This window comes from Equus przewalskii, chromosome 27 (assembly GCF_037783145.1).
Source record: "Equus przewalskii isolate Varuska chromosome 27, EquPr2, whole genome shotgun sequence".
NCBI lineage: Eukaryota > Metazoa > Chordata > Mammalia > Perissodactyla > Equidae > Equus > Equus przewalskii.
Window position 1 is genome coordinate 27307498 of NC_091857.1, and position 72089 is coordinate 27379586.

The following is a 72089-nucleotide window of genomic DNA, read 5'->3' on the forward strand; positions in this document are numbered from 1 at the left end:
TCCAGCCCCTGCCAGAGGTCCTGCTACCACCCAAGGACCTCCAGTCTCTGCAGTCCCTACGGGTCAACTTATATTTGGTATCTGGGCTGTAGGTCCAGTGACAGTTGTTGCCCAGGCTATGGATCTAGAAGTTCCTATTCACTGGGCTGTGGATCCAGTGGCTTCAGACCACTGCGTTATGGAATCTGTGGCTTCCCTTCCTTGAGCTCTGGATCCAGATTCTGCCATCCAACCTATTTTCGTTTTTGGAATCTCCAGCCATCTTGCTACCGGCCGATCTGTGGATCTGACTTCTACAGATTCACTTGTTGAGTGTCCAGATCATTCTGCAGAATCTCAACTATTTTATTCTCACAAGCAACAACTCTCTTCACGGTTTTCCAAAACTAACTGCTCACCCTTTCTTGGGCCACCCAGCTTAGCTTACAAGTTCGTTCTTTCAGAATGTAGAACTAAGTAACGAAGTTGAGTTTTAAATCATATCGTTGCCTTGGTGATAGAATTCATCCACTCATTAGACATTGTTCAAAAATTAAGAAAAATCTAATCATCTTAATTAAATAAACACATTTATTCTTGCATCCATATATGTTGTTGTTATCATTATTTGTTACTTATTTATTAACCAGGAATTTCTTTTACTATTTATTGGGTTTATATATGTAAAAGATGAATTTATTTGCTAAAGCAAGATTTGGAATCAGAGAGGCTGGGGGATTTGAATTAAAATTTTTGCTTTTTAGGGTTTTTTTGCCTCTTTATATAAACTTGGGATAAACAAAATTCTTGAGAGCTTTGAAAGCCTAATCCTTTAAATCACGTGACTCCTTGTATCTCTCTTCAAAGGAGAAAGGCATGTAAGTTAGTGGGTATGTATGGACTGCAGCGAGAAAGAATAAAATTTAGTTACACTGCCAGATCTGTACATGAAATAAAAATTAAACATCAATATGACTTGTGGTTGTACATTTAACAAAATTACTAAATATAAAACGTGAATAACTTCCATTAAGTTTCTCTGATGTAGGTTGGTACAATTGACCAAATCAATGAATCCCAGTGAATACTTCTCCACGGAATTCATTTCTTTACAGTGTATAAGGTGGAAGCCAATTATTCTTGGTGTAAAGGCTTTTGATTCAAGGTGTTTGAGTTTTTACCTCTATGCTTTCTAATGGCTCAAACTTCTTTTGGCTGAGAATCACAAACTTTTATGTCAGCAAAAAAAATGGAGATCTTTTGTTTTTATTTTTTATAATTACATGCTAATATTTTATAGGCCATTTATTCCAGAAAACTGTACATTGCTATGTCATACACTGTTTGAGCAGAAGACAAATTTCATAATAGAAAGACCTTGTCTTTGTGTTGAGCTAAATAAATATTTAAAGAGATTTTCAAGTCATTATTTTTTCAGAATTTTAAACAGCACTCAGAGGAAAATAAATTTTATGTGCACCATTAAGTACATTTCTTTGTCTTCTTTTTATTTTGCTGAGGAAGATTGGCCCTGAGCTAACATTTGTTGCCAATCTCCTCTACTTTTCTATGTGGGTCACTGCCATAGCATGGCTGATGAGTAGTGTATGTCAGCCAAGATCCAAACCCACAATCCCAGGCCACCAAAGTGGAACGAACTCAACTTAATCACTACACCATGGGGTTTGCCCCTGTACATTTCTTTTAAACATGAGGCAATGGAAAATCAGTGAGTCATGGTCTGGCTCAATATTGCAGTCCTACAGAGAAATCGCTATTCACAATTTTGTGAAAAAAACAGAAGTTGTATAGAGTGTAGTATAGAATGGAATAGAGGAAGTTTGGGAAGATACAAAGAAATAAACAAAGCAGAGAAGTAGAAAGGTCCCTGGTATGTTTTGGGAAAGGTTGGACAGTTAATGTACAATGGAGGATGTATTTGGTACATGGGGCTAAGCATTTGTAATGGGTGCATCCTACTTTATCATTTTAAATTCTGACTTTCAAATGAAAATAATCATAGTTTTCATATCTACCTATCAATTTTACTGGACAGATTTCTAGGGATAATCCTCACTGTAGATTTCTTGTCTATTGTACACCATTTTTAATATATCGCAAAATGAACATTTTTACCAGCCACCCTTATAGAGAGAAATTTAGCATGATGTTATTTACCAAATACAACTTTTGGCAGCAGCAGACTGGGTAGTTCAAATCACTCCTACCAATAAGAACCTTAGTAAAATTGGGTAAAATGATCTTTGCATGAACACTGAAGCACTATCAGTTTGAGAACTGCAAGATCAAAATTAAGAGAGGTTTTAAGTCAAAATAAATGTTGATAATTGGGCTGGTTTCTTCCCAGCATTTCTACTGACTCCAAAGATGCTAATGGGTTCATGATGTGAATGAGTGGAATCAGAATCCAGGGTTTCTAAGAAGCTGAGAATACAGGTAAACATTCTAGCCTTTTGAAGACTAGGTTTTTGAGACATTCTAGGCTTTTAAAGACTCTCCTAGAATTTTAAGGGTAAGCAAACATAGAATATGCTTCATAGAAACTGAAGCCTTGGTGGCCAGCCCGGTGGCACAGCGGTTAAGTGTGCACATTCCTCTTCTCAGTGGCCTGGGGTTCACTAGTTCAGATCCCAGATGTGGACATGGCACTGCTTGGCAAAAGCCATGCTGTGGTAGGTGTCCCACATATAAAGTAGAGGAAGATGGGCATGGATGTTAGCTCAGCGCCAGTCTTCCTCAGCAAAAAGAGGAGGATTGGCAGTAGTTAACTCAAGGCTAATCTCCTTCAAAAAAAGAAGAAAGAAAGAAACTGAAGCCAACCTTTGAATTGCATCAACATTGATGTTATGGGATTATGCATAATCTTACCCCAGGTTGCTACATCCAAAGTAAATTTCTCTGCAAATAGTCACCTTCAGAGCCTCAACCTTTCTATTGTGATTGATTAAAAATTACCAAGTTTAGAAAAAGGCAAGAAAAGAGCAAACCAAGAGACAACACAGCATTCAAACAAACCTACAGTAGGTCTGGATAATGGACATATTAGAAACGCACATAAAAATTATTGTGGCTATTAATCTTAATAAATTAAAGACAACTTTAAGAATTTTGACAGAGTACTCGAATATACAAACATGAACGTAAAAATGTTAAAACTATAAAGTACAATAACTCAAACAAACAAAACTCGAATTCAAAGGCAAACTAAAACCATCAGAAACTATGGACCAACCTCCCGCCAGCTGACAGGTAGAATATAATACTGTGCTGAGATCAGAAAGCGGCAGCATATCCGGTGGAGTATAGGCAAACTGGAGGTGCAGTCAAGCTGATAAAAGTTGGGGACTGTGCTTGGCTAACTCAACTCTTTGAGGAATCTCACTGATAAGCCCTGTACCTTTCTAACATGCAAAAGAAAAGACTTACATTCTCTGGACAAGAAGTAATTTATTTGCATATGTATATTTGTGTGTATATATGTATCAATCATACTTATATGATTGTATGACCATATAATCACAAATGTATATAAATACAATCATATGTGTATGTAGATATAAATATATCTACTCTGGAATCCATGGTTCTTTTATATACAATGTCTGTAATGCAATAAAACAAAGAATTTCAAAGAGCATTTAAATATTACCACAACCAAAAGAAAAACAATCAATAGAAACAAATCCACATTTTACAGAAATATTAGAGTTAGTTGGCACAGACTTTAAAATGACTATGATGAATAATTTAAGATAAAGATGGCTATAATTGACAAACATATGGGGAATTTTAAGAAATGTGGAAGTAATAATAGTAATAAAAATAACAATAAAAAACGTGGATATCTTCAACCAGAAAATCAACTATTTAAAGCAAAAGTAGGATTAAAAGAATATTTGACAAAACAGAAGTAAGTATAAGTGGAACTTAAAGATGGATTTTTAAATAAAATATTATCCAATCCAAGCTACACAGAGATTAAGGATTGACAGAAAAGACAGAGTAAGGATTTGGAAACTTGTTGAAAAATATCAAGCAATCCAAAAACTATATAACAACAGTCTCAGAAAAAAATATTAGGAAGAAAAAAATAGAAAAACTATAGTAAAAATCTTTATATATTTGACAAAGAATAAGCCAACAATAGCAAAGAAACCAAAAAAAATTTCCAATGCACAAATCCAAGAATCTTAGGATACCTGAATCAGAATAAATAAAAAGAAATCCAGATCCAGTCACATCATAGTTAACTGGTAAAAAGAAAAGATAATAAAATCGTTAAAGTAGCCAGAGGAAAAAACAAACATTACATATGCAGGAATAGTAATAAGAAATATAGCTAATTGTCTTAGAAGAAAATGGAATGAAATCTTTAAAAGACTGAAAAGAAAAAACAACAGTCTACCTGGAATTTTATATCAGTTCAAAATAGCCTTAACAAATGAAAAGAAAAATGTAAAAATATTCAAAAAGTTTGTATCCTCAAAAATTACCTGTAAAATAATTCATTTGACCCTGTCTGATTTGATCAACAATTTCTAGAAGTGGGTGCAATTGAAACAGTAGTTACTATAATATATGGATAACACTCCTTAGATCAGAAACAATTGGATCCAGATTGGGGGCTGGCCCCCAGGTGACTTAGTGGTTAAGTTTGGGAGCTCTGCTTTGGTGGCCCAGGGTTCAACGGTTCGGATCCTGGGTGCAGACATACACACCACTCATCAAGCCATCCTGTGGTGGCGTCCCACATAGAAGTGCTAGAAGGACGTACAACTAGGGTGTACAACAATGTACTGGGGCTTTGGGGAGGAAAAAAAAAAAGAGGAAGATTGGCAGCCAAGGTTAGTTCGGGGCCAATCTTCCTCACCAAAAAAAACCCAATAAAACAAAAGGGAGTTGAGTAAAAAAAAAAAGAAAATGGTTCAATGTCTTAGGAATGCTGACCCACAAACAAAAAAATTGCAAGTCAATATTTCCACAGGAAAGAACATACATATTTTGAAATTGTCCATTTGTATAATGTTCACACATAATTCACTTTTTAAAAAAAAAAAAGTACCCCTGAAAGTCTACATTGTATAGAACTAATCAATACAAGGTTAGGACTGGACTGACCAGGATGTGAGTGCATGGAAAGTCTCCTTCAACTGATACCCCCATCGTTTACTGTCATACAAATGTAGAATTAGAGATGAAAATAAACTGGAAGAGAATGAGGTTCCAAGCCTCGCTGATTGGTGCAGAGGATCTTACTAGGACTCTCAACTCTTTGAAAACAAATTTATTAACTTTCCACTTTTGCCTAGAGTAGTTTTGCTCCTTACTCATTCTGTGGTTACTCTTAAGTTTGCTGTCAAGGCTATTGTGAAGATGTGTTGGAAAACAAGAAGAATGAGGAAAGTTGAGACACTCACCTTACTATCTGGATGAAATGAAGGAAAAATTAATTCTGCTGAAGAATACAAAAAAATGTTTTTTTCCAAATAATTACGTAGATTTTGTATAGCTATTGGTCCCTTCTTTTCTTACATGGTTTCTTTTAAAAATTGAAATAATTGATTTTCACAAAATCTAAATTTTGACCTTACTAGTTTTCTCTGCTTTATGTTTGACTTCTATTTCATTGATTTCAGTTCTTATCTTTATAATTACTATTTTAAAATTTCTTTTGGTTTAAATTGCTATTCTTTTATCTAGCTTCCTCATGTAGAGTACTAAAAATTTGATTTCAAGCTTTCTCGTATTTTCATATATACATTAAAATCTAAAATTTTCTTCTAAGCAGCTGTTATCTGTCAAATTTTACTGAGTTGTCTGATTATTATCATGCATTTCAAAATATTTCTCAATTTCCATTGTGTTTTTTTATTTGATGTTTGGACCTTTATGAACAATATACATTAATTTACAATCATATGAGATTCTTTTAAGTTAAAAACTTGTAATTCATTTCTATCTTAAATCTACTGATTTTTCACTTTTTAAAAATGTGCTGCCAGCACTAAACTGAACAATAACTCAAATTTAAAGTCTAATATCATCATTTGTGATAGAATTTATTTCAAAAGATTTCCTCCTCAAAATAAAATTCACGTGATTCAAATGTAATAAACTCCTTAAGGTAAAAATAATATGATGGTTTGTTATCTGTGTATTTTCTAATTTTGTTTTGTTGTGTATTTGTGGGATTAATAAAAGATCAATACTTCCCTATGAATAGGCTTTGAAAGTCTGAGTGTATGCAAAGTCCTAACTAGTATTTCTAGTGTTTTAACTCTCTTGAAGTGGTAATTTCCTGGAAGTTGATAGTTTGAAGGTGCAACTTTCTCTAACTGTAAATCTCCGGAGCAGAGGAGAGCCAAACCAACACAATGACCAACTGACCATGTGTGTGTGCTGGCAGAACAGGAAATTAAGAAGTTGACACGTACACCAGAAATATAGAGAGCAAGGAAATAATTCAGTTATATGGTTTGGTCCATAGGATAAAAAACAAGTAAATAGAAGACTAGTATATGTTTATAAAATCAAGAAAAGAACACCTATGAGCTTTCAGCACCTAGAATTGAATTCACTCCATTTGGGTTGGCAAAACTGTCTGAATTTTGCAGTCCAACAGCCACGTTCCTGTCTGATTCATTTCTCTAAGTGTCTGGTGTGCAGGGACATTATCACTGAACCTAGGTGGTGAGGGTGTAGGTTGAGAAGGAATGGCTTCCATCTTGGTGCTTTCCCAAAGCCCAAACTCAACACAGCTGAAAATGAGCTTCTAAAGAAAGCCATAGGTCTGTTTCAGTTGTATCTCACCATGAAATTGGATACTCTTTGATTTTTTTATAGTTACTTTCCAAGCTTTTATAAATATAGTATTTTAGGAAATAATAAGTTGCTAAAGATATGGCTTGTTGTAAATAAGCCAAATATAACAAAATGATATCTTTGTGTAGAGCCAAGAAATCTTTAACTAAATTTCCTATTCATTATCTCATTATACCCTACAGCAGACCTGTGAGGGATTCATCTATTATATTCTAAGGTCCTTTTAGCATATGAGAAAAATGGAGGCTCAAAGAGAATCACAGACTTCTTGAAGGTGCCATTTCTTTAAGGAATTGAAAATGTCCCACCTTCTTCTTAAATACACTAAATATGAGAGACATAAGTAACTATATAGATCACCAAGTTAAACTTACTTACTGTATAGATTTGGAACTTGAGACCTAGGGGAGTCAGTTTCTAGGTCATACAGCAAATTAATGGTAAGGATAAGAATAGAACCCCGGGTTCCAAAGTTTCATTTTAATGTGATTTCAACTGTGCCATGAGATCTCATCGCTCCCCTCCTGTCATTCCTCTTCTTTCTTCTCTTCCTCTGCATTATCACCACCGTTGTAATCACCCCCAGATTGCTTGGGATATAACTATGGTTTCTAGAATGTTACCAGGAGATTGAAGGTGATTGAAATAATGAGAGAAAATATACAAAATTCCACTTGGCTTTCTCTGACAGATAATGAAACAGCAACATTGTGTGCTCCCCTGTGAACTCAATCTTATTTTGTTTATAACTAACATGATTTTCAAAAATATAATAATCCAAGTTATCTTCACTTGCAAATTCCCACTTGGGGGCCACGGTCATTTTAGAGATCCAGAATGTAGACAAAATTGCATTAGTGTGGAGAAATACTTTTTGGCTAAATTGGGGCTGTCCTTGGTAATTAAAAATTATCTGCATATTTCAGATGTGAAAGTGGTTCTCCGTTCCCTGTAAATACTAGAGTTAAAAAGCAAACTTTGTTTTAAAGATAAATCAGCAATAGATTCAACAGTAATTCCACAGCCATATAATGAAGTACTCACACACAATCAGTACTTACAATGTTGGAGATAGTAAATTTGTAATATCACAACTAGAGCTGAAGTTAAACATAATAATGTCTCATTTAAGGATATAACCATCAAAATATAAAATCTTTATTATATCTCAAGGAACTGTCCCAATTCCATACAAAAGCTGCTCAGAAACAGCCAGCTCATACCCCTAAGGCTTTTGCGGCATTCTGAATTACCAGGATCAAGATAAAGTTCTCCCTATACGCCAGCAACTTAACAGAAGTGGTTCTGGGTCTCCAGTTCCCTACAAAGACACCTCCACTCTCTACCAGTTTCCCGTTAGATCTCTCACAGGTCCTATCCTACCAGACTTCCAGTTTCCTACTGCTATGTTCCCTGCCCATCTATTACAGTCACTGGCTCTGTGAATTTTGAATTCAATGGTTCGAATCCCAAGCAACTCTATTTCCAGGAATTGCCAGGCATCTTTTCACCCGCCAGCATGCGGTTCTGACTTCTAGGGATTAATATATTCAGTTTCCCGGGAAACTCATCATGAATCATTTCTATGCAATTGATTTCACCAATTTCTATTTATTTATTCTTGTCACATTAGTGATTACAGATAACAGCTTTGTCCCCCACCCCAACCTTAACTCCCATATTTTTTATTAGTCATGCCTCAGTAGTGCAATGTCAAACATCTTGTCAGTACCAGTCAGTTCCCAAAATAATATTCATTCTGTTCTGCTCCATTCTGCTCTGCTCTTAGAGAATGCATGAAGAACAAATGTTCTATTTTTTTCTGAGGAGAATGAATTCATTCAAATGCTGCTCTATAATGAGAAAATTTAAAAACAATTTTTAAAAGTGTGGTTTCTTTTTCTCCAAATTTACCATCTAGCAAGGTTAACAAAATAACTATTTAATTACAATTGTGATTCAAGTTGTAAATAAGCAGTACCTCAACATATAAGTATGTTTATCAATGAGATCTTAACTATCTTAGAAGTCGATAAAGCTTCCCAGAGAAAGCATTTTACAAGCTGAATCTGGAGAATGAGTAAAAGTAGCTTGATTAGGGTAGAAACTGGAGTAAGGATATTGAATTAAAATATGAGTGCACTAACTTGAGTGAGAACGATAAAATCAGTAATTAATGATGTCCAAAAATCAGAATATCCACACGTACCCATCCTATATTGCTATCTCTGTCTCCCATTTTTACATACACCCTCCTTTTCCTGTAAACCAACTTAGCATCAATTCTTTCCTGAACAAAATTGTGTTTTTCCTCTCTGCTTTGGTCATTCGACTTATCTTCTTATTCTTCCCCTTATCAGTTCTCATAGCTCTTGTGTTTTTGATATTTAAGATAGTCCCAACTTTTAGAGTTATTTTTAAGTACCATTTTCTTTATAATACTTCCATCACCAAGTAAAAGTTTTCTTTCAGTCTTCTGAAATTGGGGCTAAGGTGAATTACAGTGAAATGTAAAAAGCAAGGTGATAGGGATTGGATGGCATAGTGACTATGGCAATCTTGAATTAGAAGGAATTCAATTAGTAAATTGCAATGTGTAAAGATCCCATTGCCTGAGCTGAGGAGAATTTGAAAATGAGTTCCCAGGCTCACTGGGGATGAAAGAATTGGGATTTTATTGCAGTTGCCTTCTCAGTGAGCTAGATTAATAATATCAATCAAATTTCAACCCACATCCCTGGTCAGATATAATTTGATACTGTAAATAACAGGTTCTCAAAACTAAAAAGATACATATTTAGTTGTTGTGAGCAGAGGAGGTAACACACTACACACTCATATGAACACACACAAAATCAGCCACATTAACAACATTTCTAGTCATCACCGTGCTATAAGTCTTAGCCACATCAATAAGGCAAGAAAAACAAATAAAAAGTATAAATAAGAGCAAAGGAATGAGAAGACTTTCTATATTCACAGTTAGGATGATTGTTTGAATTAAGAAATTCCTGAGGAATCTACAAAATTACTCTAAGAATGTATTTTATTTTAATATAAAACCAAAAATATGTAAAAAATTGTCTAAAATATGTTATAATAACAACAAAACATATTATCAAAAAAATACACTTCAAGATCTAACATTTCCACACTTAATACTATAAAATATTACAGAAAAAAACCAAATAAAACCCAAATAAATTGAGAGACATGTCATAGATTGAGAGATATTCATTATCCCTAGTTTATAGATTCAATACATTCTGAACAAAATTGCCAGTAGGTGTTTTTATAAAAATTTGAAAACTGACTCTACGATTTCTATAATGCAAGGGGGCAAGAATAGGGAAAATAATCTTGAAACAGAAATAAAGCTGGAAGACTTTTGCTATCTCATTTCAGGACTTAACATAAAGATATATTGAGGTATCACGCTACTGGAATAAGTATAGATAATTAATCAAGGAACAGAATAGAGTTCTGAAATAGACTCATATATATGTTGTAAATACTTTTTTTAAGTGTCAAATCAATTCAAATGGTGGAAAATGTCTTCAACAAATGGTATTAGAATTACTGGGTACATGTAAAGAACTAAAAAAATAGGAAAGGAAATGTGTTGATGTGTATCATACACCTATATATAAAAGCTGAAATTTTAGGGGCTGGCCCCGTGGCCGAGTGGTGAAGTTCGCGCGCTCCGCTGCAGGCGGCCCAGTGTTTCGTTGGCTCCAATCCTGGGCGCAGACATGGCACTGCTCATCAAACCACGCTGAGGCAGCGTCCCACATGCCACAACTAGAAGGACCCACAACGAAGAATATACAACTATGTACCGGGGGGCTTTGAGGAGAAAAAGGAAAAAATAAAATCTTTTAAAAAAAACTGAAATTTTAAAGCCTTTAGCTAAAAAAAAAAAATAAGAGAGTATCTTTCTAACCTGATGATAGACAAAATTTCTTAGAGAATATGAACAAGTGCTATAAAAGAAAACTAATTGATCAATTTTATTTCATCAAAATAGAAGTTTTTGCTTGTCAAAAGTCACTGTTAGAAGACGAGGAGACAAGTCACTAATAGGAAATTATCAGTAATACACAAATCTAACAATGGGCTTATTTCCAGAGTAGGTAAATAATTCCAACATATTAATGAAAAGAAAACCTATTTATAAAAGTGTGGAAAAACATGCATAAACACCACACAAAAGAAGACATGGGTATGATCAATAAGCACAAGAAAAGGTGCTCAAAATCATTATTCACCAAGTAAATGCAACTTAAAATCACAATGGCATACCACTGTCATCCACCAAATGGCTAAAAGAAAGATGGCAACGTCCAATGCTGATGAAGATGTGGAGCTCCTAGAACTCTGGGGCATTGTTGGTTGGAGAGTAAAATGATAAAACTAACCTTGGACAACTGTTTGCCAATCTCTAATGAAGTTAAACATACACTCACTATGGCCCAGAAATTCCATTTAGGGTTTTTTTCTCCAAGAAAAACTAAAACCATATGTTCAAGAGAAGACTGGAACAATCAGTGTTCATTGCAGCTTTATTGATTTAAAAAATTTTTTAACTCTTGAAACAATTCAGTACCTGTCAACACATAAAGGAACAAACACATTATGATATATTTACACAAGGGTACACCACAGAGAAATAAAATGAATCAAACATAAGCAACATGGGGAAATCTCAAAAACATTATTTTGAGTGAAAAATGCTGGATACATATGAGAACATATTATATGACCTAATTTTTATGAAGTTTTAGAATAGACAAAATTATTCTATGGTGAAAGAAATCATCACAGTAGTTGGATGTTGGGGCAGGACTTGATTAAAAAGGAACATGAGGATACTTTCTGGGATGGGGGAATGTTCTAGAACCTGATCAGGTAGTTGTAACATAGGTGTATATATTTGTCAAAAGCATCAATCTCTATCTTTAAAATTTGTTCATTTCATTGTATGTAAATACTAATTGAATAAAAAAGATTTAAAAACGAACAAATCAGACAACCTTATACCTCTGCTTAAAGCCATTCAATGGCTCTTGTTGCTTTTAGAAGAAAGTACCATACTGAATCAGACCACTAAGGACCTACAGAGAATGGCCTCAAAATATTTTTGGCCTACTTTCAAGTCTTTCTTTCCTTTTCCCTCAATGATCAGCCAAAATGGCCTTCTGTTTTATAATGCACATCTCAAGACTTTGGTCCTAAAAACACATCTTCTCCAGCTCCCACCTATATGTTCTCTACTTATTCTTCAGATTTATTTCAAATGCTATTCCTCTGGGAAATTCGCCTTGACCTCTAACAAGTTGAAATTCCCTGGATGTATAAATCATATTCTTAGCATCAAGAATGCATTCAAGCTCATTATTATTGTAATTAAATAATTATTTATTTAGCATTTGCCTTCTCTGTTCAACTTTCAGTTCCGTTAGAACGGAGACCACACATTTTCTTAATTTGCTTTTCATTATGGTGTAGTACACAAGTGCAATCTCTTTTAAAAAAAATATATTGAGCCGTATATTTGCATAGCATAGGTTCTGGCTCATGGTAAAGTCTCAAAGAAAATTTTGTGAAAAATAATGATACTGAAAAAATGTTTGACAATGTGTTCTGAGGCGTGACTAAGTAAAAAACACCCAGGAGGACAAGGAGTTGGGGGGGATAAAACTGTTCTCGGTAATCACTAATGAGATAAATATTAATGAAAAAGAAATTGTTGAAATAAAATGCCTAGAAGTGATTCATGAGAGAATTTCCTGGGAAACTGTGTACATTTATTCTCGGAAATCAGCCCTGGAAACTGGCTGGTAGACAGACGATCTGCAGCTTCTGGAACTTTAGCTGTGTGGGCAGCAGAAGCTTGGAACCTAAACTCCTGGGTTTACAGTCCATGGTGTTATTCATCTGTCAGAGAATGCAACAGGAGGAAGCTGAAAGACTAGAAGCAACTAGACGTAAGCCAGATAAGTGCCAGCTGGTCTCCCATTAATTGTGTAGAGTGGATTAACTTGGTGAAACCTGGACTACCACAATTCACCATACTACAGTTAATTCTTGAAATATAGAAAGAATAAAATCTGTACTCAGGGAAATTTAGAATGTGCCAGAGACTTGATTGGAGGAGGATGCCGTTCCCTGAGTGGTAATGGCAAGACATTGACTCAGGAGTTATGAGTGTCTTGTAAAATAATACAGTCTTCTTATCCTGACTGTCAACCTGAAATGGGATAATATATATCACTTCAGGTGTAATTGTGGGGTTACAAGTTTGTTGTTCCCACCCATGAGTTCTACTGGTTGTTTGTAAGCAATACATCATACTGCTGATTATTTACAGTCAATTGATCTTTGACTTGTTTTGATAAGTTTGCTTGTTTACTACTTTTGGAAGGCAGAATAATAGCCCCTCAAAGATAACTATATCGTAAGTCCTGGGACTTGTGAATATGTTTCCTTACGTGGCAGGGGTATTTAAGGTAGCAGATGAAATTAAAGTTGCTAATCAGTTGACCTTAAAATAGAGAGATTACCAAGTGGACCCAACATAATCACAAGCGTCCTTAAAAACAACAGAGAGAGGGAGAGGAGTAGTTCAGAGTGATGCACTGTAAGAATGATTTGACTCACCATTGCTAGATTTGAATATGGAGAAGGGGGACATGGACTAAGGAAGGTAGGTGACCTCTAGAAAACTAAAAAAAGGCAAACAGATAGATTTTCCCCTAGAGCCTCTGGAAAGGAATGCAGCCCTGCCAGCACCTTGATTTTAGCCCGGAGAGACTCTATCTCACTTTTGACCTACAGAATTGTAACATAATAAATTTGTATTGTTTAAGCCACTAAATTTGATATAATTTGTCATAGCAATATAGAAAACTAAGACTCTAGGATATTCTTGAAAGTCAGAAAACTTTCCTCTCTTGCATCTGAAATCTGGAGACATTAACACGGGAAGCCTCAGTTTGGCCAAAACACTATTGCTGTTCCCCATGAGTGCTCTGCCATTGCTTGCATTTGGGGGTCTGACATTTTTTTGTTTCTCTTGGTTGGAGATTATGAGCATGAGACCAACTAGGATTTTTAAACTTCACCAGCATTGCTGCTTACAGAGGAGTGTGCTATTTACCATTTTCAATTTTATAAAGCAATGGCTGATTTAATTTTTTCCCAAAGTTTTCTGTCATTATTTCTTTTTTTCGCTAATTATATAAGCTCCATAGCTATTTCCTATACATGGTGGAGGAGAGGGCGGTGGGAGAGGAAGATGAGGAAGAGAAGGAGCACATGATGGAAGAAAGAACATAGGAGAGAATGGTACAGTTGGCTGGAATAAAGTGGAACTACACATAACTCTACAATAACTTGCTGTGCAACCTTGTAAACCTCTTTTGAACTCTTCCATGTTTCAATCTTCACCTCTGTAGATTAAATAAGTTGAATATGATGAACTCTACAGATCCTTTTATGTTTCATCTTTTATTACATTGGCAATAAGGGAGGAAGTAAAGAGAGCATGATGAGGAGACTGAGATATACCTATAAGACTGAGTTTTTTGCCAAGGCTCACTACTCTGCATTCAACTTCCTAATTTCAGGGATGTTTGAGGATCTTATAAAATAAAGAATAGCAAAAGTATTTGAACATCACTTGTTCTATATAAAGATTATTTCTCCAATTGTTGTCATACTATCTATCTTAGTACCTTACTTTTTATAATACCTGGATGTAAGAGAGAAGAAGGGTATAAATAAAGGATTTGCAATTTTATTTCAATATACAGCTGAAACAGTTATTTTTGATGATATTAAATATGTCTTGTTTGCAGCCAGATTCAGTTTATTTGTTGGAAAAGAACCAAGGTGCGACTTCACACCTGCTGAGCCTAGTTCCTTCCCATCTAAGTTTGTTGCCTGCCTTCTTATACAAATGGACATAATTTGAGCAGATTGAAAATTATAATTGGGGTACAGAGAGTTAGCCAATTAAAAAAATATGAGATGTTTCCTGCGCTGTGATTGTCTAAATCTCATAAGTGCTCTCTTTCTAAAGATGTACACCCGCACTCTAGTCTTCCATTTGAATACCCTTCATGCACAGCCCTCGTCATATAAATCTAAACTTTGTTCCTATACTCTTCAAGCCTCTCTGATGCATAATGTCTTTAGAGATGCACAGTCCATATTCATTGTGTGAACAATATAGTCAAATCTCTTGAGATTTTCATTCAAGGTGGCACCTAGAAACTGTGGGCATCCAGAGAATTCCTGCTTAAAGAGGGGGAAATATCTAAGCCCAACCAAAATTAGTGCACAGCCCCTATAATCTGAGTTTTCCAAAGTGCATTAACAGAAGCAATGACAACACAAATCCTAGTTGACATGTAACTAATAAATAACAACATTAACAGCATATTTGGACAGAATGAAGTGTTTATTAAGATAAAATTACTTGACTTCTCATCTGTTTTGGGGAGAAATGCAAAACCAGAAATTGTATCATCAGTGCAATTTGAATTGCTCATTAATTTTTCAGTTTGACAGAGTTCATCTATCAGCCAGTGTTAAGGGCTGGAGAGGTAAAGAACTGCTGGTGGTCAGGGAATATTAGAATACTTTTCAATGGAGGAAAACAAGATAATAGATAATCTCAGTACAGAATCGGCATTTCTCAAATGGGTTTGGCTTTTCTACAAATCAATCAGTAGAAGCCAGATCTACAGAGTGGCTAGTAACAAGGTGAATGGAAACTCCTGGAAGGAAAGTAGATTGGGTAGCAGACACTGGATCCATAGCTCAGGGAAGGGAAGCCACAGACTCCATAACCCAGGGGTCTGAAGCCACCGGATCCACAGCCCAGTGAGTAGCAGCTTCTAGATCCATAGCTCAGGGAGCAGCAGCTGCTGGACCCAGAGACCAGTGACCTGGCATAAGTTGACCGGCAGGGACTGCAGACTGGGGAGATCCTTGGACGGTAGCAGGACCTCTGGCAGGGGCTGGACACCACACAGGACGTCTGGTATCTGGTGGGCTCCCAGTAAGTCTTCTGACAGCCACCGCAGAGAGAGGAGCCCAGCTGGCAGGTGCTGGGAGAGCAGAGATCAGTGCTGTAGACCAGGTTGCTGGGGTAGGAAGAGCCACAGGAGGAGCCTGGGTAGCGCAGGTAGCTCCCAAGGGAGCAGGAGGAGAATTTTCCAGAGCAGCAGCTGTAGGACATGTTGACAGGAGAGGTGAGTTCAGCTGAGTTACAGTGGGAATATTCTGAGTTTTAATTTTGCCTTCTGGAGTGGGGCATTTATATACTCTCAGCACTAGGTGTGGTAACCTACAGGGTCATCCTTTAGATATTTGTGCTCTCTCATTTACATAGGTGTAATTCAGTAATCTTCTCTGTAATTGCAAATGAATAGTTTTTCACACATAATATTTATGGGTACTATAACTCTGGTGTTATAGCCAAAGCCAATGAACCACTCCCTTGTCAGAAATGCCATGACTGTTTCACACAAACACTTATCCCATCGCAGCCAGGAAAGCCTCTCTTTTTCCTCTTGTCATAATCTTTATGTGTCTTGTTTCTGGCAATAATGGGAAAATACTCTTCTCAAATGGTGGGAAATGAGATAAAATGACCTTTCTTCTTTGTCCATGTGTCAGAGGCACAACTTTGGCCTTAAGAGGAACCTACTAAGGACTGACCTTACTTGTCACCACGTTTTCTTGTTCTCCAAAATTATCATCCATCTATTAAACAGTGTGTCTCCAATCCAGGGGAGAGAAAAAAATACGAGCCAAGACAAATTGATCATTGATGGCTAGAACCAGAGAGAAACCTAAGCATTTATTTGGAGACATGGTGACAGTGAGGGACCAGAACCAAGACACAGTCACAAGCAGAGACCAATTTAAAACACTTGCACACATGCAAAAACCAGGATGATTTCGCCTTCTACAGAGAAGAGTTACTCATATGTCTGGCGGGCTGCTAGGGTAAGGACACCAGTATAATAGATCATTTAAATCCCATCAGAAATTAAGATAATTCAAACCAGGGTTTCAGTCCCTGTAAGAAGCTATTAGCAATTCAATTTTACTTCTAAACATTGGCTCTCCACTGTTTGGGATATCTCCGGTGGTCTCAACTCTTTGCTAGGCCCTGAATACCAATTTTGTTTTTCTAGCCCTATGACTTTGTGGAAATTCTCTTGGCCTTCTAGTCACTGCTTTCAAACTCAGCACAGAATTCTAAGGGAATAGCGACTTCAGGTGCAGGCTCATTTCTTTGGACTTCCTCTCTGGCCCATACAGATCTCTGTGTTTCTGGAATGTTTTGGTATTTCTCTGAAGTTTTCAAACAGAGGAGTTTTTTCCTTAATTTTTTTCAGCTTTTCTATTCTCATTGAGAGGAATGGTTCAATATTTTAAGCAATGTTAACTTGCTAATTTTATGTAATTTAGAAAGATTTATTTATTTTCAAAATACATGAGAGCGATTCGAATAAGTGAGGAGCTACGGTGAAGGCGACCATTTAAAAGCTCATTATTATAGTTTAAATGATAGTAAATGACATCTACCAAAATTTAGGAAATTCAAATACTGCACATGCCCCTGAGGAGAGGGCGCCAGCCAGCTTCTGCCTCTGAGTGGCCGCAACATGATAAAGTGGATTTTGTGCTGGTTCAAAAAAGAAAAAAAAGAGATATAAATGAATGACAGGTTATGAAAACAGGCTCAACATCACTGATCATCAGGGGAAAACAATACTTCAGTTGTGGGTCTCCAGCCTTTCTCTCTAGCCCTGTCTTCCATTTCCATACCACATACACGTGCCTTACACTGTTACAATATGGCCTAAACTCACCGAGTGTCTTCACACCTTTCTGCTTGTCTCATCCCATTTTATCCTTACAGATCTTATCTCATTCATTTGCATATTTATTGTATCTATGCTTTTCTAAGTGATGCCCCATCCCCAACAGAAGCTGTCAATGCCCTGCCTATATCCCCTAGGTAATCATCTGTACAGTGAAGACTGATAACTGGGGCCATCTGAAGAACTCTACCTGAGGACATTTTCACTTGATAGGACATGCTGAGCCCCTGTGCAGGGAATTCTCCACTAGACTCGAGCTCCAGTTGTTTACAGTGGCACCTGGCTTCATAATGCACCTTCTATTGCCTTCCTTGCATTCCATGTCATATTTTCTCACTCTCCTACAGTTATTTACTGAGATCACCTCCCAAATAAACAACTCACCTTGGAATCCATGTTCTCACCCATTGTTTCTGGATAACTTATAGAAAAACACACACTTGGATTCCTCATTAACATGTTTATTGAGAAATCTTCATTGTTTCTTACCTTGTAAAATTTTAATAAAAGGATCCTGAGGGAAAAATATTACACACAAACACATATTACAGAGAGAAATGTGCATTAGTGTTGCATGTAGTGCATTTAACAAAAGCAACCATGATACCTTTGTCCAATGAATATATTTTCGAAAGTACAGAATTCAAAGTCTTCTAATCTAAGTTGGATAATAATAGAGTATGTATTTTGTGGCTAATAGTTAGTAATACATAGTGATTAAAGAGAATCTTAACATAAGAATTATTGGCTCTTGTTTATTGAGCTTCTAACCTAGATGATTAGGAAAAGAAAGATCCCCAGCCTGCAGTGACAAGTTGACCGGTAATTTGGAGAAGAGCAGTAGGTGGATGTCAAGGTTGTAACTTTCTATGAATGAGATTCTGTTGGTAACACATCACGAATATCAAAACCATTTTGTTCCCAGTCAGTGATGGGACTCTGAAATCAAAAGATCAGAAGCCACTGGATGCACAGCTCAGAGTGATAGGTTTTATGCAAAATATTTCAGTGTTGAATTGTCGACAACTCAGTAAAAAAGAAAAAGCAATGGTGGAGGGCTATGATATATGGAACAAACGATGTGATCCTTGAGGTTAATTTAGTCCAAGGTTACGAGTTTACAAATTCTTCTTAAATTTATATTAACTTAACGTAGATGAAGGTTTAGAGATTTAGAAGGAAAGTAAAGAGAAAAATACCTCTTGTCAGAGAACGATCTGTGAATAAGGAGACTGGAGTAACAGAAGACAAATTCACTAAATTTTCCAGTTTGGGCTGATAAATCTAAGCTCCCCAATTTAACTCCTGAGTTTTACCTTCAAGATTATTTTGTATTTTCCAGCTTTATGAAAGTGTAAGTGACAAATAAAAGTTGTATATGTTTAAAGTGTGCAACGTGATGTTTTGATACAGTATACATTGTGAAATGATTACCAAAATCAAACTAATTAACATATCCATCATTTCACATGGTTGCAATTTTTCGTGTGTGGTGAGAACACTTAAAATACCTCATTTAGCAAAGTTCAAGATATGAAATAGTATTAATAGTATTATTAGCTATAGTGATCGTGCTGTACACTAGATCTCCAGAACTTATTCATCCTGCACAACTGAAATCTTGTACGTTTGACCAACATCAAGATAATTTAGAATTGTGTTAGAAAACAGAAAATATAGAGAAGGAATAGTGTCTGCAGTATTGTATCAATAGGACACTTTCCTTACTTGCTCAGGCATAAAGCAAGGAGAAATGACCTCTGCTCTAGAAGAACAGAAAATAAAGGACTCACCAAGTAGCTGTTAGAATTGGGTGCATTTACTTTTTTCTTCAGTCCTCTTCCTTCTAGAAGGTCTACATTATGTTACGTTTAAAATTGAAATAGATTTTATTGTGAAAGTTTGATACGCTCTAACATCATTGCTGTAAGTTTCTTACAGTGTTATTAGAAAATAAAATAAGAAAATATTGCCTTCAACCATGACTGGACGTTTCCCTGGATCGGGAAACTGGTTGTACTCTAACATCAGATATTTTGTGAAGGAACTTAGAAGGCAGATGGTTATGCTCTAAGACTATGATAAATCTACCAAACTTTTTTCTTTAACTTTGGAGCTATAGTTAAGCAGAGGCAAAAAATAAAATTAACAAAGGAAAACAAAAGAAGAAGTCAAATAAACAGGGAAAAAGCAGGAAAGAAAAATGGTGGGGGGACAGAGAGAGAGAAAAAACAAAAGAGAAAGAGAGAAAGAAATTGAGGGAAAGAAAGAAAGAAAAAAATAGGCACAGAAAGGGAGAGAGAAAGAGAAACATTCAGATAGCCTGCAGAAGAAAAGAGAACTGGAAAAGAAACTTCACTTTTAAGCAGGAAAATGCACAGTGGTCCGTGGCTCTGCAAGCGCCTAAGAGTTAGTCAAAGCCTGTGCAGTGAAAACCTAGAGACATCCTAAGGCCGTAGATGCCCTGGATATTTATAGATGTAGATGATATAAAGGATAATATATCAAAATTCATAAAATACACTAATTTTGAAAAGTTTTAATTTTAAAGATATTGGGATGAAACAGACCGTAATTTAAGAATGCAATAGAAAAAAGACTGAAATTCCTGAGCCTTCTCTGTGTTCCATTTTCGGTATTTCCACCCCTTATCACACTAGTGCTACCCTCTTGGCTGTGGAAAGTTGGGCCAGATTGATCTTCCCTGGGGCTGTTTCAATTGACCCCCTTTTTTGTCACCTTATCTTCAAATACATGGCAGAGTGTCTTTCAGTCTCTAGCCATCTCTCTCAGTCTCTTTGTTTTATCTATTTTTGGTCTGTCTTCAATGGTTGAGAGACACACTGCGTGTTATACAGTACTTGATATATTAGCATACTATAGTACTTGGTGTATTGTTTTTCTATTGCTGCCTTAACAAATTACCATCAAGTAATTTTGGAGAATGGAGATGAATAGTGACAAGATGGATCATTCCAGGAAGGCATCCACCCAGATGGAAACGGAGCCTTTGATCCATTGTTCCAGGAGAAAATTGGTGTTATCTCATTCCTCACTCTCAAGAGAAAAGCATCTACCAGCAAAACCAGATGTGGATGCTTAGGAAGCAGATACAGGTAGCATAAACCAGAGGAAAAGCTTTCCTGGCCATGACGGCATGTGCATTAATGTAAAACAGTCATAGCATTTCTGACATAGGAGTAGTTCATTGGCTTTGGCTGTAACAACAAAATTATGGCGCCCATAAATAGAATATGTGAAAAACAATTCAAATGAAACCGCATTACACAGAAGATTATTGAGTAACACATATGCGAAAGAGGAAATCCAGTGTAGGAACAGTGCCACACCCACTGCTGAGAGTATATAAATGCCCCAGTGCAGAAGGCAAAATTAAAACTCAGAATCTTCCCACTGTAACTCAGCTGAACTCACCTCTCCTGTCAACATGTCCTACAGCTGCTGCTCTGGAAACTTCTCCTCCCGCTCCCTTGGGGGCTACCTGCGCTACCCAGGCTCCTTCTGTGGCTCTTCCTACCCCAGCAACCTGGTCTACAGCACTGATCTCTGCTCTCCCAGCACCTGCCAGCTGGGCTCTTCTTTCTACAGTGGCTGTGGGGAGACCTGCTGGAAGCCCCCCAGATACCAGATGTCCTGTGTGGTGTCCAGCCCCTGCCAGAGGTCCTGCTACCGTCCAAGGATCTCCCCAGTCTGCAGTCCCTGCCGGTCAACTTATGCCAGGTCACTAGTCTCTGGGTCCAGCAGCTGCTGCTCCCTGAGCTATGGATCTAGAAGCTGCTACTCACTGGGCTGTGGATCCGGTGGCTTCAGACCCCTGGGTTATGGTGTCTGTGGCTTTCCTTCCCTGAGCTATGGATCCAGATTCTGCTATCCAACCTCCTCTGCCTCCAGGAGCTGCCAATCATCATGCTACAGGCCAGCCTGTAGATCCAATTTCTGTGGATCAACTTGTTGAGGGTTCAGATCCTTTTGAGTATTGAGGTCAAAGTCTCTACTCAGTATAGCCGTTGTTTTCATCTCACCTGTTACTACTATTCTTTTATTCTTAGATTATCAGTTTCTTGCTTTACCAACTTTTAGCAGACCCTGAATTTAATGAGTAGCCGAAAATTAAGTCCTAATATCTGTATAATTGATAGGACGTATACTATTGTATTTTCATCTCAAAGCAATTGGAAACGAAAATTTTACTCTAATAAATTTATGTAATCTGGCAGCCAAATATATTGTTCATCTTATTATTATTTGTCTATAGTAATTTTTTTTTGGAGGAAGATTAGCCTTGAGCTAACATCAACCACCAATCCTCCTCTTTGTTGCTGAGGAAGACTAATCCTGAGCTAATATCCATGCCCATCTTCCTCTACTTTATATGTGGGATGCCTTCCACAGCATGGCTTGGCAAGCAGTGCGTAAGTCCGCATCTAGGATCTGAACCAGCAGACCCCAGGCCACCAAAGCAGAACATGGGAACTTAAATGCTGCACCACCAGGCCGGCCCCTGTAGTATTTTTGTATTCAAGGATTTTGGAGGTTTAAATAAAGATCAGTATGACTCTGAAACTGGATTTGGGCACATATAATTTGATAGATTTAAGCAAATTTCTGTTGACATTGGATATGTGCCTTATTGAGAGCCGTCATTTCCTGGAGGTCCATATTTTGCATGTATCAATGTCAGTGACACCTGCCTGAGAATGGGGGACATGCATTCCTGCTGATAAAGGAAAACAATAAATTGGGACATAAACTAGAAATGCAGAACACAACAGTGTCTGAGTGTGGATTTTCAGCTAAGAGAAAAGATGAGCCTTAAGCAACTCCCAGGACAGATGCTTTGCTCTTTGCTGATTGGAGTAAGTGCCATGATCCCCACCTGCTATAGATGAGGTGTACCTGAGCCTCACCTGTAAACGTATGTAAGGAAATTCACAATGACCTTAGGTGGGGGGTAACTGGGATAAGGAAGTGTGGGACAACCTCCTGATGCTTCTCTAAGGCTCAGCCTGAATTAAGCTAAGAGCAATGCACCCGAGCAGTGTTGGACAACCATTTATATTCATTAGTTTTAGCCTGGATCCCCCTCTCCCACAAAGCAGAGCTGAAGTCAAGAACTTGGGTGCAGACAGTTTATTTGGCGTAAGACCCCAGGGAGCAGGTTTGGGAGACCAAGGAAGGTGAAAGAGTCAAAGAGGAAGATCTCATAACAGGGCATATTTTTCAGTTGATTTTACAGTGGGTAATGGGGACTCAATCCTTCACAGCGTTTTTTTCTTTCTGAGGAAGATAAGCTCTGAGCTAACATCTGCCACCAATCCTCCTCTTTTTGCTAAGGAAGATTGGCCCTGAGCTAACATCCGTGCCCATCTCCTACCGATCTTCCTCTACTTTTTATGTGGGATGCCTGCCATAGCAGTGCATAGCTCTGCACCCGGGATCCGAACTGGTGAACCCTGGGTGGCCAAAGCAGAACGTGAGAACTTAACTGCTGCACCACCGGGCCGGCCCCTTCAGGAGCCATTAAAATGACTCTCGGAATTGTCTACCGAGGATGTGATCAACAGGGAGAAGCATTTATCCATCACTCCTGTCTCCCATTGGTTGAACATTGTCCCAGATATAGTTAACTTCCTGAAACTTCACTAACAATGCAAAGGAAGCTTCATCTTGGGCTCCTTTTGTTTTCCGGTTGTGACCTCGGAGGGTAAAAGAAACATTGTATATGCTTGAGGAAGGATGTCTGTGCAAAGAGGGTTGAAGCCTGCATGAAATCGTTCACCATAGCTGTGCCTGGGATCACAAGTGAGAGATTGAGGATATAAGAGAGGTCACAAAGGACATCAGATACATCGCTTTCATTTAATGCTCAAACATCCCTATGAGAAAGACAAACATATCCTATAGACCTTTCCAGACACCAGGGAATGAAAACTCAAAAAGGATTAGAAGCTTGCCAAAGTCTATAAACCAAAGATCTGGTAGACTCTGATCCCTTCAATAAATCTTTTGTTGTTCTTTCCTGATTTTTTTTTTTTAAATATGCAACTCCTTGTTTAACCAAAGAGCCCTGAGTACTTTGGTATTACAGAAATTGCTTTATCTGAATATTCTTTAGCTCCTTTTGGATCTAGTTTCATTAGCCTCATGAGTAGTATCTATAATAAAGAGGAAAAATGAAAATAGATTTAGAGTTCAAGAGAAGAACATTAAGGAAGGGTGAGCTAATTTCTTTTGAAAACATTTGCCTTGACTATAATAGACTAAGAGAGAAATATTTGATTACCTCTTTGGAAGATATTCCTAGAAATCCTGCGTGTTATGACAAATCTTATATTATTCACTTTAATTATCACTATCAGTGTACGTCGTGATGTTTCCTTCCTCAAAACCTAGCATTATAAGCAAAAGTACTTTAAAAAAAACCCCACAAAACAAAAAAATTCTCACATCCGCACATACACAAATTCAATACCAGCAACCAAAAATTTGAGCATGATCTGCTTCTTGTTAAAAATCTAAAAATTAACAGGAAGGTAAAAATGATTCTTAGTAATTTGACAGATTTCTGTCTTTCTTTTCTTTTCTTTTTTTTTTTTTTTTTTGCTGAGGAAGCTTCTCCCTGAGCTAACATCTGTTATCAATTCTCCTCTTTTTACTTGAGAAAGATTTGCCCTGAGCTACATCTGTGCCAGTCTTCCTCTATTTTGCATGTGGGGTGCTGCCACAGCATGGCCACTGAGGAGTGGTATAGGTCCACTCCCAGGAACCGAACTCAGGCCACTAAAGCAGAGCATGCCAAACTCAACCACCAGGCCAAGGGGATAGCCCCGACAGATTTATCTTCCCTCCAAATTCTCTAACATAAACACAGTGTCATTCCTAGAAGCTTTTCTCTGAAAACAAAAAAAGTAAAATTGCCAAACTCTTGTGACATCTCGCTAGTACTGGAAACTGCATTCCCATTTTGGTGAGTCAGATTGAAGGAAAGTGGAGGTAATCAGGATAAAATCATGGGAAAATCCTTGAGTGTAGAAAAGTAGTATAGGATGCAGAAGTAACACAGAATGTGGGAGAAAGATGGAGAATCCAGCTTGCGAGAATGTATAACCCAAGCAAGAAAAGAGGAAAATTCCCTGTCTGTGGTTTGTAATGTAAAATAGGATACTAATGACCTAAAAATCAACACAAAGTCACAAAGATAATAACAATGCAACAGAGGTGGAAGGGGCGATTGATGAGGTAAGGAAAAATATTGATTGCCAAAATAACTTACTCTGGGTATATACAAAAATGTTGTTAAGGTTTTAAAACTACAGCTTCCACTTTTATTAACAGAATATTATAGCTTATTTGGATACAATTATGAGTTATGTGCTTACAACAATTACAGCTGTATTTCTTCGTAGTAACCTTATCTTGTTGTTTTTACCATGATGTTCTTCTTCACCAAAATTTATATTTTATATTATTACTGAGACAACGAATAATTTTATCTTCAGTGTTGAGCTTTTTAAATGACTCTACATTAGCATTGTCAAATAGAGCATTAGGAACTGTAAAAAGCCTTACTTAGATTCTTGGACTGGATGAAGAAACCGAAACATTATGGAAATTAATTCATTTTCTATTTGAAGCATTTGACAATACTGGCATAAAACTGGATTCATCTAATTCTTAGTGAAGTTTTTCTTCTGCTAGTGGAGAAGCACATCACCAGCTATTGCTGCTGCTTTTTTTTCTTTTTTTTACATGCACAAGAAACATGAGTGAAAATGATTTAGAATAGTGGTTTGACCTAAATGAAAATGTGTGCATCAGAGTAATGTATTAACACATCTTTTGCAACTTCTGATGATAAACAATCATCTTTGGAAGCAATCGTCTTAAAATTTCTACTATCTTTTGAAGTAGATACTCATGCTTCTTCAGCAAAGTGGTCTCTTTTACTTTTCTTGTGGTTAGCAATATCCCTGATCCCCATGGTAAATAGTAAATGTCATCAAATTGTTGGGCAAGTTATATATTCACCATCAGCTTGCTTTAGTAACAGAAATTCAGTATTCACTTTTATTATTATTATTATTGTTAAACATGAGCTTTTAGCTTTCATTCATTGTTCGTAAGAAGATTTTTTTGGCAAAGTTTAAAGCAGAAAGATATTCACAAACAATAAAAGAAACAATTGTAGCTTTAAACAATACAACATGTGGCCAAGTCACTGTAGCAAGAACATTTAGGTTATTCTTTGTATCCTGTGTGTTGCAGCCTCAATTTCAAGCACGTTTCCTGTACACCTAATCAGTAATTCTCAAATTTCCCCACCAACTCCACCTGCTGGTAGCTTGGTGTATATTATTGCATCTTGCAGGCTAGGAGAAGAACTGGTTAGGTGAGAACAACAAATGAACCTCCACCTAGATTTGAACCTATGAGCTGTCCAACCACTTGTATCTGCCTATAATTTGTTTTTTAGTGATCCCTCTGCATACACTCTTTGAAAGAAAAGCGATAGTTGTATTTTGTTCAAAAAGGATGAGCAAGGGAAGGATAGAAAATGGCTTGTCTTCTTTCAGATTTCACATTGGTTAAATAAAGACCCTGTACACTTTACGTGCATCTTATACTGCAAAAAATGAAACCGTGGCAAAAGCAAAATGGTGGTCTCCCAAACCAGTCATCACATGTTAATTTGATTATTATTGATTATAAATAAAAGATGAAAAATCTGAGACAATTGCCAAATGGGACTGGATGCTGAGACAACCAGAATAAACTAAGACATATGGTTACCCTGTAGGTAAGAATCTAAGTCATATGTACCTTTAGGAATATTTTCCTTGACTTAACGGATAAAAACTTTGGGACATAGTTGCTGATGCAAGAGTTATCAGCTGCCTGGATATTTAGCTGAATCCTATAACAAGAGAGTATTTCCACTGGTTTTGAGTTTTGTTTTTTTGTTGTTTTTTTTAAACAAGTGCCATCAACCGAACATCTATAAAACAAGAGCAAATTTGGACTTGGTCAAACTTATAGAACTTGTTATATGGAATATGTTGGGCCTACTTGCTAATACATGTTGAAACGTTAGATATTTCATTTAGAGACTTGATTTCTTATCTGGCAGTAAAGCTGGTGGAAGTGGTGCCCTCACCAAGTCTACCTAATGTCTAACTTCCTACTGGATATCCTCACTCCAACTTCTCAAATATTTTAGGATATATTTTATGAGCAATCTTGCTTCCAAAATTATGTGATGAAGCCGATTTAATATCCCTTACAATTTGTAATTATTTTGTATAAAATTATTGGAATTTCTAACTCCCTACAGAACAAAAGGCCACAGTTAGTAGTTTGTTTGTAGTCTTTCTTTTTTTTTTTTTTTTGAGGAAGATTGGCCCTGAGATAACATCTGTTGCCAATCTTTCTCTTTTTTTTTTTCCTCCCCAAAGCTGGAGTTCACAGTTGTATATCCCAGTTGTAAGTCACTCTATTCCTCTATGTGGGACACCACCACAGCATGGCTTGATGAGCAGTGTGTGGGTCTGTGCCCAGGATCCGAACCGGCAAACCTCAGGCTGCCAAAGTGGAGCCCACAAACTTAACTGCTACACTACCAGGCCAGCCCTTGTTTGTAGTCTTAAAATGTGCTTCTTCTAGGTTTTATCATACAAAGGTACTAGTGAATGAACTAAACATAAAAGATGAAATAATTTCTTCTGAACCAAAAATGACATTGGACAATTTTACTTTTTAAAGTAAAGTTTTTTTAATGATAAATACAAGATACAGAAATAGCCAGTCAGATATTTAGAAGTATTTTTGAAGACACAGAGTGAACAAATAATCTTAAGCAAATACATAGATGTCATACAACTTATTTCTATATAAACTTACAACATTTTTCCACACTGTGAAATTAGAAACAAATGTACTAGGGGAAATAACTAGAAGATACAGGAAGAAAGAAATATACTTCAATATTGCATGTCTGTCTTACTACAAGGAAGCAGTTTTGGCATCTTTCTTCAATGAATACATTTTCTAGTTACTGGAATTCAAATTATTCCTAATCCATAGCAGATAACAGTAGAACTCAAATTTGTAAGCTAATGGTAGGACAAGAGATCAATAGGCAGCATGGATCTTGATATAGTAGGTATTATGTTAAATTTCTAGATAGATTAGGTAGTGTGATTAGTAGAAGCCAAATCCACAGGCTGGTTGGAAAGCAGACTGGCAGCTTCTAGAAGAGAAGTAGGTTGGACGGTAAAAGCTGGGTCTATAACTTAGGGATGAGAAAGCACTGGGACCACAACCCACTGAATGGAAACCACTGGAGCCAAAGCCCAGAGACCCAGAGTAAGTCTGGCAGGGACTGCAGAATGTGGAGGTCCTTGGGCGGCAGCAGGACCTCTGGCAGGGGCTGGACACCACAAAAGACGTCTGGTATCTGGTGGGCTCGCAGCAGGTCTCCTGACAGCCACTGTAGAGAGAGGAGCCCAGCTGGCAGGTGCTGGGAGAGCAGAGATCAGTGCTGTAGACCAGGTTGCTGGGGTAGGAAGAGCCACAAGAGATGCCTGGGTGCTGCAGGTAGCCCCCAAGAGAGCAGGAGGAGAAGTTTCCAGAGCAGCAGTTGTAGGACATGGTGACAGGAGATGTGACTTACAATGAGAAGATTCTGAGTTTGAATGGTGCCTCTTGGCCTAGGGCATTTATATACCCTTATCATTGGGTGTGTCATCCACATGGCACATAAAAACAGGTTACCTTCTGCTTTCAATTGAATTGAAGAGATCATCAGAGTCATACATATGTAGTTTTTGTGGTTTTACAACTGAAAAGTGCAGTAAAGTTTGTGCATTGGAATTCAGGTAATAGCGTTGAATCTTCAAAGCTATTAGTCATCTTACTCTACCAAAGGTCACCCAGCAGATCACTCAGAGAAGCGCTTTAGAGCTAGGCAGTGTCTGGGCTGAGGGAAGCTGGTTTAATTAAAAATAATTGATACCCGTTTCACAATCTGTCTCAAAACTGTTGCCATCTGGATAGCAAAGTTGCTAACTAAATGATCTATTCGTAGTCATTTCTTTTAAACAAAAACGTACATTGATTTGCCACGAAGTTGCAAGTTTACTTAACGAATAGTGTCATAAGGAAGCAGCAATGGTAATATGCAAGATGTATGAGGATTTTTTTAATGGGCTCTCAACTTGAATGGCTTTAGTGAAAAATTAACTGAGAGATTCCCTTATTTCTCATGCTCCTGCTTAAAACTATGTGCAGACTAATAAGAGTCAATCTTAGCTTTTCTTTCCTTTGTGTGTGTGTGTTTACTGTGGTATGAGTTAAATATTATAAATTGCTTTATGCTATTTTGGAATATTAGAGATTATTCCTCTAAGATGCTGAAAAGAACATTAAAAATAAAGAATGAAACACGTGGCAAAAATGCCTGATATATTTCTACCTCTAATCAGAGGCGGTGTTCACCATTAAAAGATTTCCCCAAATCTGGAAAATATTCTTTTTCTAAAGAAAGTTTATAAGGTAATTGTCTTGAAGTATTGGACCAAAGAAGCCATCTTAAGGAGATTCTCCCTTTGCCTCAGAAAGCAACATACATCACTTTGACTTAAATTGTTTTCAGGTGTTTCTGACAAGTATTACCAAATTTCTAAAATAATGGTGATATTTTTTTCTTGTTCTATGGCTTGTATTCCACCTCTGTGTGGTAGGGTAATGAAGATTGATACCTTGAGGAAGAGGAGAGATTGAGAAGGTTTATCTTGCTGTGGCTTCTGTGCTGTTGATTTTTTCATTTCATAGAAAAGCGTTTCCCTTCCACTTCTGAACAAAAGTGTTTGGGTTCAAAAATCTCTATTTTGGGGGCTGGCCCTGTGGCCGAGTGGTTAAGTTCGCGTGCTCCGCTGCAGGCTGCCCTGTGTTTGGTTGGTTCGAATCCTGGGTGCAGACATGGCACTGCTCATTGAGCCACGCTGAGGCAGCATCCCACATGCCACAGCTAGAAGGACCCACAACGAAGAATACACAGCTATGTACTGGGGGACTTTGGGGAGAAAAAGGACAAATAAAAGCTTTAAAAAAAATCTCCATTTTGTTGAGAATAGAATATTCAAAATTACTTAATATCTGACCTCATAGAATATTCCGGAGAACTACGTCATATGAGTGGATGAAATTGAAGCAAGAAAGCAAATTTAATTGAGGTGAGTTGAATATTTACATGAATGTTTTGATGTTCAATATTTTAGTAACAAATAAAATGGGAGGATTTGGAATCTACTAGAATGTGTTTTGCTATTCATAATTACGAAGCCTAACACATAAGAATTGTTTATTTTAGAAACAGAGGACAAACTATGTTACCTAATAAATGAAACATCATTGAAGACCAATCTGTCTACTCAAAACGTTCAGGCTCAAGAAAAGAGTTTAGCAATTGTCTTCAGTCCTCTATCAGATTGGAATGCCATTTATTACATCCTGATTAGATACTCCCAGGGCCCTAAGATGAAAATCTCGTTACCTACCAGAGTACCCCATTTTAGATTTTTAGCTGAATCTTCCCTTAAAACTTCCACCTAGCAAACTCAGTTCTTTACAGTATGAGTCTCAGCTCACTTCCATTGGACAACGTATCAGTTCTTGAAGATGGATGTCTTACGTGGTTTGCCCATTCCCACAGGTTATTTTAAGCCATTTCTTGTACCCAGGCTTTACTCTACTTACAGTTAGCAATGATGAATTTCCTGGGAGACTCCAGAAACATGCTTATGACACTAGTCCTCTAGGCAGAATATATATGTCACTTGATGCATGTGGCACATTAGAGGTTCTAAAGGCATTCATGCTCTATTTCGCATTATCGTCCATTTTGATATCCTCCCATTTCAGTTTATAAAGGTCATTTGTAACTGTGAATTCTTCAAATACTTGATCTTTCTGTAGAGTCTACACGGGGAGCACACAATCAGAATTTCTTGATTTTCTCTATCTTCTCTAGTAAAAATCCTACACTATGACAGGAAACTAAGGGAATAAGGATGAACTTTTTCATTTATAGTGCTTATTGTTTTGTTCTCAATAACATCAACACCATAAAAAAATTACTTAAATTTTATAGGGTTGAAGAATTATTGATAATCAAATTTATTGATGACATATCAAGAAGCAAGTGAACTTCAGGGCAAAAATTCATTGATTAAATATTTTTACAATGTAATCTTTAAAACACTCCTGCAAATATTAGACCTTTCATTCTTAAATCAAAAACTCATGCACACAAGAATGGCTTGGCTACTTTTCTGTTCTAAGAAAATTAAAATCTAAATGTATTAGACACTCATTTAGCATTTCCACCAATTAAGGATTGTTGGTGAGTTATTTCTTCTGTAAGGTCCATAAGATTTGGGAGAGAGAACAGATATTGAAGATTTTTTTTTCTGTTCTCAATTAGGTTCCTAAACTTGGAGCAAAATAAATGTCCCCTCCAGACTACAAAGTATTTTTTAGAGCTTTTAAACACAACAAAATTCTCACTTTGTTACCCATTCAATACAATAACTGAAGGTTAGGACGAATAAAACACCAATCTTATAGGTACAATTATGGCACAATTGCATTCATCTACCCAAGCTAGATGAATAAGAAATGACATTTTTGCTTCATGAACAATTGCTTTGAAAAACTAATGAAATTCTTTCGTTTAAAAGTCTGCATTCATAAAAAAGGTCTTTGAAGGTTAATGTATTCCATTTTAACTGGAGCCCAATTAAGCATTCTTATTAAAATAGGCCCGTGTTACTACATTCATTGCTAGGGTATATAAGCGTTCAGTATAGAAGGCAACATTCACACTCACAAACTCTCTCTGCAACTCAGCTGAGCTCAGAACTCCTGACAACATGTCTTACAACTGCAGCTCTGGAAACTTCTCGGCTCGCTCTCTTGGAGGTTACCTGAGGTATCCAGTTTCTACCTTTGATTCTTTCTCCCCCAGCAATGTAGTCTACTCTCCTAGCGCTTGCCAGCTGGGCTCTTCTCTCTACGATGGCTGTCAGGGGAGCCTCTGTGAACCCACCAGCTGCCAGCCATCCTGTGCTGTGGCCAGATCCCACCGGACATCCTGCTTCCGCCCAAAGAATTTCATCTTCTACAGTCCCTGCCAAACAAATTACACTGGATCTCTAGGATGTGGAAACATTGGCCTTGGATCTTTTGGTTACGGAAGCACTGGCTTCCAGTCTCTGGGCTGTGGGTCCAGCTTCCTCCGCCCAACTTGCTTTTCTTCTAGGAGCTGCCAGTCAACTTGTTACCGACCAGCCTTTGGCTCTCGCTTTTTTGGATCAACTTTCTGAATATCCCTCATTATCTTATGGTTATGTCTGCACTTCACAAAGCTCTAACACTCAGCCTGTGCAATACCTTTGATTACTGATCATCTGCATCACCAGGACTTGTCATCACAATCCTCTTGGAAACACGTCGTTTGCTGTGGACAAAGTAACCCTGGCCTGAGATTTTTTCTAAATCTGACATATGAGATATGTCTTGAACTTTCGTTCTTATGCCAATGTTCAGAATCACTTCTGTTACTACCTAAGTCTTCTCTTATTATTCTCCTAAGATTCTTTCACTTAAACGTATTTCACATAGATATGGCATTTAAAATAAACTTATTTCTCTAGCATGAATGCTGTCAGACCATTTTCTTTTATTCATATGACACATTTAGTGAATGTATCCAGTACCTTCAACTATCTTCATTAGATAAATATTTTTTGTTTTCTTTGTTTCATATGCTTCATTAATATTTTGCTGGATAGAAAGCAGGAAGTTTGGAGCAGAATTGAAATATATAGCATATCTCATGTCTTGAGAGATTTATATCCTTTCAGAGGTGCATTTGTTCATCTAATTGCTTCAGAAAATTTTGCTTTTAGTTAGGTATTCATTGAAAAAATATTTATTGAATTCTGATTAGATACCAGGCCTTGTGTTGAGCAAAGGCACAAATTCCTGTCCTTTAAGGAGTTTGCACACGTAAAATTCTAACTTACCATCATGTAACAAGTGCAATAATGGGCATAAAAATCATAAGATTCCATGAAAGCACAAAGAAGGACTTCAAAAGGAGTCTGAGGAAATCACATAAAACTCATTACTGAAAACACAAAGAGCAAGTTACCACTTCATTTAAACAATAAATCTTACTAATCTGTGTTAATTTTAGTCCTTTCAGAAAGAGCTACCATATGGGAATTGACATGAAAGAGATTTGTTAGGGAAAAGATCTGCCAGAGAAAATGGAGAAGTAGCTGGAGAATTTTGGGAGAGACACATTATGATGCTGGTCTGAACTCAGTGAAGGACAGAGGGAAGGAAAGAAGGAATGGGGAATACGAGAGCTACATTTTCATAGCTTCCACGTCCATGATATTTTTTCCGATTTTAATTCAGCCACCATAGTGATAAACAATGATGAAATGATCAACGAAAACATGCAATTTTCCCTGAGTTAAGTTCAGTGTACATTATTTTACTTACTTTGATCAAAAGCTCAATTACTGTATCAGATCCTATATGAGACTCCTTGAGAGAATGCCTAACCCTACAACGGAAGGTGAGAGGGAATTGAGAGTTATTAGATGGTCAATTTTATGCATAATTGATGCATTAAGCAGCTGGATGCAGTCAGGCATAATTAGGAAATTGTTTCATCTTTCTCTTACTACTGAACTTCACACTTTATCTGAGGGCTCTGACATCCCCAAATCCCTGAGTAATACCGTGAGCAGATCTATGATCACATTAAGATATTAAGAAACATTGTCATGTCACATTAGTAGTTAAGTCCAATCCAGTATAAATTAAAAACCAATGTTACAGCCACAGTAAAGCTTCTCTCTTTTCTCTCAGTTCAGGCCTGTCACGTGATTCCACAGGTCACCAGTGGCATGATCATTTTATTTAACCTCCTTGTTCTGCCTTGTCTTCCATCAATGTGCTGCTCCTGGCTTCTCCTGTTCAAGCCAAAGAGAAAGGATGGGAGGAAAGGAAATGACAACTGAGGCCATCTGTCTCATCATGCTGCAGACCACCTGGTCAACATGACTTAGCTATTTGTTTCAGGAAATTTTTCCTGGGCAAAGGTAAGATTAAACCAATAAACCATTTCACTATATGCTTCCAGAAACCCCTATAAATTAATTTATTGTAGACAACAGTCTGCAGACCTGGAAAAACAGCTCATTAATTAAGCAACAGTTTACTTACCAAGAGACTCTTGTGGGTACCCTCTCTATGCTATGCTCACAAATTCTAAATTATCATCTAATAAATTTGTCCAGTCCCAATCAGTTCTCTACCTTGAAGCCATTCTAGTCTGGACTGGACTTCTAGCACCTCTCTGTGGAGACATGGCTAAAACTCTAATCCAGTGGCGTTCCCCCTTCCTAGAGAAAGTTCGGAAACACTTCATTTTGCTTAATTAACAGATGGTCTGGTGATATTCTGAGGTGTTCAAAAGGGACATAAAAGTCTTTTCACTTAGCTAGGGCTACCTGTAGTTCTGTCTTTGGTGCTGAACATCCTCAGTTACCACTGATGTCTGAATACTGGCTCTTTCCCTAGTGACACTGGTGTGTTTTCCAGAAACTATGTTCTTACCTCTCCACCACACTCTCTGGAACCCTCCACCTGGAACCATTTACCTGGTAGCACATCCTTCTACAACTTTCCCTTAGCTCCTCACTCTCAGTTCCTGCCCACCACCAGGGCTATACCCAATCTAGCTCTCTTTGACTAGCATCCATTTGCCCTGGAGGTGGTTGTCTTGGCCCAGGGGAAACACACACACTTGCTGTTCTATCCGTGGAAACAGAGTTTGGTCCTAGAGCAGGCATCTTTTCATGCAGCCAATGCTAATGACTCACTCCAACTTTTTAAGAGAGAAAGACAGAATATTAATCTCAGTAACTCCCAAACTCCAAGAAGTAAACACTCATAATTTTCTGCCTTGTCCCCTTGGTGGCACTAAGGCACAAAATTCCACAGATATTCCATTCCTTTTATTAAGATGGCACATTTAGTGAATGCACTAAATACAACTTTTGACTGTCTTCATTAGGTAAACATTTTTTTGTTTTGTTTTCCCTGTTTCATATATTTCATTAATATTTTTTGGACATAAAATATAAAGTTTACATAAGAGTTGAAACATATGACATAGCTCATACCTTGAGGGATTTATATCCCTCCTAGATGTATTTATTCATTTAAGTGCTTCAAAAATTTTTGTTTTCAATTAGGCATTCATGGAACAAATATTTGTTGAGTTCCCATGAAGAGGATGAGATTGCTGTCTCTGCTTCTGGCAAGCCACCACACTGTCCGTGCATGGTCCTCATGAGCTTTTCTCTCTCTGCAAGAAGGGAGAAGCACTGTGTGTGTGTGTGTGTGTGTGTGTGTGTGTGTGCGTGCACGCGCATGTGTGATATCACCCAGCAGAATGAGACATTTCAGAGTAAGCCTCTCCCTCTTACAAATGTCTAAACTTTTCTTGATGGGTTTAAAGTTCACAAAAACTGTAAAACTCTGTGGCCATGTCTTCTCTTGAGGATGTGGTGATGAGAGACAGACAGACAGACAGAGAAAGAGAAAGAGAGACAGAGAGAGAGATTTAAGGAATTGGCTCATGTGTTTGTGGGGGCTGTCAAGTACAGAAGTCCAAAGCTCATAAGGCAGCCTGTAGGCCGGAAACTCAAGCAGGATTTCTATTTACAGACTTGAGGCAGAATTTCTTCTCTGAGACACCCTTGTTTTTGCCCTTAAGGTCTTAACAGATTGGATGAGGCCCACTGGCATTATCAAGAACAGTCTCCTTTACTTAAAGTCAGCTGATTGCAAAGGTTAATCACATCTATGAAATGACTTCACAACAACAGCAAGACAAGTATTTGACCAAATGACTGGGTACCATAGCCTAGCCAAGCTGACATAATATTAAGCATCACAGGCTCCATTTCCTAGAGAATCTGGGCAGACAGTCTCTATTTCATAAGAAATATAGTTTAAATTACTGCAAAAGACTTAAAGCAAGAGTAAATTAAATTTTTGCTTGTAAGTAATCTTCCACTCAGTTTATAAATTTATTTGCATACTTCTTTAGATAATTTTTTCAGATTTCTATGTGCAGTTTGTAAGAGCAATTTCTAGCACAGTTTCATGATTGTTCACTGGAATAACTAAACCTCTTAATAAGATGTCTAAGTGTATTCACAAAAATAATTTATTTTTCTGCTAATGAGCCCTCCATGCTCTCCAGTGAGGCTCTTTTAAGAACACAACTCTGGCCACCTGTGTACAAGAGACATATTAGCGTAGAGGGCAACGTCGAGAGAATTTATTTCCAAAATCATTTTCAATCTATGTGTCCATCTTAGGCTCTTTCTGGCCGTCGCATTTCTCGTATTTGCTTCATTCAATGGCTTTGTGATGCCCCCTCCCCTTTTTGTGTCATGCCCTTCTTTTATCCTTCTCTGCCTTTCTGCTTTGTTTCCTGCACTTTAATCAAGCATTCACTCTCTTCATAGTTTCCACAGATCTTGACATTATTAACATTTGGTTTGGATACTTCTTTGTTAGGATAGGTCTATCTTGTGCATTGTAAGATGTTTAGCAGCATCCCTCACCTCTTCCCACTAGATACCAGTAGCATTATCACCCCCCTACTTGTGACAATCAAGTATGTCTCCAGACATTGCGAAATGTGCTCTGAAGGCAAAATCACCCCCTGTTTAGAACCACTGATTATGATGGATATCCTGGGGATGAGCTTTTTTGGGATAGTTCTTAACCATGAACACTGGACCTGTCCCCTATTTGGGATGGGGATAGGACAGTAAAAATGCAATATTATATTACTCCATGCATAAATGAGGCATTGTGAATGATGACTGCCCAATAAATATACTTATGCTTTATAAATTTAAAATAATGTTGAATTACCTACTTGGCAACTAATATTCCACTGTTGTACATGAATATAGTAGTTGTGATTGTGTTTACAATTATAATGACCTGTTCAAATGAAATTAGAAATAATAATAACATTTTTTGGGACAAGCTTCCCAGTTCTAGAATGTCTAAGTTATCTGCTGGGATCACACCTACTCATTGATCATCCTAGACTGAGAAGTAATAGTAAGACTTAGATTATCTTCTCATTATATTTCAAATAATCATTTCTGCGTGAGACCAATTGCTGGTTTATAGACTCTGCTTTAATATCTCGTGGGCATTCTGAAAGCTTTCTTCAATTTGTCTGACTCATTCTGGATACTCCACAAAAAAGACTTCAACTCTTTTCGTATCAACCAGCAGTGTCGGAGCTGGCCATAAACTACATTTCTTGATTTTGAAGCTTTGCAATTGATATCACAGGCTTATGCTAGGTCTTAGAGGATGCTAGTTTAAGCAATAACATAGTGGAATTCATGGGAAGCTATCAATAACATTGTAAACTATAACTTTGGTTAGATTGATATAATAGCATGAGAAAAACTATAGACTGGGGGAATTTTCCCAGAAAAGGTAAAGCTCAGGTTAGGACCTAGAAGACAATACATTTGGACAGGCACAGTAAAGTCACAGGAGAGGAAATAGAACAGGTAAAACACGCAAAGTACATGTTTGAGGACAGGCAAGGATTCTCCTGTACCCTTTGCATGTGGAGAAGAGCTTGGCCTTAAACTGGAAAGATTATTTGCCCATGGATATTATGCTAACAAAGTTTAACTATATTACTTAAGAAACCAGAGATCAATGGAAATTTCTGAGTAGGGTAATTTTAGAATTTCATTCTGTCACCTAAATTTGATATGCTTTTTGGGGGCAGATAGATTTTTTTAATGAGAACTGTTATTTGATTGTTGTAGTCAGTACTTTGTTTATGATAATATTTGTCCTTTACTTTTTTTTTCACATTTTATTGTCTAGAATCCTTCTGGCCAGAAAGGTATTAGAAGTATTTTGTAGTTTGTGAACTATATCCTATTTTCCAACTCTTCCCAAATTTCCTGAAAGAAATTCCTGAGACAGAGACTGTACCTTTTATGTAATTTGTTACTTTCAGAGTATCATTTAATAAAATGTTAGCAATTGATTCATCTTCTTTCAAGGGAGCACAGCACCTGAGATATATATTATTTATTAAATGTAGAAAACTAACTTGATATCATCTATCCCTCAGAATTTGTCCTGGTCGACAAAATGTCTACTTATTATTCTCCAATGTTTCTGACATGTATGTCATCATGCCACATATAGGCCATGCTTCCTGATGGACACAGGAAACTTTGTGGAGATGAAGCAATCTTCTCAGAGGAGAGGACTGTCCCATCTCAGAAGCAGCAAACATTTCATATTAATGACAGTTTCAAGTATGTTTGTGTATAAAGGGATAAAAGACATTTTGAAGAATGTATCACTGTTAATACCAAATTATATTGTTAGGCTTTTATTGCTGGCTGAAAACAACATTAAAAAAGTTTCATGGTAGACAAAAATTAAATTTGGTTATGGGAATTGAAATAATTAGTCTATTCACTTTTATGTTAGTTTTAAAAGCAGTAGTCTAAATTTTGTGGGCTTTTATTGTTAACAGTACATGTTATAGCAATATACTCTTATAATCCATAAACCAACTCAGAAAGTTGAGTATTAGTTTGGTTGTTGTTTTTGGTTGTTTGCCTGTAATAAGACTGAGGAACAGAGGTACAAGATCACACAGCTAGTCAATAGTGTATTGCAAACTCACTTCTACTTTTAAAACTCAAGTTTTTTTTAACGACGTCACCCTATGCAATCAGTAAAACTAAATAAATAAAAGAGCACTCATCCTGACAGTGATTCTTCAAAATGGAAACCTCTACAGAAAGAGTTTCTAAATTTGAGTCTGGTACCATTAGTGGGTCACAGAATCTATTTATGATGTTGATCCGTACTTCTTTTATTGAGAAATAATGGAATAATTTGGGATGGGATGGGATAGAAAATTTTAAAGTTAATGGTGAGCCATCACAATCTTCTGGTTAATAAAGTAACTATTTTCCATATTAGCGTTTTCTAAACATTTGAAATCAACGAACTATTAAGCATTACTTTTTCAGAGGTCTTTGATAGTGTAGCATTCAGTTATTAGGAATCTGTGCTATTAACATTGCATTTCTACAAATTTATTTTATAAAGCCCAGTAAAAGATAACATGAATGCTGAAAAATACTCTAAATGGACATAGCAGTACACATGATGAAGTATCTAAGAATATTTATTTGAGCAAGTGGAGCATAAATCAAGGAATGATGAGATGAAAGAAACAGTGTAGACAATCGGACAGTATTGCAGACAAAGAGAGGTTCTGCTTAAATTTTGACACCTCCACACAAGACAAGAGTGTTCATGCAGACGACCTAAGTAAAGAGCAGGCTTTTTTGGATAAGATTCAATGCATTCTCGATAAACCCATTTGGCTACTACATTCTCATAACTAGTAAATTAGAGATTTTTAACTATTATGGTATTGATATAAGTAATTGGATTTTATGCAATTATAGAGGGAACACAAAAAGAACCAGCAAGAAAATTAAGAATATGGAACATTTTAATTTTGCTCTTTCATATGTCATGCTCAGAATATTTTCACAGCATATTAAAACAGAGCAATAGAAGTCTGTAATGATAAATTCTAAATTGCTCAAGCTCCTAGTACAAGGCTGCTGTGAAGTGGTAGTCAATGGATTGCAAATTCATTCTATTCCCTTAAAAATCAGGAAACATGCCAATTTTGTACAAATTCTGTTATGAGTAATTAGGATTTATTTTGTCTGTCCATTTTTCCCCTCAATCTCCAAAGATACTGTATATTTCAATGAGTACACATAATTGTTCATTATTTATATTTTTATTCTGTTGTACATACAAACATGCTTATGTTATATTTGACATATAAAATAAGCCCTATTAAGAATAAAACTTACCATGAGCTCTATTAAGATTAAAAATCTTTTACAAAAGTCTTTTCTGAAACCAATAAGACTAAGAGACCGAGAGAGAGAGAGAGAGGGAGAGAAAGGTGTATTTATGGAGAAAATGAGATCTGGAGCACCCTCTGAGTTAGGTTATGGTGGAAGGATGATTTAAGATCCCATCTCTCAGTTTCCACACATTTTTCTTGAGAAAGCTACTTGTTTTTTATTCCTTTTAAACTTTGTTATCAATGGTGATTTTTTTTCTGACATAGTAGTTGGTAACCTTTGGTGACTTACTTCCTAGCCTCAATTTCTTCAGTTTTACAATTGGATAAAATCATCTATTTGGCAGGATTGGCTAGGCATGAAAGCAGACATTATATTAAGAAAAACGTTTATTATCTAATGGAAGGCAGCTGACAAATGTTAGGTCCTTCTCGCTATTATTTTTACAAGTTTTAATTTACATGCCCTAAAGCGTGGAGATTTCTTTGGTGCATAGTTAAGGAACATTTACTGAATGTCAACTGTGTGGCAATAACTGTGCTGGTTTTGGGCTTAGAAAGACAAAAAGACATAGTTCTTACTCTCAAGGAACTTGCATCAGATTTTAAAAAACGAAGTAGAAAGAAAGAAAACCCTCATGTGTATTTAAGTGCATTAGAAACAATAGGCTCTATCTAGCTCAAGAAGAAATTATTTTAAGTACTGTAAGATTAAAATGGACACTCTGCATAAGAATTTTATTTTTTCTCCTTCTATGTATGTAAGTCTTTAAAACTATACCCAAAACAGCTCTACTAGCAGAATGTCCACACCATCCCTGATACAGTAGGCTTCACCATGCAGTCAGAGCAATGGGTGCCAGGGAAGGTTCTCATAGAGCAGGGTCTTTCAAATTTGTGTGACCCTGACCCATACTGAGAATTACGTTTTACTTCAGAACCTGTCTCTCTCTCTCTTTCTCTTCCCCAATCTCTCTCTCTGCATGTGCATATTTCTCTCTCTCTTACTCTCTCTCAAGAACCAAACTTTCATTAAAAAATGTGTGATATAACTTTAAAATTTTCTATCCCATCCCATCCCATTCCATTCCATTATTTCTCAGTAAAAGAAGTACGGATCAACATCATAAATAGATTCTGTGACCCACTAATGGTACAAGACTCAGATTTAGAAACTTTTTCTATAGAGATTTCCATAGTGGAGTTATTAAAGTAGCTAATTCCATGTGTTCCTGCTCAAGCTTATCTCAAAAAATTTTCATTCCTTTATGTAATAGCCCACTTTCTCTCTTCCAGTAAATGGAAGAAAATTCCTATTAAACCATGGTTCAACCATCAGGCCATTAGATATTCACAGAAGAAATCTTAGATTTCTGGACACTTTTTATCAGATGAAATTGCAAAGCCTGGTTAAAAGATAGTTGAGGAGAAAATCAAACTTTCTACCCTAAAAGTAATAAATAGTAATTAAAAAATATATTGATGCAAGTTTAAATCAGTGTCTTTAAAAATAACCCACATATATCTCTGCTTATATTAGTGATTCAAGAAAGATATTAATCAAGTCGATATTCAAGTTTGAATTCTTTCAAGTAGCACTTTTTTTGTTGTTGTTGTTGAGGAAGATAACGCCCTGAGCTAACGTCCGTTGCAAATCTTCCTCTTTTTTTTTTTTCCCATGAGCTGCTGCCACAGCATGGCCACTGACAGACAAGTGGTGTGGTTTTGTACCTGGGAACCAAACCCAGGGTGCTGAAGTGGTGTATGCTGAATTTTAACCACTAGGCGATCGGGGCTGGCCCTCAAGTAATACTCTTAACATTTAATCTTCTTACCATGTTTTACAGTTTATATAGTACTTTAATACACATACATTAACTTATGAACACTATCTTTTGTATTATAGAAGATGTTTACTATTTTGACAAAGATATTGCATTACAATGTCCTTGTATTGGAGCATTTGCAGCTTACTAATATTTAAGACTAGAAGACTTCCCAAAAGAGGGCCAGGGCATTGATTGGGATGTCCCACAAATGTAGCAATAGGTCCCAGTGCTTATGAATCAATGACAAGGTGACCAATTTATTTACATGGTGAGATGCCACGAACAATCCTAACTCAAAGCTGGAAACCCAGGGGATCCTCTGCTCAGATATTACAATCCACTTTTTCTACAACCCCAAGCAAGATCTGGTATAAGTTCTTTGTCAAGGATGAGAGAGGAAGAAAGTCTTGGCTGGAAATACAGGGATTGAACACTGCACTGGTCGCAGATGGCATTGCAGAAAGAATTGTGTCAGTCGTTATGGAATTGGGAAGTATCTTGAAAGGTACTAGGAAGAGAATTGATAAAGCAGCTTGAATAGGAAGACCTAGGTAGATATGCTGAAACTAACAGGAGCCCTAAGGACATGACTGAAGTTTCCAGAATAACAGAAGATATGGTTGCAATGAATTCTTTTTCAGGAAGTGGTCTGATATAGAGTGTTTCACCTCGTATTCTAACTCTTTATGCCTTATTACCACGTATGACATCTATCCATTGCAATTTGAATAAATGACAGTAATGAAATTAATCACTGTACTGAAATTACTGGCAAGAATAGTTGAATTTCCTGGGGGTTGGTGGCAAGAAAGACCTACTTATATATCTTAAAAAGTACTTCATTTTTAGAAACTTTTATCTTTTCAAAGAAACTGTTTTACACAATTTTAGCCATTAATTCTCAAAACATTGAATTAGAGTATTTACCAGGACGAAACATCTAGTGCAACTAGAGGTAATTAAATGCCTAAAAGGTAAGCCTTTAAAAATGCTCTGATGATACAATTTTATCATATGAAAAACTATAATTCAAACTAATTGCCACCCACCTTTCCTGAAAACTTTTAAAAATATCACATGTATTCAAAGGAACTGTGGGAAACCAAAACAATTAAAAATCAACAACTCCCATCATTAAGATACTTACAATCCAATTAAGGAAATAAGAGATAAGCAAGCAGAACCCTAGAGCAAGCAAGTCAGAAAAGACTTCAGCCAATCAATCAACATCAATCAGCCAATCAGTCAACATCGTTTGACCCATTATGTGTTAGGCACATGCTGGATATAGAGTGGTGAACAAGACAGAGAAGATTCCTGACCTCAGAGAGCTTACCTTCCAGTGTCATTACCACGTTTAGTCACCAGATCAATAATAGCCTACGGCATTCACACCAAAGCTGATTTTAGCACATAGTGCTACTGACCCAGATAACTGGTTTGCCCTGGGCAAAGTAGTGCTGTATCTCTGGCTCCTTCTTATCTCTGGTTTTGCCCTGACCACTCCTCTTTACTCTGGTAAATGTTAACTAAAAACCAAAGAGGGTCTTTGAAAATTAATAGCTTCATAATTCAAAGTGAAGAGTCTGGGAAATTCTTCTCACTCTGACACGCATACAAATATATAGCCCCAAACCACAAACCACACAGAATGCCCAAGTGAGAAAGTACACAGAACACGAGTTTCACAAGGATCTGCTTTGTCCCCTGCTGTACGCCTAATGCCTATACAGAGCCTGGTTCAAGTTGGTGCTTTCAGAGCATTTACCGAACGCCTATTGGAGTGAATGAATGAATGAAGATTTGGCACACTTCCAAAATTTTCCTGATCACAGTTCATATGAAGAGAGGACCTATTGTGTCAGGCACTGTGCCAAATGTTTGCAGTATCTAGTTCAGTCTTCATGACAATCCGGTAAGGTAAATAATAACAGAATACTCATTTTATTAATATAATAACTAGGCTTGTCTTAATGAGTTTATTTGCCCAGGACCAAAGAAGAAAATTGAGTTTTGAATTCAGGTCCATCTCCCACCAGTCTGTATTCTTTCTATTTTTCCATCTTTATTGAGGTATAATTGATAAATAAAATTGTATATATTTAACACGTACAACATGATGATTTGACATACTTACACTCTGTGAAATAATTACCACATTCAGATTAATTGGCACATCCATCACCTCACATCGTTAACTTTTGTGTGTGTGTGTATGTGTTTGCTGAGAATTATTAAGATATACTTGCTTAGCAAATTTCAAGAACACAACACAAAGTTATTAACAATAGTCACCATGCTCCATGTTAGATCCCCAGAACTTATTCATCTTATAACTGAAGGCTTGTACCCTTTGACTAGCATCTCCCCATCTACCCCTGACAACCCCCTGGTAACCACCATTCTACTCCCTGTTTCTATGAGTCTGGCCTTTATTTTTTAGATTCCTCATATAAGTGAGATGATACACTATTTGTCTTTCTCTGCCTGGCTAATTTTCTTTATCATAATGTCTTCTAGATTTATCCATGCTGTTGCAAATGTCAGGATGTCTTTCTATCTCACGGCTAAATAACATTTATATATATATGTGTGTGTGTGTGTATACATACCACATTATGCCACATCTTTATCTGTTCATCTGTCAACAAACACTTAGGTTGTTTCCATATCTTAGCTATTGTGAATAATGTGGCAATGAGCATAAGAGTGCAGATATCTCTTCGAGATACTGGTTTCATTTCTTTTGGGTATATTCCCAGAAGTGAGATTGATGGATCATATATTAGTTCTATTTTTAATTTTTTGAGGAAGCTCTATACTGTTTTCCATAATGGCTGCACCAACTTACACCCCCACCAACGGTATACAAGGATTCTCTTTTCTCCGCATCCAGTGAACACTTATTATCTGTTGTCTTCTTTTTTTTTTAAGATTTTATTTTTCCTTTTTCTCCCCAAAGCCCCCCAGTACATAGTTGTATATTCTTCGTTGTGGGTCCTTCTAGTTGTGGCATGTGGGACGCTGCCTCAGCGTGGTTTGGTGAGCAGTGCCATGTCCGCGCCCAGGATTCGAACCAACGAAACACTGGGCCGCCTGCAGCGGAGCGCGTGAACTTAACCACTCAGCCACAGGGCCAGCCCCTATCCATTGTCTTCTTGATGAAAGCCATCCTAGCAGATGTCAGGTGATGTCTCATTGTAGCTTTGATTTGTGTTTCCCTGATGGTTAGGGATGTTGAACACTTTTTCATGTACCTCTTGGCTATTTGTATGCACTCTCGGAAAAATGTCTATTCAGGTGCTTATGCTTAGTAAAACTCTAGTGACTAGTGAGCTTGAATGAATGAATGAGTCAATCAAGCAATCAATATGTCAGTCAAGAAAGTCAAGGGCACAATGTTTGAATCATTTAAAATATTGATAAGTAGAAAAAGCAAATTATCATTATAGTCATTTCTGTACTCTTAGTAATCTACAGCCTCATTTAGAATTGATTTTACACAAAAAACTAACTGAGGTACTGCACCATTAATAATAATCTGTAGGAATCCACCATATTCAGAAACACATAAAGCCACAATCAAGTAAAGAGTACAACATGGCTTTGAATAATCAAGGGCTGTTTGACGAAATTCATTATATTTTTCACCACTTTCCATATATACCATTTCTGAAACTGATGTTTTTTTAAGAGAACTACTCTAGTCTCAATTTAATACATGAGAAGTCACTTCCCATGCCACTGGACCTTCTCCTACTCTTTAAGAAATAATTTATCATTTCTGATATTTCCAGATCCCTGAGTAATTGACCATAGCAACAAATGTAGTCAGAATATCCTACCTTGTATTCAGAAAAATAATTTGGGAGAAAAGGCCACTATTGTTGAAAAATTCGAACAGGATCACAATAAAACCAATCAACTCGTAACAAATAAAAAGTGGTGTAAAGTTGAATACATATATGCTATGGCAACAGGGAATAAATAAATAAATAAAAACTGGTGAAATCCGCTTGGGGCAGCCCTTTCCCGTCTTCATTGTAGCTGCATGCTCCATCCCCATTTTTCACCTCTATATTTGATGTTTGCTCATCTTTATTATCTGCTCACTCCTTACTGGCCACCACGGCTCCCACTCTGCTAAAGTGCTAGGTTAGTGGTCATTAACGCTATGTTAATGATCGAACTCAGTAGTTTCCTCTCATTCCTAGACTTATCTGCCCTTTCTAAACTGTGTGCCATTGGACAGTTTTACTACTCTTTGCTTGAAACTCTCTCTTCTCTTGAACTTCTTGTGAAACAATTTATCTGATTCTGCATCCTTTTGCATCTCTCACCATTCATCTCATCATAGTCTCTCTATTCCCATTTCCTTCTATCAGTCTTCAAATGTAGGCATCCTTCAAGGAGCATCATACTCTCTCTTATCTAAGCTCCATATTTCCTCCCAGGATAATCACATCTACTTTCATGTTTTTCAATATCAATTTTGCAGATAATTTAAAAGTATGCATTTTAAATGTCAACTGTTCTCCTAAGAAAGCCCTGAATGACAAATAATCCTAGGTCTCTCTTACCATATGCATTAGCCATCAATATCTCAAATATATCTTGTTAAAATTTGAACTCATGGTTATACCCCCTTATTATTATTAATATAAACCACTTTTTCAATAACCATGACTCAAAATCTTGGCATTTGTTTGATTTTTATCTTTCTCTTAACCTTCACAACCAATAGGATTAGCCTGTGTCTCTAAAATGTTCCACATAGCTACCATTTCTTTCCATTTCTATTCTACAACACAGCCACTAAGCTTTGCTTTGTAGTTTGCATTGAATTTAATAGGAGATGAGTATTCCACTTGACCCCCAAATACAGAGGTGATTGCCAGCAGAGACATTTCCAGAGTGCAAATGGAGTATGATTTATGACATGCCTCGGAAACTACGTCAGTTGCTGCTCTCTATTATGTTGCCTAATTCTGATCTGTGTGAGGTGCTCACCTTACAAAGGATGTGCTCTGCAAGGCACATAGAAAATTATGTTTTCTATTATTGAGACACAACCTCTGTTTCCTTCAGATTCAAGTATTAAAATTCAACTGGCTACAGAGAAAGACAACCACTGTACGATTTCACTCACATGTGGAAGATAAACAAACCCGTGGACAAAGAGAACTATTTAGTGGTTACCAAGGGGAAGGGAGTTAGGGGTGGGAGGTGGGCACAAAGGATGAAGCAGCACACCTATACAGTGACTGACAAATAATAATGTACAATTGAAATTTCACAATGTTCTAAATTATCATAACCTCAATAAAAAAATCAACTGGCTGACAAAGCTCTTTTTGTAGAATATAGGTGTGCCAAACACTAAAACTCTGAAATGTTTCTTCAAGACAAAATAAGAATAGATTTTTGTATCCAATTTCACATTTGCCATGTGTTCTGAAATTGTAATAAAGATATATATATATATATATATCTCCTTTTCTTTTTGTTGACTAAGTCAAAAGGGGGCAATGGTAACTTTTGTACACCAGGGACTATGTTACAGTAGTTTCAAAAATCTATACTCTTTAATAACTAAAAAAAAGTATTTTTACTAATGAATACTTTTTCTTTAAGAACCACTAAGCGATATTTTAGGACTCTTTTCTATGTGTCCTTAAATATTTCTGATCTAGCATTGATTTTTAATGGGAAGTGTTTTAGGTAAGGTCCAAAAGATTCTCAGCACACTAGTCATGGAGTAAAACCACCCAAAACATGTCATGGAATACTAGCTCATGCTCATCTTTAATTTGCAACAGTTTCTACCTCAACAGAAACGTGAGCGTTCATAGAACAAAGAATTTAGTCTCAGACATAAAGAATTGAAAGTTTGAAGAAGTTTTATTCCAGTCTTAAAATGGCTCTCAGTTGGCCTATAAATGATACTAAAGTAGAAACCCTCAGCCTACTTCTGTCTTTCGGCTCCAGAATAATATTAGAAGAGACCAGAGGCAGTCTTGAATGATAACCATGTGATTAATAACATGATGAGGGAGAGAAGGAGTGAAAGAAAGAGTTCAGAAAATTATTTTAGAAACGTCGGAAGTGGTGGAAGAGTGAACAATTGTAACACGCCCCCTGGTGTATAGACATAGCACAGCAGCTGTTTTGCCTTATTCAACCAGAAGGACATCTATAAACATCTACATCAGGGATTTCTAGTGGCTTTTGAATTGTGATAAAAATCATAGATTCTCTTTACAATGGTGACTTTTTTTTACTTTCAAGTATTGTTTTCTTTTTAACTCCATTTAATAAACATCTCATTTATGTTACCTGTGCTGTTCAAACCATCTGCCCTTTAGTAGCACAGAGAAGCTAGACTTTACGTGTTAGGCAATATTGCAAAGCAGGAAAATGTCCTGTGAAAAGGAGAGTCCTTCTTACCTTTTTTAGAGTTTGCTCTTATTCTAGATCATCCTTTTAAATTTTCTCCTTCCAAACACCTAGGCCATCTCCCACGAAATGCCTCATTCTTCCTGGAGCATTTTTGCAAAATTCATCTTCCTCAAAAGTTATCAGATAGGGTTTGAGGCATGATATATCTCATGGTGAATAGAGAGAAGGGCAAGAAGAGGGTGAGGAAAGGTCAACATCGACTGCTTACGTGACTGCTCTTACTTCCCCATGTCCCACTCGACTGAGTCCCATTGTTGCAGCCCTGGAATTTTCCTCTAATAAAGTGACTTTTCTGTTCACTTTCTACTTAGAATTATGCCTCCTCTTCAACAGCCATACACAAAATACTGATACCTATTCCAATTTATCTAAAATTAGATATGCTAAAACAAAATGTTGTAGAAAACTGTTCATGATTGGTTTAGACCAGGGTCTTCTTGATTTTTCCCAGGCATGCGTCAATCAAAAACTCCTTATTTTAAGGAAGATCCATTTTCTCTTGTTATTTGATTCTGGTTCCTAGAATTCCATCGAGTGTTAACAATTTATACTCAATCTAAATTAACTAGTGGAGACAACAAGGTCAATCCACCATCCCTCACAGTCCACAATTTATCCCAAATATCACTACTGATTCCTGCTCTCTAGCAACAGCAAGGTATAGTAAAAGGAACAAACATGGTTTTGCATACAGATTCAAATCCTAACTTTGCCACCTACTAGCTGAGTGGTCTTGGGCAAGTTGCTTAAACTCTCCGATTCAATTTCCTTATCCTTACAATCAGAATAATAATTTTTTCAGAGTTTATGTAAGGTATTCAAAGTGCCTGGTAATGAATAAGTAATGACTATACTATTTTGGTATATTATATTTTTGTTATATTTGCTGCTTCTAAAGTTCTTAGTATCTTTAATGATAGCTAATCACATTTATCTTCTTCTTTGCAACTATACTTTTCTCCATATCAATTATCTTTTTTAAGGTCAATGCTTTAAAAACCTGCCCAAGGAAACCTCAGTACCTTTCATTCAAAGTAGAAACATTAATATCTGCACTCCCATGTTCGTTGATCATTATTCACAATAGCAAAGACATAGAAACAAACTACATATCCATTAACAGACAAGTGGATAAAGAAAATGTGGTATATATATTCAACAGAATATTCTTCCATTAAAATGGAATTTTAATTCCTGCTATTTGTGACAACATGGATGAACCTGGAGGACATTATGCTAAGTGAAACAAGCCAGATACAGAAGGACAAATGAATCTAGGATAGTCAAACTCATAGAAGCAGAGAGTAGAATGGTGGTTGCCAGGGATTGGGGGAAAGGAGTAATGATGAGGTATTAATGAAAAGGTGCAAACTTTTAGCTATGCAAGAGGAACAAGTCCTAGAGATCTACTGTACAGCATAGTGCTTATAGTTGACAGTTCTGTACTATCTACTTAAAAATTTGCTGAGAGGGTAGATCATATGCTAAGTATTCCTATCATCATCATCATCATCATCATCAAGAGGATGGGAGGAAACTTTTGGAGGTGATGGATATATTTATGGCATAGGTTCTGGTGATGGTTTCACAAATGTATACTTAACTCCAAACTCATCAAGTTATATACTTCAAATATGTATAGCTTTTTGTATGTCAATCATACCCCAATAAAGTGGATTTTGAAAAAAAACAGAAATAGCAAAGCAGGGAAGAATTGCATCAAATAAAGACTGATAGAGATAATATTTTTCTTAGGTCTAAAAATGTATACACATTTTCAAGCCTAGTCATGGTAATTTGCAGTTTGATAAGAACATTGATTGTATAAACAGGAGTTTATTAAACTTACCAGAAGCTGGTTTTTAAACACTAGGTAAAAGATAAATGCTGTGATTAATTCCTAGTGAGCAATCAAATATATATGAGAAACTAGCACACTCCTTTCTATTATGATACTATTTCCCAACGTTTGTATGACAAGAGTGAAAGCAATTTAGCAAAACGTTTCATCTATTTTCTCCGCACTTCTCATTTTGATTTCTGAAGACTCAATTCTCTTCCTTCAGAGACTCAAAGAAAAGATTTAGAAGGGGATGCATTTAAAATTATGTCTTTACAATTTTGGTGACACTAGCTGATGAACACCCAGGCTGAAACAATCGACTTTAATACTTTATCAACTCATATGAAAAGTACTTTCTTTTCAATTTATTTTCCTTTTAGGTTAGATTCTCAAAAACCTTTCAGCCATCCAAACTTGAATACATTCCTCACTATATTGATGCAGAGGAAGATCAATATAAATTTCACAGTTAAATGGTCTGCAAGGGATGGTCCTCACTTATAAGAAATTCAAAATCAAATGTAAATATAAGTGTGTATTTGTTCAAATGCAAACATATCCTTGGTATTTACCAAAAAAGGGAGTTATTTTTGATACTCGTAATTTCTGTCTAATCTCTCAAGGAAAGTTTTAGTTGATTCTCTGTATTTTTCTACCATTTCCCTTTAATTCAGAGATATAGCATAATGGACAATCTAAAGAGAAAGACATTTTGGAAAGGAATTCTTTTCTGTCTGTTTGTTTTAGTAAAGGAAATGTTTAATGGAAATGTTTAAAGAATGGGAAATTTGGACAAAGGTGAAATGATAAAGTGACCTAAAGGAGATATACTGCAGAAAGGAATGGGACAAATAAAAGAAAGTTAGTGAACCCAAGGGTATTTTTGACAACTATTGCCTTGTGATGAAGGGTATAAAAACCTTAATGTTTTATGAAGGCAAGAGGCCTTTTTACTTCCCCTTTCCTGTCTGTATATGGTGAGTATGGAATGTTCAGTGTGAAATTGCATGTTTAAATGGTGGGTTTTTTCCAGCTCTGTTGATGTATGATTACACAAATAAACATTGTATGCATGTAAGGTGTACAACATGATGCTTTAATATGCATATACACTGTGAAATGATTACCATAATCAAGTTAACTAACACATCCATTACCTCACATAGTTACCTTCTTTTTTGTGGTGAGAAAACTTGAGATTACTCTCTTAGCAAATTTCAAGCATACAATATATTATTACTAACCATAGTCATCATGCTGTACATTAGTCTCCAGAACTCACTCATCTTATAACGAAAGTTTATACCCTTTGATCAACATCTCCTCATGTCCCCCAGCCCTCAGCCCCTGGTGACCATCATTCTATTCTCTGTTACTACAAGTCTGACATTTTTAGATTCCATATATAGGTGAGGTCATGAGCATTTGTTTTTCTGTGTCTGGTTTATTTCACTTAGCATAACGTCCTCCAGGTTCATCCATGTTCTCGCAAATTATTCAGCCTTAAGTGGTGGATTTTTTATTAAATTCAAACGAATTGATCCCAGGTGATTAAATTTGAGGTCAGGCAGACTGTTTGCTAAGCACTGTAACTCAAACTCATGAAAAAGCATATATTCGCTTGTTTTATTTTGAGCGATAAGCATCAATTCATGAAGGGAAACAAAATGTCTTGAAAATAAAAATCAGTTAACCTAAGTTATTTCAAGTCATGAATTTAAAAACTCACTAGATTTTTCAGTAAACACTGAAGAGCAGTTATTTTTTATGCCTTTGGAATTTAGGTAAAGATGGAAACATATACTTGGCTTGAAAGTTGTAACATTTTCCTTACAGATCTTATAAACCATCCATTAGATAATCAGACAACTAACAGAGACAGTAATCAACATTTCTGTAAATTCCATTAAGATGAAATGAAAAAATACAAAAGCACATAGATTATGTAATAATTTGTAGTAGTAATAAGAATTATTAGCCATTTGTCTTAAACCATAAGGACATATATATATTTTTAAGTACTTGGCATTATTTTCTAAATGAAATTTTTAGTTTCAAAAAGAAACTCTGCCAGGCCGGCCCTGTGGCACAGCGGTTAAGTTCGCACGTTCAGCTTCTCGGTGGTCCAGGGTTCGCTGGTTCGGATCCTGGGTGCAGACATGGCACCGCTTGGCAAAAGCCATTCTGTGGCAGGCATCCCACACATAAAGTAGAGGAAGATGGGCACAGATGTTAGCTCAGGGCCAGTCTTCCTCAGCAAAAAGAGGAGGATTGGCAGTAGTTAGCTCAGGGCTAATCTTCCTCACACACACACAAAAAAGAAACTCTGCTCAGTAGTAATGGTAAAAACAGGTTCATAGAATGTTACAATACCTTGATCATAAAACCAGTACAACACCCTCATTTTCCAGATTTGGAGATGAGGTTGGGTGAACTACGGAAGTAGTATACAAGACATGAATGTGACATATGAGTGATGTATGATGCTTACACTATGCCATCCTTTGGAATAAAAGTTAAAAAAATTAACTCCACAGATAAGTCACAACTAAAGTCACCTTAGAGTACTTATTGGTGTTTCTGAAAGGAAAGAAGAGATGTATTTCAGTTAAGAGTTAAAAGATTATTCTATCAGCACCATTATTTAAATTGGGTTTGAAAAACTCGTGTCTACTCGGTCATTATAAGCAGATGTCTATGGGAACAACATATATTATTACTAAAAACAAGAAATCATTGCTAAGGCCCAATCAACACCAAGAAATATGATACGCAGAAATCATTGCTTTTTTACAATGATAAATAGATGATAATAATAAGTAGATTCAAACTGAAAATACAAAGAGAAAAATAATGGCTCACACAGTTACTGTGAAAGATATAAACTGAATATTGGGGTAAAGGTCAAGGAAACGTTAAAAAGTTACTGCACAAGCACAACGACAAAGTTAAACGATCTGTGAGTAAAACTGACTTTCTAAATTGAAGAATTGGGACAACCAATTGGGTCAAATAGGTTGTATAAATTGCCATAATCTTGATGTTCTTTGCTATTAAATCTTTAATAAGGTTAGGTTGCCATTTCACCTTATAAGTCTTTTGTCAGAAATATAGATTTTTTTTTTTGCCCAGAAACTGAATATTTAATGCATCAAATGTGCTAGAGAAAAATAAAAAATAAATAACTGAGAATTGCTCTACATGTTTTAAAATCAACTTGCTTGATCTTTTGCTTGGACTGACCCATTTTAATTGCTTTAGACTTTAGTATTTTTGCTGTAGACCTGAGTACCAATTATACATTTACTTTTTCTGGTTTTAAATGTTATGGTGTTATATTTCCTACCACCCAGAATAAATAAAAAAAGACTTCCATAGTAACCAATTGTCCTCATTAGAAAGAACATAGCTGATGTAACCCTCACATGAAAGAATCCACCAGAAGAATAATGTCCTTTGAATAACGCTATCACACCTCATCTCAGACATGAGAATACCTCATGAGCTTATTTCTTTCTTCCCATAGAAACTTCCTTGTACATGATACATTGAGGTGGAAATGAAGCAGCCTGGAAGGTTGCAATGTGATTTGTAACGTATCAAAGCTGAGATTTGTTCTCCAACATGTAAATACTGAGCTAGTCATTCACTGAAATCATTTTGGGAAAGAAAATGTCATACTTTAAAGATGCTGGTCTACAAATGATCAAAATAGCGCCCAGTGATGGGACAAACATGGTAATAATTCAACGAATGCAGAAAGTGAGCATCTTGTTAATGGATGTTGAATTGTTACTGAGAACATATACCTTCCATGACCAGACAGAGGCCAGAATATTATTTTCACTCTGTCTTCCAAAGTCCTCATCTCCACAGCCAAAATGAGAATGGTGAATTAAACCACTGAGGTCACAATACCCATCACAAAGCTTCCGTGGAAGCCTGGATGTCAACGACCACAGCTTACTCTTTTACAGGAATTAATTGAATTGCATAGTAAAAGCTGAGTTACTTGAGCTTAAATGTCACTCTCTGCACAGTACTTTACAAATCCTCAGAAGTGAGGCTGATAAAGCCTGCAGCCTTTACATCTCAAATAGCATATGAGCCCCCCAAACCCTTTAATATTCCCTTGATTCCAACAAGGGAGGGCCTCCTACATGTTAACAAGTTTTAATTTAGTATTCCTTTAATCAACTTTGTGCCCATTAGAGGTAATTCTTTCATCCTCAAAGCCTTGGCTTTTATCTCAGCCTGGTTGAGATTCCCATAAACTCACTCCATGACATGAGGCAATCCCCAATCGTATTTCAAAAGATTATTTTGGTTCACTAATTATATATGACTGCTTCTGACTTCCTCTTTAAGAAGATATTTTATGTAAACGTCATGATCTGTCCACCATTATCCAAAACCAACCTCCATTAAAGGGTTAACCACTCCAGCTGAGTCCCTGAGGCTGACATATCTCTCAACTTAGTAATAATAATAGTAAGAATAGTAAGTGTTTATTCAAATATACTATGTGTCAGGAACCTTAGATGTATTCATTTATTTAATACAATCATCCTGTGAGGTAGATACTATTATTACCCTCATTTCACAGATGGCTTAGAGAGCTTAAGTAATAATATGCTCAAAGGCATCACAGCTATTAAGTGCACAAGTCGGATTTGAACTTAGGTAAGCAGACTCAAGAGCCTATGTATTTTCCACTTGCCTCCCCTACTGATTTAAAGGACCTTCCAGAAAGGAACTATGACAGATACTTCTTGATGGTATTTTCTATGACGCATTCAGATCTATTAAAAGGTTGGAGCATAATTTTTGTAGAGGTGGTTGATCTTTGGTGACTTCCTATCCATTTCCTTTTGGTCTCTGCTCATCACTCCTGTCACATCTATTCCTATGTGCTCACTCACCACATGCTCTTTCCTGGGTTCTAGGTCTCTCGCTGTGTCACTCCAGGTAACGCTGCCCTCTTGACACTCCATCTCTTGTTCCAGACTTGTCTCTTCATTTTCTCCTTTTCCTATTCCCTTTTTCTCCCAACATTTTTGTGTCTAGTGTGCCAGGGACACAACATTCGGAGTAATATACAGTCTGTCTTCCTCTCAATCCTCAGGAAATGAATTTACAGTTCTAACTGTGATCACACATCATGACTCCAAGTGTTAAGTGGTGATTTGATTTGACTTAGGGGAGTTTTTATCACCTATAGAAAAGTGGAGGGATTTTTTTGGGAGATGTATCAGTCAGGGTCTCCAGATAACTGAACCAATTTTATATATATATATATATATATATATATATATATATATATATGTATGTATATATTATACGTATATATATATATACATACTATTATATGTATATATATTATATATGTAATATATATACATTCTTATATATACTATATACTACTATATATGTATGCATACTATACACACTACTTGTATGTATAGAGTAGTATAGTATATATTGTATAGCATGCAATACCATATTATATATACAGTATATATAGCATATATATGGAGATATATATATATAGTGTGTGTCTATTAATCATATAAATATATAAAAAGCTTTATTTTAAAGAATTGGCTCACATGATTGTGCAGGCTGACAAATCTGAAAAGGCAAGGAGAGGCTGGCAGGCTGGTAATTCAGGCAGGAGTTGATACAGCAGTCTTGAGACAGAAATCCTTTGGGAAACCTGTTTTTTCTTTTAGTGTCTCCAATTGATTGGATTAGATCCACACACATCATGTAGGGTAATCTCTTTTACTTAAAGTCAACTGATTATAGATGTTAACCACAAATCCAACACATGTCCAACACACTCTCACAGTGTAGTGTAAGCCCTGACAGTTGTTGTTGTTGTAATGTGAGTGCCTGACTTAAGCTTTGATTGCAGAAGAGGGAGGAGGCATCCACTTCAAAGACTGCTGTATGGAATAAAATCATTGCCAGCCACAATGATAATGAGCTAGGCCACCTCCCCTCACTGAGGCTCCTTTGTTTTAGAGATCTTGGTTGATTTCAATAACCGATGACTTTTATTTTATTTTATTTTTATTTGTTTATTTTCCTATGTACATCATAATATATTTCAAATTCTGTGTAGATTACATCGTGTTTACCACCTGAAAACTAATTATAGTCCATCCCCTCACATGTGAGCCTAATCACCCCTTTTGCCCTGCCCCCTCCCCCGTTCCCCTATGGTAACCACCAATCCAATCTCCAATGTTATGTGTTTGTTTGTCATTGCTTTTATCTTCTACTTATGAGTGAGATCATATGGAATTTGACTTTCTCCCTCTGACTTATTTCACTCAGCATAATATCCTCAAAGTCCATTCATGTTGTCACAAATGGCCAGATTTCATCATTTCTTATGGCTGAGTAGTGTCCATCATGTACAAATACCACATCTTCTTTATCCATTTGTCCCTTGATGGGCACCTAGGTTGCTTCCATGTCTTGGCTATTGTGTATCATGCTGCAATGAACATAGGGGTGCAAGTATCTTTATGCCTTTGTGTTTTCAAGTTCTTTGGATAAATACCCAGCAGTGGGATAGCTGGATCATATGGTAGATCTATCCTTAATTTTCTGAGGATACTCCATACTGCTTTCCATACTGGTTGCACCAGTTTGCACTCCCACCAGCAGTGAACAAGGATTCCCTTCTCTCCACATCGTCTTCAATATTTGTTGTTTCCTGTCTTGTTAATTATAGCCGTTCTGACTAGAGTGAGGTGATACCTCATTGTAGTTTTGATTTCATTTCCCTGATAGCTAATGATGTTGAGCATCCTTTCATATGCCTATTGACCATCCATATATCTTCTTTTGAGAAATCTCTGTTCAGATCTTTTGCCCATTTTCTAATTGGATTGTTGATTTGTTTGTTGTTGAGCTGTATTAGTTCTTTGTATATTTTGGATATTAACCCCTTATCTGATATATGGTTTGCAAATATCTTCTGCCAATTGTTAGGTTGTCTTTTCATTTTGTTGATGGTTTCCTTTGCTGTGCAGAACGTTTTTAGTTTGATGTAGTCCCATTTGTTCATTTTTTCTTTTGTTTCCCTTGCCTGGTCAGACATGGTACTTGAAAATATGCTGCTCAGACCAATGTCAAAGAGCGTACTGATTATGTTTTCTTCTAGAAGTTTCATGGTTTCGGGTCTTACATTCAAGTCTTTAATCCATTTTGAGTTGATTTTTGTGCATAGTGTAAGGGAATGGTCTGCTTTCATTCTTCTGCATGTGGCTGTCCAGTTTTCCCAACACCTTTTATTGAAGAGACTCTCCTTTCTCCATCGTGTGCTCTTGGCTCCCTTGTCGAGTATTAGCTGCCCATAAACCTGTGGGTTTACTTCTGGGCTCTCAATTCTGTTCCATAGATCTGTGTGTCTGTTTTTGTGCCAGTACCATGCTGTTTTGGTTATTATGGCTTTGTAGTATGTTTTGAAATCAGGGAGTGTGATACCTTCAGCTTTGTTCTTTTTTCTCAGGAATCCTTTGACTATTTGGGGTCTTTTGTTGTTCCATATAAATTTTAGGATTCTTTGTTCTATTTCTGTGAAAAATGTTGTTGGAACTTTGGTAGGGACTGTATTGAATCTATAGGTTGCTTTAGGAAGTATGGACATTTTAACGATGTTAATTCTTCCAATCCAAGAGCACAGAATATCTTTCCATTTCTTCGTGTCAACTTTGATTTCTTTCAACAATGTTTAAAAGTTTTTGGTGTACAGATCTTTCACCTCTTTGGTTAAGTTTATTCCTAGGTATTTTATTATTTTTGTTGCAATTGTAAATGGGATTGTATTCTTAATTTCTCTTTCTGCTACTTCATTGTTAGTGTATAGAAATGCAACCGATTCTTGTACGTTGATTTTGTATCCCGCAACTTGACTGTATTCTTTTATTGTTTCTAAAAGTTTTTTAGCAGAATCTTTAGGGTTTTCTAGATATAAAATCATGTCGTCTGCAAAGAGTGACAGTTTCACTTCTTCTTTTCCAATGTGGATCTCTTTTATTTCTTCTTCTTGCCTAATTGCTCTGGCTATGACTTCCAATACTATGTTAAATAAGAGTGATGATAGTGGGCATCCTTGTCTTGTTCTTGTTCTTAGAGGGATAGCTTTCAGTTTTTCTTCATTGAGAATATTTGCTGTGGGTTTGTCATATATGGCCTATAAGTGATGATTTAGACCACTTGCTTTCTCTCTTCTCATGCTTTAAATTTCCACTCTTATGTTTTAAATTCACTAATAAATGATCCTGCCAAACACTAAACCCACGCTCTTGACCCCAATAAAAGCAGAACCCAAGACCCATGCACATTCTCTCTCTCTACACCCAACCTCTCTGTGTGATCACAAGTGTGTTGTGTAATTTCCAGTTTCTTTAAGTAATAAATCCTTATTTTTTCAAAGTTTCCTGGTGATTATTGCTGAAAGGCATCTTACAATCATAATAAGGACCACAAGGTCCAGTCCAACCACAACATTGGTTATCTCTATAGCCTGAGATCAGCACACAGCACACAGCAACACCTAGATTAGCATTTGATTAAATCGCTGGGTACTATAGCCCAACCAAGTGACACATAAAACTAGCCACCACAGGACATATGATTGAGGAATGAACTAGTTTACATCACTTAGCTAGGAGAACTGTGTACTTACTTTTATTCTGGGCTGAAGCTACTATGAAAGAAAATGTGTAGGTTCACTTCAAATGAGTTCTATGTTAATGGCATTTATTGCTTTTTGGGGAGGTGAAGGACTCCTCAGTAGCTAAGCCTTGTTCCAAAAGAAGTATTGTGATTTTCATTACAGGCTCTGAAGAGGACTAGATAACTCTTTTTATTATTCCCAGTAGTGATGTCTTAGATACATGAATTAGGAAGGATTCCACCTGGTCTTGGATCTTTGAAAAAGTGGTGCAAAGACAAAAGAATAATTCAGAATTCATCCGAAGTTGTAGTATCCTGAGCAGAAGAGGTGGCACCAGCAGTGTCCAGAAGTAGCAGCAACCAACTCTAGCAGTGGCTAGAAGTAACCACAACAGTAATGGACAACATGATATCATATGTAACAAGGCTATTACTGTAGCATTGGCTTAGTTGCTGTTCCAGAAGTCTTTACATCCCTGGTTCCTGTACAGTTTGTCAACCCAACCTCCTAGCTTACCAACAGCTTCTTTGAGTTACCCATATTCTCATTAAATTTCTTTTTGTAAGTGATATCCATCTCATTCAACCAAGAACCATGTCAGATATATCCTATTTTCCTCACATCCTTTACTGCTGGAAGAAAAGTACATGGTGAAGACAGTGATAATGGTTTGGTAATCTTTCCTTTAACTCCTTTTTTGCTTATTAAATAGCACTGTCCTAAGAGATCTGAACAGAGCTTTGGAGAAGACTGGTAGAGAAGGCTTGAGTTTGGGCCTCTTCATCTGGCACAAATGACTGTTGGAACAGGGGATTTAATAATTTATTGTACTTGCATTATGCTTTACTGTCTGCCTAAGAAGCAATTCTGTGTGTCATATGGGCTGTTTAAATCTTTCTAGAAAATTATTTCAGTTATAATTTTAACATAAAAATATAACATAAAAGAAATTCAACTTATAATAGGATCATATAAAGTTTAATAGCCGTCTAGTGTTCCAGCCATGAGTGAAATAAAAAGGAAAACATTTCAGCCTATCCGTCTGTAATGAATTTCAATGTAGATGCATTAAAGTTGAGTAAATCTAGACTTCAATGAAGGAGCTCACTACTGAGCAGGGGAGAAAGATAAGCAAATGCCACATTATATAATAAGTGTTGTTGTGGAAAAAAGAAAAGATGTGAAAAGAATATGATTGAGGACAGACTTGGTTTTCTGGACCATGATGTAAGAGTAGTTTTCATATGCTAGGCCTTAAGGGATGAAGAGGTGTTTCTATGGAATGAAATAGAGAAAAAAAGGTATGAAAAGGAGATAAAAGTATTAAGGTAATAACAATAATAGTAATAGCTAGTGTCTATTGTTTGCTCTGTGTTTGGCCATTCTTTTGTGTGCTACAAATATTAGCTCATTTAATCCTCACCACAATCACAAGGAAAACAATGAAATTGTCTTCAGTTTGCAGATAACAAAAATGAGACTTAATGAGGCAAATAAATCGCCCAAGGTCCTAGAATTAATTAACATTGATATTGCAACCTAAGCAATCTGATTTCAAATTTTGGTCTTATAAACAGTAAGTTGAACAGGAAGGAGAATGGATTCTTAAGATGTGAATGGAGTAAAAGTTGAGTTACAAAGAATCTTAATAGAGAATATTGTGATGAGGAGATGTAAAAACTTGAAATAGGGAAGGAGAATTGGTAACGAAGAAGATGAAACCTCTCTGAGGAAGATTTAAATGACAGAACTAAGGGCAATTAGTAATCAATGAAAGAAGAGAGAAGAAAAATTGAAAATTATTTTCATGACTCATTTTTCAATATTTGAGTATTAGATGGGTGGAAATGCTAGAATGGAGGGTCTGGAGGCAGACAGCGTACATGTGTGAGAGGAATATTCTATTAGAAGATAATGCGACTCAGTTGCTGATGTGGACACACATTTGGGAACATTCTTCAAGCAGGAAAATACCAGAAGAAAGGCCAGATTGGGAGGTATACCATATTGCTCAAATAAAAATACACAGTGCTAGTTACATTTGAATTTCAGACGAATGACTTTTTTGTAGTATAAGTATGTTCCATGTGATATTTTGCACATTCTTATTTTGAAAACATGCTTTTTGTATATTGGAAATTCTAATTTCTCAGGTTGCCCTGTATTGTACCTGGCATTGTTACAGATATAGAGATATACATTTCAGAGTCATCAGTTTGCAGAGACAAGATCATTGATTGCTTTGAGTGGATGACATTACCTAAGAAAAATAATTTCTCAAAGGAAAGGGTAGGCACTGGGGTCTATGACAGAATGCAAAGCATAGCTCCTTCCCTCATTTACTCTCTTTGCCTTATGACTTTGTAGAGTCCTCCCATTCGGACTCCTGGCTCAGCCCAGTAATATGCTCTGACCAATAAAATGAGGCAGAATTAATAGTGTGTCAGTTCTGGGTATAAGAGTCCAATACCCTTGCAGGTAACTAGTTTGCTGTCGTATGCCTACCGTCTCTATAAGAACACGTCTGGTTTAGTCTATGGGAGGATGAGAGACATGTGGAGCAGACCCAATCACCCAGTTACCCACACAACAATCAGCCAACAATACCTATATCTTTTTTTTTTTAAATTGAGGTAACACATTGGTTTATAACATTGTATAAATTTTGGCTGTACATCAGTATTCTCTTAGTTATTCTGAAAGATGCTGCAATGAACATAGGAGTATATATATTTTTTCAAATTGGTGTTTTCATGTTATTTGGATAAATACCCAGAAGTAAAATATCTCGGTCATATGGTAGTTTTATTCTTAATTTTTTGAGGAATCTCCATACAGTTTTCCATAGTGGCTGTGCCAGTGACAGGCTCCACATCCTCTCCAATACTTGTGGTTTCTTCTCTTTTTAATAATAGCCATTCTGATGGTCATAAGGTGATATCTCATTGTAGTTTTGATTTGCATTTCCCTAATAATTAGTGACGTTGAAGATCTTTTCACGTGCCTATTGGCCACCTGTATACCTTCTTTAGAAAAATGTCTGTTCAGATTCTCTGTCCATTTTTTACTTTGGTTGTTTGTTCTTTTGTTCTTGAGTTGCATGAGTTCTTTGTATATTTTGGATATTAATCCCTTATTGGATATATGATTTACAAATATCTTCTTCCACTTGGTAGGTTGTCTTTTGTTTTGTTGATGGTTTCCTTTGCCATGCAGAAGATTTTTAGCTTAAAGTAGTCCCACTTGTTTATTTTTTCTTTTGTTTCCCTTGCCTGAGGAGACATGATATTTGAAAAGATACTGATAAGGCCAATGTTAAAGAGCATACTGCCTATGTTTTCTTCTAGGAGTTTTATGGTTTCAGATCTTACATTCAAGTCTTTAACCCATTTTAAGTTAATTTTTGAGTATGGTGTAAGAGAGTGTTCTATTTTCCTTTTTTTTTTTTGTTAAGGAAGATTAGCCATGAGCTAATCTCTGCCACCAATACTCCTGTTTTTGCTGAGGAAGATTGGCCCTGAGTTAACATCCATGACCATCTTCCTCTGCTTTATATGTGGGATACCTGCCACAGCATGGCTTGATAAGCGTTGTATAGATCTGTGGCTGGGATCTAAAACGGCAAACCCTGAGCCACCAAAGTGGAGCATGTGAACTTAACCTCTATGCCACTGGGCCAGCCCCTATTTTAATCCTTTTGCATGTGGCTGTCCAGTTTTCCCAACATTATTTATTGAAGACAATTCCCTTTCTCCATTGTATGTTCTTGGCTCATTTGTCAAAAATTAGCTATCCACAGATGTGTGGGTTTATTTCTGGGCTCTCAGTAGTGTTCCATTGTGTCTGTATGTCTGTTTTTGTGCCAGTATCATGCTGTTTTGATTAATATAGCATTGTAGTATATTTTGAAATCAAGGAGTGTGATACTTCCAGCTTTATTCTTTTTTCTCAGAATTGTGTTTGCTGTTTGGGGTCTTTTGCTGTTCCATTTAAATTTTAGGATTCTTCATTTTATTTCTGTGAAAAATGTCATTGGGACTCTGACAGGGGTTGCATTAAATCTGTAGATTATTTTAGGAAGTATGGACATTTTAACTATGTTAATTCTTCCAATCCATGAGCAAAGAATACCTTTGTATCTTCGTTCATTTCTTTCAATGATGTTTTATATGTGGGACACCTGGATGCCGTTTTACAGTTTTAGCGTGCTGATCTTTCACCTCTTTAGTGAAATTTATTCCAAGGTATTTCATTCTTTTTGTTGCAATTGTAAATGGAATTTTATTCTTGATTTCTCTTTTTGCTATTTCACTTTCAGTATGTATAAATGTAGCTGATTTTTGGATATTGATTTTGTGCCCCGAAACTTTGCTATATTCGTTTATCATTTCTAATAGTTTTTTCTTGAATTCTTTAGGGTTTTCTGTATATAAAATCAAGTCATCTGCAAATAGTGATGGTTTTACTTCTTTCTTTCCAATTTGGATCCCTTTTACTTCTTTTTCTTGCCTGATTTCTCTGGCTGGGACTTCCAACACTAGGTTTAATAAGAGTGGTGAAAGTGGGCATCCTGTCTTGTTCCTGTTCTTGGAGGGATAGCCTTCAGTTTTTCACTGTTGAGTACGATATAAGCTGTAGGTTTGTCATATTTGGCCTTTTTTTCTGTTGAGGTATTTTCCTTCTATCCCATTTTATTCAGAGATTTTATCATAAATGAATACTGTATCTTGTTGAATGCTTTCTCCACATCTATTGAGATGATCCTGTGAATTTTATTCTTCATTTTATTAATGTGATGTATCATGCTGATTGATTTGTGGATATTGAACCATCTCTGCATCCCTGGAATAAATCCTGCTTGATCATGGTGGATGATCCTTTTAATGTATTGTTGTATTTGATTTGCTAATATTTTGTTGAGGATTTTAGCATTGATGTTCATCAGTGATATTGGACTATAATTTTCTTTTGTTGTTGACCTTGTCTGGTTTTGCTATCAGGGTTATGTTTGCATTATAGAATGACTTAGGAAGTGTCTCCTCCCCTTCTATTTTTTGGAAGAGTTTGAGAAGGATAGGTATTAAATCTTCTTTGAATGTTTGGTAGAATTCACAGGGGAAGCCATCAGGGCAGGGACTTTTGTTTTTGGGTATCTTTTTGATTACTGTTTCAATCTCCTTACTATTGATTGGTCTATTCAGATTCTCTATTTATTCCTTACTCAGTTTTAGAAGGTTGTCTAACTCTAAGAATTTATCCATTTCTTCTAGATTATCCAATTTGTTGGTGCATAGCTTTTCATAGTGTTCTCTTATAATCTTTCATATTTCTGTGGTGTCTGTTGTAATTTGCTTTCTATTTCTCATTTTATTTATTTGAGCCTTCTTTATTTTCTTCTTGGCTAGTCTAGCTGAAGGTTTGTCAATTTTGTTGATCCTTTCAAAGAACCAGCTCTTAGGTTCATTAATCTTTTCTATTGTCTTTTTAGTCTCTATTTCATTTATTTCCACTCTGATTTTTAGTATTCGCTTCATTTACTGATTTGGGGCTTCATTTGTTCTTCTTTTTCAAGTTCCTTTAGGTGTATTTTTCGATTGTTTATTTGAGATTTTTCTTGTTTTTTGAAGTAGGCCTTTATTACTAAACTTCCCTCTTAGTAGTGCTTTTGCTGTATCCCACAAATTTTGCTATGTAGAATTTTCATTTTCATTTGTCTCCCAGGGTTTTTGAGTTATCCTTTGATTTCTTCATTGATTCAATAGTTGTTCAGTACCATTTTGTTTAATCTCCACATATTTGTGACTTTTCCTGTTTTCTTCTGGTAGGTAGTTGATTTCTAGTTTCATAATGCTGTGGTCAGAAAAGATGCCTGATATTATTTCAATCTTCTTAAATTTTTTGAGATTTGTTTTGTGGCCTAATATGTCATCCATCCTAGAGAATGTTCCATGTGTATTTGAAAAGAATGTGTATTCTACAGTTTTTGTGTGGAATGTTCTACATATGTCTACTAAGTCCATCTGGTCTAATGCGTCATTTAAGGCCAATGTTTCCTTGTTGATCTGTCTGGATGATCTATCCATTGATGTAAGTGGAGTGTTAAAATCCCCTACTATTATTGTGTTACTGTCCATTTCTCCTTTTATGTCTGAATATATATCTCTTAAATTCTGAAGTTTAGGTGTAATAATGTCAGATAAAGTAAGTACAGACTAAATATAAGTTATTATTATTAGTTATATTGATGTTGGCTTATGGTTATGCCTCTGCATCAAGCAGAGTGCCTAGCATATTATAAATGGTTAGTAAATATCTATACAAAAGATGACTAAAGCATGATGTTTAAAATGAAAATAAAAGCTTAATTTTCATTTTCATCAATAGAATCATATCATTACAATAAAAGTATTCCTAGTTTAATGGAGAATCAGGTATATAAATAAATAATTAATATATTAGTTCTACCTTAGATTTACTCAGTATATATTTTATGAAATATTTTCTGTGGATCAGCTATTGCTCTCGGCACTGAGGATTCAGCAGTAAGTAAAACAGATTGAGTCCTTTCCCAAATGGAGTTTACATTCCTTAGGGAAGACACATACTATGTGAATAAACAATCAAATATGTAACATCCATTGGTGATAAATGTTATGAAGAAAAAGCTGTATAAGAGACTGGAGTCCAATAGGATAGTCAGGAAGTGGCATTGTACATGATGCTGTCAGGTGCCTTGTGGAATAAGAAAAGGCATCCCAACAGAGGGAATAATTACATTGATTTTTGAAGATGAGTAGGAGCTCATTATAAAAAGTGAAGAGCATAGCATCTGAGGTGAAGGAGCAGCAAAGATAAAGGCAAATATTTGAGAAAGATTATAGATTATTTAGGTAATTACACATGTTAATTCAGTCAGTGCTTATTGAGCTTCATATCTGGTGGACCAACTCCATGTTCCATACTCTTCTGCAAATTGACTTTCAACAGAATTATCTTAGATTTTTTCCATATCAGCACATTGAGAGCTGCATCATTTTCTTTGTAATAGTAGCATTTGTGTCATCCCAAGACACATAAGAAGCCGTTTTAAACAAAGGGCTTTTAACAAAGGGACCAAAGGGTGAGGAGAGGCTCTGAATCCTAGGAATCAGATAAGAATATATGAGAAGGTACAGCCATAGTGACAGCGACAAGTGACAAATGATGACTACAGACTTTAGAAAATGAGTAAAATGGGATATATACATTAAGAAGCTAGCAAAAAGCAGTTACCAACTGGATATAGAGATGAGAGAAAAGACATGGAAAGCCTCTACAAATCCTGACCCGAGTGGCTGTATGGAACACGGTGCCATTATCAACCAATTGGACCATAGAATTCATATGCTTTCTATAACCCATAGAAAGGTGTTTGGCAGAAACATAGCTAAACACATATCTCTAGGTTCATAGCTAAAGCCATAGATAGATCCACAGCTTCTACCCAGTCCTACACATTTTGGAGACCAGGAGTTACATTTGTTGAATATGTTTAAAAAAGAAAAAACCTTTTTATTCAGTCTTTGAAAATTGATCAGGTATGTTGAACTTTTATCCTATACACATATATGATAAAACATTTGCTAAACTATTCCTTCATATTAATAGAGCATTTTTCATTGACTAAAGAGTTTTATATTGATTTTTATCATTAAATTGCCTATGACCAATCTGAGTTCAGTAAGGAGATGTGATTATGACCATTACGTCTCTAAAACACTTCTCAGTGGAGGTAAGAAATTTTACTTTCTGCATCCATGTTTCAAGATATTATTCTCCCTCCAGCGGCCGGCCAGTGGAGAGCTGGTTAAGTTTGCGCTCTCCACTTCAGTGGCCAGGGGTTTGCAGATTCAGATCCTGGGAACACACTTAGCACTGCACATGAAGCCATGCTGTGGTGGCATCACGTATAAAATAGGGGAAGATTGGCACAGATGTTAGCTCAGGACCAATTTTCCTCACACACACACACACACACACACACACACACACAGGCATTATTTTCCCTCCAATTCTGTCCTTTAATATTAATCCTAGATCCTAAGTTATGCAATCCCTATTCACTAGCATATCAGCGATACACCTAACACTATTATGCCTTCTTCAAAATTAGGACATATATCTTTAATCAGGAGATTTCCAACCTTCCTTACCTTCAAAAGAAATGTGTATTCTAACGGCTTACTGATACAATAGATATAAACAAACATTCTCCCAACAGAACTATTTAGTGACCTCAATTTAGAAATGTGCTGCATGTTCCTGGTTTCCAATTCTTTAATAATCTAGCCAACAACAGAAGCATAGCTTTTGCAATTTGCTTCTAAAAGCCATGACATTCAGGAAAATCACTAATTATGTTTGAGCAAAAATAAAATTTAATAGCATCTGGACAGTTCAGATCAAAAATCAAAAAGACCTTCAAATAAGGCCAGCATTTAAACGTACATGCAGGGTATGCAAGGTTATATCTATTAGGATGTACAGTCTGTCTGGAGAAAATTGTGTTGAGCAATCGTGTATTATATATTCTAAGTAATGATTCTCTAAAAGCCTCACAATGTTTTTATATGTTCATCAGGGAAAGCTTTATATAGATTTACACCCCTTAAAGTGCACATGTAAATGTTCAAGTTGCTTCATATGTTGTTAAATTTTAGACAATGGAAAATGAAAGATCAAAGATATACATCATAAAGAATAGTAACTACCATTATCATTATTATTAATCCACAAGGATCATTCCACTGCACTTTTTGGTTAACAAATAAAATAATTATCAGAAGAACTCCTCTATTTTATCCCAGGTATTTAGAACATACTAAGCTTTATGTATCACTGGCACGATTAAATGCGTGCAAAAGGGATGTGCTAGAGATTCTTTGAATCAACACCTTCCAGTTTAATGGCACTTGGCCACGTATTTACTCTGGTTCTCATGTCATCCTGAGAAAAATATGTAAGGCACATGCTCTGTAAGTCCCTGGGCCCTTGATCTATAAATTCTTCTCTTTCTTTATTTTCCTTTTGCTTCCCTTTTTGGCTTTCTGATCTGAAATCTAAATTACAGTGTAGGTAAAAAGGTAACAGTTTTTCTGTGAGAAATTGTTCATACAGTAATGTTCCTCCCTTAGGTTTACAGAAAAATAATAAGAATTTCTCAAGGGGTAAGTAGTGGGGTCCAAGTGTGAACTTAAGTGGATTCAGACATGTCTGGCCATGTCAGACAAACCGGTGAAACAGGCTGCTCTGGTACACTTTAAAAGTTAGCTAGGAAAGTTTCTAGAGGGGGATTCAATCTGTGTTCACTGTTGATGTTCCAGGAAGCTTGTTCCAAGTGGTGAACTGATGGAATAAGCCTAAAAGAAAGTTACTCTGGAGAGACTGAAAACTTTTCTAGGAGAGAATAAATCTTGAAAGAAGAAATAGACAGCTTCCTTGACCTTGACTGAGTATGGAGCCAGAGTTGGTAGCCACGAGAAACTTTTATGAGTAAAAGATTTTGTGTTTTACTAGGGTTTGATTTTGTACCATTATCTATTCATGAGAAGATCTATAGAATATTAAGACCCCCTCTAACAGAGTATAAAAAGAAATCACAAAATGCCCCCCAACCCCTATTTTCCATAGAACGCTGTACTCTAGTGTGTCATGGCACTGCTAGGTGGATCAGCCTTATAAGGGACAATGACCCTCAGTAGATGCCACTATAGAAGTGTCATTTCTGCCCAGGAAATGAGCGATACTTCCCCATCTCCTCTCCTGCTCCAGAACAACAGTTGGAAGAAAGCAAATTCAAGGCTGGCAAGACCAGAGATACCAAAAAGAGATTCAGCGGGGGAAAGGATGAATAAGCTGAGTGTAGAAGATATTTAGGACAGTAAAAATACTCTGTATGATATTATAATGATGGATACATGTCATTTCATATTTGTCCAAACCCATGAAATGTACACCACCAAGAATGAACCCTAACGCAAACTATGGACTTCGGGTGGTTACGATGTGTCAATGTAAGTTCATCAATTGTAACCAATGAACCACTCTGATGGGGGATGCTGATAATAGAGGAGGCTGTGGGTGTGTGGGAGCAGAGGGTATATGGGAAATCTCAGTACCTTCCTCTCAGTTTTTTTGTGATTCTAAAACTGCTCTAAAAATATTGTCTTTAAAAAAGGAAGATATTCAGCTAACAGCAATGTTACACTGAAGAATGCACTTGAATGTACATGTGAGAATTACATAGTTCTTAGTAATCCCATGAACACTTGAGGGACATTTGAAGGGGCTAATACCCTAAGTAGACAGGGCAAGTTATTTTCATTTAGTGTTAATATGACACCCTATATGTTCTCAAGCTTGTATATATGGAGAACTAGAAACATTTCATCATACTATATCACATAGCCACAGACCTCCCTGCTTCATAAGTACAAGTTTATATCAGTTGCAAAAGATGTTAAAATAATAAAAATAAAAACATCAAAAAGAACCAAAGTATTTATATCATGAGTAACCAATTTACTAGACAGAAGTAAATACAAGTTTTCTCTAGGATCTTGCTAGGAAGATGACATCATAGTAATGGTGGCAAAAAAAACTAAACCAAAAAGAGGATATCAGACTAGAATGGTTTTACACATTGAATCTGCATTTAGATGGTAGGTTCTGGAGGTAAAAAGTCACCAAATATTCATAGAAGCAGTTTAACCATAATAGTCATCAATCAATTGATCGCAGAGAAAATAAGATGGATGATTGGGGATTAAAGCACAAGATAGGACAAAAGAAGTCAGAAGGTTTTTCTCTCTGCATCCAACTTCAGCAATTTTTCAGTAGAAGCTAGAGAATCCATATCCTCCATAGAAGGATGGGCGGTGGCATCTGTAACCGAAGCCTCCAGAGCCCAGTCTGTGGAAGCTGCCACACCCAGAACCAAAGCTAGAGCCCAGTCTGTGGAAGCTGCCACATCCACAGCCATAGCCATGGCCCAGCTCACTGGAGCCTCCAAAGCCATAGCCCAGGCCTCTGTAGTAGTCGCTGTAGTGGCTCATGGTGTCAGGAGTGGTGAGTTGTTTGCTGTTCAATGCAAAATTCAAAGTGTGAATGTCGACATCTTTATAGTGAGGCTTATATACCCTGATCAGAGAATGTGATAAAACACATGCCCCTCCTTTAGTATCATTCCATGAGTTACACTTGCCTGAGACAACCCATTAATCTATAGTCCCCTGACCACAGACTCATTAAGAATGTCTTGAACCTGCTTGGCTCCCTAATTAGGTTGGTCCTGAGCTGGTTGCTTTAATTTTGTTAGAATGAATTGCTGTTTCTCCAAAGTATAGACATACCAATCCCTAAATAGAATTCTTTATTACCAGTCACTTAACATCAGTTACATTAAATATTGTTGAATTTCTAATTAAATATCTTCTCATCACTGGTATTTGAGGGTGGTTGTAATTGATTCTACAAAATATTGAGAAATAATCAAAGTTAAGACTCAAATTTATTACTTTCTTCAAAAGACATATTTTTTGCACCATGAGAGGCAAAGGATACACCTTTTTATAAAAGAACACCTTAAGTTTAAGATTTGGCTCACCTTCCATGTATAACAGAAAACAACACCAACAAAAGCTCACCTGACTTTGAGAGTTTTAGAAATTTGACCATGTGCAATTGATAGATTTACTTTTAGCTTTACACACCATCATACTTGAATTGGTTTAAAAACATAGCAAAATTGGAATCAGAAGTAGAGAGACCATCACAGTGATTGAAAATCCATCTTGTGGGAAGCCTTTCCACAGTTCTCTTTTTGTATGCTAGGCTCTTTCTTCAGAATAAGTTCTAGTCTCACCACTACTACAAATTCAGATTATACTTCCCTCCATATACTATTTTCTCTCTGTCTCTACCCTCTACCATTTATCCATGTATCATATCTTTTTAAAATCTCATGTTAAAATTCACTCAACTTCCTTCCTCCATGACTCATTGCTACATCCAGGGAAAAGTGTGAAGTGGGTAAATCGTTCTAGCTCCACCTATATACTCAAATCAACGTGGCAATTCCTTGCCTCTAGATATTCATAGTCAATATAATACATTTACCCGTATCTTCTCTTTACCTAGTTTCTGCCCATTTTTTGTTTTCAAGCAATTTCTAAGTAACTTTTCCTAAGATATCAACTAAAGATTTCTAAAATATTGATAATATTTTACTTGTTTAAAACACATTTCAACTCCTGAGGTTATCTGAAATTTTAAAAACCCTCATACAAACTGGAATACTTAGTAAATTCTCTAAATGTATAGCACAATTGTAAAAATGAGCAGAGAATAAGGAGACACTCTTTGGAGACAGTTGGCCTGGTATTCACAGAGTCCCTCTGCTCAGCCCAGAGAGTTAGTTACCAATACCCAAAGCCGACCCATAGCTTACTAAGCCCTATGCAAATGTGCCCATATCTTGAATCTTGGGACTCAAGAAACTTGTTTTATATGACTTTAGCCATATTGCTAAGCTTTTACTGAGATTTATAAGTAATATTTGGACGACATTTTTTCGGTGGATTTTTTCATTGACCTGACAGTATCTAAACAAAACCTAGCATTTAGTTGGCACTCAACAATATTTTTTGAAAGAATTATATGACTTTAACGGATATTAAAACAAGGACTGTGCATATCATAACCTAAGAAACTCATTGGCTCTTCTAAGAAATATTTTCAGGCTGACATGAGTTCCAACAGGTCTTCTGATTTCAAAGTGGCATTTAACCCAATATTAGCCTTTAATCTTCATACTACTCTAACCCAGCTTCATTCTATTTTTATTTCTCATTTCAGAAAATGAGCCAATGATAAAATGAATGTTGTTATTTTTAGTGAATCGTTTAGAAGTATGAACAAATTACATAGAATTAAAGATCTCACATTCTTCTTGTGTGGCTCTGTCAGAGCATATGACCATGACTAACGGCTACTTTTTCAAATGCATGATACTGTTTCTGTGTATAGAAGCAATATGAGAACTTGTATAGAATAACTATGAAACTTATATCAATAACAAGTGAAAAACTTCAATAACAATAAATGCTAAATGCGCTCTCAAAGAAGAAAACACACGACTATGGTATGCATCATTTATAAATGTGCATTAGCTGTAAAAACAATAAAAACACTTTGAAAAATATGGAAAAAATCTTCTTTTTTCCCTATGTGCACAAGCAAGAAAGTCACATTGGAAATTTCTTCAGAAGGTTATCATTTTTCTGTCCATTCAGTGGATCAAAAGCAGATTTAGATCATTACAACTTTTTAAAAAGTTTTAGCTCATGACCCAGGTTTCTGTTCATGTTGATGCATGGAGGAGAAAAAAATGTTCTCACGTTTTCTCTGGAAGTAAAGAAGT

General features: G+C 36.4%; 6 protein-coding genes across 6 annotated transcripts in view; 3 read left to right on the top strand and 3 right to left on the bottom strand.

Annotated features, from left to right (window-relative positions):
* The window catches only part of LOC103562431 (keratin-associated protein 13-1-like), a 1064-nt gene extending 475 nt beyond the window's left edge, over positions 1-589 (top strand). Inside the window, exon 1 of the mRNA XM_008537472.2 lies at positions 1-589. This exon is cut by the window's left edge and continues 475 nt beyond it. Within this exon, the coding sequence (XP_008535694.2) occupies positions 1-312 (312 nt within the window). The 3' untranslated portion in view covers positions 313-589.
* Positions 590-15267: 14678 nt separating this feature from the next.
* Positions 15268-16120, bottom strand: LOC103562432 (keratin-associated protein 13-2-like). Its single transcript, XM_008537473.2, has one exon. The coding sequence runs from the start codon at positions 16067-16069 to the stop codon at positions 15581-15583; it is 489 nt and encodes a 162-aa protein (XP_008535695.2). The 5' UTR covers positions 16070-16120; the 3' UTR covers positions 15268-15580.
* Positions 16121-21131: 5011 nt separating this feature from the next.
* Positions 21132-21654, top strand: KRTAP23-1 (keratin associated protein 23-1). The gene is given in 2 exon segments (XM_008537474.2): positions 21132-21289; positions 21292-21654. Coding segments are annotated over 2 exon segments (342 nt in total). The 5' UTR covers positions 21132-21174; the 3' UTR covers positions 21519-21654.
* A 5837-nt stretch (positions 21655-27491) lies between these two features.
* Positions 27492-28431, bottom strand: LOC103562434 (keratin-associated protein 13-1-like). The gene has a single exon (XM_008537475.2). The coding sequence runs from the start codon at positions 28392-28394 to the stop codon at positions 27945-27947; it is 450 nt and encodes a 149-aa protein (XP_008535697.2). The 5' UTR covers positions 28395-28431; the 3' UTR covers positions 27492-27944.
* Positions 28432-31608: 3177 nt separating this feature from the next.
* Positions 31609-32464, top strand: KRTAP15-1 (keratin associated protein 15-1). Its single transcript, XM_008537476.2, has one exon. The coding sequence runs from the start codon at positions 31676-31678 to the stop codon at positions 32126-32128; it is 453 nt and encodes a 150-aa protein (XP_008535698.1). The 5' UTR covers positions 31609-31675; the 3' UTR covers positions 32129-32464.
* A 36705-nt stretch (positions 32465-69169) lies between these two features.
* Positions 69170-69783, bottom strand: LOC139079857 (keratin-associated protein 19-3-like). Its single transcript, XM_070597374.1, has one exon. It carries the CDS (start codon positions 69721-69723, stop codon positions 69502-69504), a length of 222 nt encoding a protein of 73 aa, XP_070453475.1. The 5' UTR covers positions 69724-69783; the 3' UTR covers positions 69170-69501.
* Positions 69784-72089: the final 2306 nt, after the last annotated feature.

Coding starts and splice junctions, on each gene's coding strand:
- LOC103562432 (XM_008537473.2), bottom strand. CDS start 16,069: ATGTCCTACAGCTGCTGCTCTGGAAAATTCTCCTCCTGCTCCCTTGGG.
- LOC103562434 (XM_008537475.2), bottom strand. CDS start 28,394: ATGTCCTACAACTGCTGCTCTGGAAACTTCTCCTCCTGCTCTCTTGGG.
- KRTAP15-1 (XM_008537476.2), top strand. CDS start 31,676: ATGTCTTACAACTGCAGCTCTGGAAACTTCTCGGCTCGCTCTCTTGGA.
- LOC139079857 (XM_070597374.1), bottom strand. CDS start 69,723: ATGAGCCACTACAGCGACTACTACAGAGGCCTGGGCTATGGCTTTGGA.